Source organism: Tamandua tetradactyla, chromosome 7 (assembly GCF_023851605.1).
Source record: "Tamandua tetradactyla isolate mTamTet1 chromosome 7, mTamTet1.pri, whole genome shotgun sequence".
NCBI classification, from domain to species: Eukaryota; Metazoa; Chordata; class Mammalia; order Pilosa; family Myrmecophagidae; genus Tamandua; species Tamandua tetradactyla.
Window position 1 is genome coordinate 68,574,518 of NC_135333.1, and position 51,895 is coordinate 68,626,412.

Genomic DNA, 51,895 nt, shown 5'->3' on the forward strand with positions numbered 1-51,895 from the left:
CACCACTTGAGCTGGGCCCTGCCCTCCCTTTGTTTGAGGAAGATACTCTATTTAGGGAATTATCTCCTTCATTTGCCTTGCTACTTTGTCTCTCAGACCTATTTTAACTCCACCCTTGCCTGTCAGTACTGACAACTGAAAGTACCTGAGGCTTTCTCTAATTAGTTACTTAGAACACATTTTTTTTTAAAGGGGGAAAAAAAGAAAATGACAGAAAAACTATAGAGAAAATAAAGTCCCTTCTCTGAGCCAGTCGCTAGCCCCCAAGGTTTGCCAATAAAGAGCCAGAGTTGGCACCTGGCTCTATGTGCTTCTTTGCTTTGGGCATGGCCCTTTTCCAATATTCCAGTAATCTGAGCCTGGCTAACTCCAAAGCCTCTGGTTTTGTTTTTGGTTTTTTGTTTGTTTCTGTCAGCCCTGTGTCCTCTGTGCCAAGGGAGACCTCAGGGTTACTTTATTGCTTTCTCTGGGTTTATCTGTACTCAGAGTTTGTATCCAGCAACCCAAATTTGTTAATTAAAATCACAATTGGAGCTTGGTTGAGCTACCTTCCTTTGCTCCTAGCAGAGAAGGCTTCTTTTTTCCCACAGAGAACTATCTCCAAGAGTCTTCTGTGATAGTAGGGGAGAGGCACCAGCCTCTGAAATTTGTGGGCTTTGCTTAAAATTCTGTGTTATGACCTTGGCCCTTCGTTCCTTCTAGACTGATGTACAATGTGTGTCTAGTCACAGATGTCCCCCAGTAAGTTGTTCCAGATACTTCCTGGCTATTTACCAGCTGCTCTAGAGGGCTAACTGAATTCCACACCTCTCTACACTGCCATCTTGCCCTGCCTTCTCCACGTGACTTTTTTTTTCAAACAGCAGTGGTCATTTTATTACCTCATATTTTTTGTGGCTCAGGAATTTAGGATAGGTTTTGGGTGTTTTATGTTGTTGGACTTAGACCATGGTTGGAGCATAAATTGAGAGGAACTGGAGCACCTGCAGGCAGGTGGGCAGCTTGCTCTCTTCATACAGTCTCGGGTTTTTCTATGTGGTCTGCCCACTTAGGCAGGTTTGGGCTTCCTCACACATGGCTGTCTTAAGTTAATTCCACATGAGTTCTTGAAATGCAAAGTGGTACATCATGGTCTTGATAATATTAATAAAGAGCATATCTCTGAATTTAAGTTACCTGTGAAACATCTTGAGGGAGAGATCTAGTGGCTATTTGGGATGTACAGCTCTAGAGCACAGAAGATTTAAGAAGTAGAAAACACAGCTGTTATTTGTGTGCATACAGGTATTACCTGAAGCTATAATTGCATAGACAGGATTACTCAGGGGAATGGGAGAGGGGGAGCAAATTCCTGGGAAAGCCTAAGATAAGGCAGAAGAAGAGCCTCTGTTCTTTAAAGTGGAGGTCAGCATGGAGAATAATCAAAATATGATACTAGGAAAGAAAGCAAGTGGTGGGCGAGCTTCATAAAAATATTTTCTAATGCTAAACACAAGTCCTATATGATGAGGATTAGAAAACTACTGGGATCAAACTTTCTTGTGGGTCCTAGATTTCTTTGGTAGTCCCAGTCCCCAAATTTGATAGAATTAGATTCTCAGTGAATTACTGGAAAATAAAATGCTTACTTAAAAGTGATGTTAATCCTATACCTAAAATTCACAAAATTATATATCCAACAGATTTAGCTCTGCTATAATCATTTTGACTATTGATTTTTTTTGTATGTTTATATGCTACATAGCCCATATTTATTTGTTTTTGAATGTATACAAAAATTTAACCTTTTTACTAGGATTCATCCTTGGTCCTCTACAGTACCCAGTAAAATACTTTGTCTATTTTGGGGGAAAAAAAAAAGAAACACTTTAAAATTCTACATCAGATCACAAAGAAGTACTTTCCAAAACTAAATAAAGCTACGGCTTGGATGAGGAATCTAATTGCCATCACCTTCTGGGTTAAAGCAGTTACTCTTCCACCTTAGGGCATAATGTGTTTGCAGATTTAGGTCCTAGTGGTTCACTGAAAATGCCCTCCACAGTTCTGAGTTCAAGTTTCGTCTGCTTATCTAGGACTGTCTGGCCGAGCCACCAAGCACTGCATGTCACTGCCAAAGTCTTGGAACTGTGAGTTAAGTTTTCCTCATCCAATAGAAATGGGGAGGGGGAGGGGCAGAGATGGGCTCTGGGACCTGAGTTCTGGCTCAAATGATCCGATATCAAGCTGAATACAAATGCCTAAGTGAAGATTACAAATAATACCCTTCTTACTGTTTTTTTTTAAAGCTATTACTTTTTTTTTAACACATATGTTTTATTTATTTTATTTTATTTTATTTTTTAATTTTTTACATAAGCAGGCACTGAGAATCGAACCCGGGTCCTCCGGCATGGCAGGCAAGCATTCTTGCCTGCTGAGCCACCCTGGCCCGCCCTAAAGCTATTACTTTTTAAGTGTTTTATTACATTACTTTTAGATTTATGGCGTTTATTTATTTATTTATATTATATATATATATATATATATATATATATATATATATTTTTTTTTTTTTTTTTTTTTTTTTTTTTTCCGCATGGGCAGGCACCGGGAATCAAACCTGGGTCTCTGGCATAGCAGGCAAGAACTCTGGCTGCTGAGCCACTGTGGTTCACCAGTGGCATTTTTTTAATTTACCAAAATTTTTGTGCTTTCTGTGCATACTAGGCACCCATTAAATTGATGCATAGTTGCCAAGTTGGAGAAACACTCATTTAGGAAGAAGAGCACTGGACTATGAGCTAGTTTCTAGGTCTTGTTGTTTTTTCCCCTTGGTTTTGTGACTCAACTTCTATAAACCCAAATTTCCCCATTTTAGAAAGGAAAAGGTAGTTCCTACCCTGTGTCCTTCATGGGGCTTCTGGGGAAAGTAAGGAGAAAATGGATGTCCAAGAGCTTCGCAACACATAAGACTACAAATGTGCAAGATGATATTTTACTTCTATCTATCCCTTTGTAGGGGACCCCACCAGGTGCCGAACAACCTGCTCCCCCATAGCTTTGATTTATAAATCTGGCCCGTGCGCCCCCACCACCGCCTGGGGGAACAAACCCTGCTTGTCCCTGGTGGAGAGAGTGAGCAGGTCCCTCAGACTTGCCTTAACCCCTTTGTTGCCCAAATTTCTTTCTCTCTTGTCTCTCCTCCGACTCCTCCTCTTCTTCTCTCTCCTTCTCTCTTCTCTCCCCCACCCTCTTCCCCCTCCCCCACCACTCCGCCCCACTCCTCCCCCTTCCTTTCTCCTGGGGCTCCTCCCATAATTATCGGGAGGGAACAGAGCTCCTTCTCAGCCTGGAACTGCATGGCTCTCTCACCCCTGCACACACACACCCCAGCCTGCCTGCTAACCCCACCCATCTCCTGTCCACAGCCCAGCTCCTATCACGAGCTGAAGAAATCCAGGCCTGAGATTCCCATAGACAAACGCGCTTTCTCTCTCCACTTGTCCCTGCTCTAGGTTGGGGAGCTCTACTGCAATCTGAGCCAGAAAAGGGAGAGGACAGCCCCACCCCATAGGCCCCACCCTCCAAGGATGGGTTTATGCTTTGTTGGTGGTGGGAACCATGGAAACCTAGGTGACTGTGAGTCAGATGGTGGTAAACAGTATTCTTTACTAATTGAAGTTGCCCGGGACAATCCCTGGAGGGCAGGACCCAGGACAGCTTGGTCTGGCCTCAGGCAACCTCCTAGATTCCAGAGCGTCCAGTGAGCCATTTTTCTGTGGTTCTTTCTTCAGACTCCCCACTGAACTCTGTGCCCTCCCATGCTGAGCTCTTTTCCATCCTTCACACTTACCTCACAATCTCTTGCCTACTGACCTTCCCACCTACACACTGAGATTCTCTTCCCTCTTCTTTTGATTCAGAAAACGTCTCCTTATACTTTAGATCTCGACTTAAATATGTAGGCCTTCCCTGACCCCTGGAAGTGTCAGAAACCTCACACAGGATGGAATCTTATTTCTTCTCCCAGTAAAGTCTGAATAAGGGAAGCTGTCCACAGGGTCCCAGGCTCCTCCCTCTCTGCCATCCCCACAATGAGGACAACGGCATCTGCATTCCCAGGGGCAGGTAGAAGAAAGGAAGGGACAAGAGGGGCCAAGGGCTGAGCCGGCTGCCAGGGGAAACAGTGGGCTTTAGGTGTGCCCAGGGGCACTCAGCACCGAGTTTTAAGGTAATTATCTCACCAACTCAAATTCCTTTATCATCACCTTGTTCCTAAAATATGCCTGCCTGAGACAACACCTGCGGTCAGGCATCTCTCTGCCCCACCTGACTTTTGACCTGAGTCACTCTTCTGCCATTTTATGAAACGAAAGACCTCAAACCAGAGGGGCCTGAGTGTCAGGAGGGGGGAACCACCCCCTCCCCACCGGGGCAGGCAATAAGGGGGGCTTTAAGCATTGTCCATAGAGATTTTTTTTATTGTAGTAAAATATATATACCATAAAAAAATTGCCATTTTATCCATTTTAAGCATACAATTCAGGGTCATTAAGTACATTCACAATATTGTGCTACCCTCACCATTACCTAATCCTAAAATGTTTCACCTTCCCTGCAAACTGAGTCTATAGAGAATTTTGAAACAGTAGTAAACCACAATTCTAAGCAAGGTCAGTGATAAAATGTTCCTCCCTGAAAAAAAAAATCTTTTCTTGGTCTAAGTTCTAAATGGAAATAACTGCTGTAGTGACTATAGAGTGTTTACAATATGTATGTAAGCTTCAACATGTTCTTTAATAAATTATATTATACATAGAAATTAACTTGGAGAACTCCAGTTATAAGGCGGTTCCATGACACCCACGGTCTCAGCTAACACATTTCTTTCCAGGAGTATATAATGTTTGTAATGTTTGTGATGGTTCCAAGTCATCCGAGCTCCCTTTGGATTCAGTCACCTCTTCCATCCCTGTGGAACTACAGATCCCTGCACGCCTGCATTTAAACAGTGGATTCAAAGGAAATGACACAAACACGGTGACTGTTACAATGAAGGAATAATGAATTCCTCTACTTCCGACTGCTTGGGCTTTTTTTCTCATACAAACCACAGAATATATTTAATTCAAATTGAACATGAAACCAGAATAATATTTGGTCCTTATCAAGTGGCAATTACATTGTCTTAAAAAAAAAAACAGAACAGTACATTTCTTTCTAAATTCTGGCAATCCAACAAGGCTCGAGTCACATCCAGTCTGATGAGGCCGCAGATCCAGCGGTCACCAGCACTACCCATGGGAATCAGGACAGATGCAGACCACACTGAATACAAATGATTCATTCTCCAGCCCGTCTGAAGGAGGGGAAGCTCCCCTCTAGTATACAAGAACAAAAGTCCAAGGAGCAGGAGGTAGGCACCTTGCATAATGAATGTATTTTATTAAATAGATAGCGCATTGTGTTTCTTATTCATTCAAATCACTGCTGGTGCTGCCTGCATTAACAGCGGTGACAAAAGCTTCCTATACACATCTTGACGGTAGTACTTTTTCGTCTCTAGGTATCTTTTAGGGGGGAGGGGGTTGGGGAGCATGATTTCTTTCCTATCTAAAGAAAGCCAACTTCTTTAAGACTCAGGTCATTCAGCTTTAAAAGTTCAGCCTTCACCTCCTCGGGCTGGGCAGAGGGCAAAGTCTTCCATTCATGGTAAGGTCTTCTTTTTCCCTCCACTGAAAGTTTTTCACTGTTTTGTCTGCAAAGATAAACGTTTGTCTGCCCCATTCCAGTCACCAGGGTGGAAGGGGTCAAGGGCCAGGAGACGGCCTTCTTCACAGGGCAGTACTTTCTGTATTGGTGTCTAGAACCAGCAGAATGTGGCCGGGCAGGGCTTGGCTTGCTGAGTCTGATTGCGAAGCGGTTCTGAAGCCTTAGAATTGGCGTCATTAAATATTCCAATCTCAGTCCTTACTGACCATGGCAGGTCAGACATCCGTTACTATTTTGGAAGCTGTTGGTGCTGGGTTGGGGGGAGGATGAGGAGAGGCAGGCATGCTGGGGCAGTTCCTCAGCTTTGATGCCGGTCTCGGTCTTGGTAAGGTTCCAGCCGGTGGCTGCATGGTCTCAGGGTTACTCACCTCCTGGGTCTGAGAAGCTGGCCGAGATTTTGTTTTCCTAGGGGTGGAGTGCGGGGATGAGGGTGGGGGGTTGGAGTCTGGGAAAGGGTGTGAGTTGGCTGCTCATGTCCATGCTCACTGGGCAATGCCATGGCGCGGGGAGGCCCCAAGATCCCTAGTTTGGTGTGCATCAGAGCGTGGCCCGGGCCAGGGGCTGCGGTAGTGGATGATTGGGGGCTTGTATTGGAGACAGGCTGCGGGAGTCCCTCCAGGGTGCAGAGAGCTGGGAGGTGGTGAAGGGGTGGCTGGGAGCCTGGCCTGTGTGCTGAGTGGGAGGATAAGGACTTCTGGTGGATGGCTTTGGTGACAGAGTGGGTGGATGCTGAGATGTTCCTCGAGAGCTCCGGCCCCCGGGATGACCAGGAGCTGTGTTTCCTGGTTTGGGGGGATGCTGGTGCAGCTTTTTTAACAGCTCGCCACAAAGTGTGGGGTCTGGGACCAGCAGTGATGTGAGTTGGGCCCACGGAAAGGAGCTGGGAGTTGCCTCGGCCTGGTTTTGGCCAGTTAGTTATCTGACTTCTCGCTGGTGCAGGCACAGCTGCAGACAAAGAATCCTTGGGTTTTGGAGGACTGGTGTCGCCTGGACTCAACCCCTGCTCCAGCGTGCCAGCAGAGGAAGGGACAGCCCCACCCCCTGTGCTGGGGAGGGGTCTCTAGGCCCACCGCAGCCATGCTGCTGCTGGCTGTGGGAGCGAGTGGTGGCTGGGAAGCAGGGAGTATGTGCTTTCTATTTAGAGTGCCACCTGCCAGTGGGCCTGGAAGCCCGTAAGCTTCACACAGAAGCTCTCCTTCTTATTCAAGCCCCCTTCTATCACTGCCATGCTGGCAGGCCATTTCATCCCCAGGGACCTGAGTCAGAGTCATTGCCAGCGTGAGATGAGTGATTGAAAATCAGAGTGGCAAAAGGTGCAAATGCTTCCTGTACGTTAAATTCCACCTCTTCAGGGAAGAACCAGTCAGCGCGCTGAATGCTCGATTCAATCACCGCCACCACCTGAACAGATTGCCATCTCAGCAAGCATTCTTTCATTTTTGGTCCACGACAAGTTAGGACCTAACATGATTGCAATGTTGCTGGGAATCATTTTATTAATGATAAGGTCAGAACAAGCTTTGCGAGGAACTTGATTAAATTTCTAAAGTTAACAAAATTTTGCCATGGTAATTTCTGTTCTGACATGTCCTCCATAAATCTTGAAATTTTTTCTCTTGATCCTGCACACGTGCAATTTGGGTCCAATTCTTCATACAGATTAAAACCCATCAAAGGTTCAAGCAATTCCTATAACCAGGACTTTAAAGCGCCTGCTACAGCTTGAGGGTCTGAATAGAATTCATCCAGGTGAGAAGTAGAACAGTCTAAAGCAGCTTTCAGTTTCTCTAACTTGGAGGCCCCAGGCCCAATTCTGAAAAGGTCCTCCTCCCTCCTGCCCATCTTCAGGAGCAGCGTGACCCAGGCTTGGATGGGAAGTGCAATTTCACACCCACTCCTCTTCAAGGGTTCTTCCAAAGAAGTCCCCAAAGCCAGCTTTTCTGCCCGTTTTTCTTGATGGGCTTGCTCTCAGGGAGAGCCTTCTCTAAGACTGCTAATGCTTTCCTATGGCAATCTGCTTGGGTTTCTAATAAACGTAACAAAGAATTTGCCCTACTCTTTCGGCCATGAAGTTGTACATATCTGCTGCAAGTTGGTCCTTGCATTGTTCTACTTTATTTCCAGCTTCATCCATCTCTTCCTTTAGGGTATCTATTTTTGATGGAAGACTCTGAAAGTTGGTTCCTGAAGATTTGTGAGCGTGGTTCCACCTGGCTGTGACCGAATCCCAGTCTAATACCAATTCAGTGAGCTGCTTTCTCTGTTTCTGAGTATTGGGAACTTCCATCTCACCTATGCCATACAGAGGGTCCACAGTCTGCTTCTCAACAAAAACCTTGTGCTGGAGAGTTCTAGAGCCAGCTGATTCTCAGCATCTCCACAGGACTCCAGCATCTTCTAGCTGAGTTGATGCTTCTCGCATATTCTGAGCAAGAGCTGTCAAAAGGAGTTTTCTGTCTCTCCTCTCAGCATCTGTGCCATGCCGGCCTGGAAGCACCCCATCCGTCGCTTGTGAGAGTGGTGACACACGGCCCACATCGTGTCCAGGCATCACTCGATCTGCCACAGATCTTCACTGGAGACTTCTGTTTTCTTGGCTCTGCCGCCGTCCGGCTGGCCAGCTGCTTCATGTGGTTGAGCTGCTTCTTCATGGCAGCGGCGGCAACAACCGCAATGGCCTGCAGGCTCAGACCTGGCAGAGCAGGGGACGGTCTGGAGGCTCCGACATTACTTTCTGACCCTTGGGCTTTTTTTTTAATATACTAATTTTTAGAGCAGTCGTAGGTTTGCAGAAAAAAATTTAGACAATGAAACAGTGCAAACTGCAAGTTATATTTCTGTTTGATAAAGGCAAATTTTACCTTGTGCATGAAATATAATCATTTCACTTCAATTATTGCTGAAAATGATTTTGTCTAATAAAAGAGGGAATGTTAAAAAGAATCATTCACACCAGGTGTCAAATGCTTTAGGTATGCCACAGCCTCCCACCCCTCCTGATGTTATTAAGATGTAGAGCTTAGAGCGTAAAAGCAATGTAGGACTTGACCCCAAACAAAAAGGCACCTCAGGGGTGCGAGGGTAGTTCCGTGGTAGAATTCTCGCCTGCCATGCGGGAGACCTGGGTTCAAGTGCCAGTCTGTGCGCTTCCCAAAAATCAAATCAGCAAGCGTACAAAAGAAAGAAAAGACAAACAAAAATTCAACAAGTGGTGCTGCAGCAACGGGATACTCACATGGATAAAGAATGGAATGTGACCCCCGCTATACAGCATACAAAACAAAAGGCACTTCAAAATATCAGTTTTAGGGATGCCTTTTTTTTTAATTGAGGTAAAATTCACTATTAAAGTAATCGTTTCAACTGTTTATTTATTTTAGAGTAGTTGAAGGTTCACAGAAAAATAATGCAGAAAGTACGGAGTTCCCATATTAGCACTCCCCCTCACACACACACATACATACACACAGTTTTCCCTATTACTAATGTTTTGTATTCAAATGCAAAAGCGTGGTGCAGCGCAACGTGATGGTGGCCCAGCAGATAGAATTCTCACCTGCCATGCCAGAGACTCGGGGCTCGGTTCCTGGTGCCTGCCCATGAAAAAAAAAAAAGTGTGGTTCATTTGTTACATAGATGAACCAATGTTATATTATTAACTGAAGTTCATAGTTCGTATTACAGATCACTCTAAACACTCTGCTGTACAATTCTATGGTCTTAGTTTTTATTTTTAATGTAGTAGCAAATATACAACATAAAATTTTCCATTTTACCCACTTTCAACTATTCATTTCAGCCGTCTTGTCACATTCCTAGTGCTGTGCTACCATCATCACCATCCACTCCCCAAATTTCTCTATCACCCCAAACAGCAACTCTGTATCAGCTGAGCATTAACCATTTTAAAGTGAACAATTTCAGTGGCATTTAGTACATTCACAGCGTTGTGCAGCCATTACCTCCATCTAGAATGAAAACAGTCTCCTCACTTCCAAAGGAAGGATCCCGTAAGCGGTCACCCCCCGCCCCCACCTCACCCTATCACCCACGGCTCTGGGGAAACACTAATCTGCTTTCTGTCCCTATAGAACTGCCTTTTCTAGCTGTTTTGAATCCATGGAAATATCCCATATGTAACCTTTTGTGTCTGATTTATTGCACTTGATGTTTTCAAGGTTCATCCTTATTGTTACACACATCAGACACTGTTGCACTGTTTTCTATAGCAGGGATACCATTTTTACATTCCCGCCAGCAATGGAGGAGAGTTCCAAATTCTCCACATTTTTGTCGACTCTTGTTATTGTATGTGTGTGTGTGTGTTTGCGTTCAATAGCCATCTAGCAAGGCCTCTTTTAATCAAACCACCACAAACCTGTGGTAGGCCTACATGTTTCTCTGTCATGTATCTATTTTTGTTAAGGGCAAAGACTGAAATTAAAAACAGGTATTTTGACCCATGTTGGAATGTCCCAGTTCAGATATATCGTAGAGTGGGACAGAAGGAATGATGACAATATTAATTTTCATACCCCCATAGCTGTCCAAGAAAGCCTAACTCCTAAAGGAGAGTCTCTTGGGCACAAAACAAAGAGGGTGATGGTAGGAGATCCTAAAGGCGACGGCGCTTGATATCATCCTGATGATAAACTCGTGACAGAGCTCCATGCCTTGTCTACCTAACTAAAAACTAAAATCTTGATTCTTCAAAAGCACCCGGGCAATGTGATGTGCTTTGAAGCCCACTCCCTGCCCTGGCAGAGTTCTCAGTAGTAACAAAGAGCTTGGTGTGGCCTCAACCATCCTCTCTGGGTCTGTTCTCCTTCGCATAGTTCGCATGATTTCAAAAAGGAGGAAGTGACAACTTTCACATTTACTTTCAACAGTAACGTGACATCTTCAAATAAAAGGAACATATATCAGAGGTGCTACAGCGTTTTAAATTTCCGTAAACTTTTATTCAGACTCGTGGAAGAAACATTTTCATTAACATTTTCTCTCAAATAATAGAAAGTCGCTTTCTAAAAAAAAGTGGGTGCCTGTCTCCTGTTTGCTGTTACTTAGCAATCACTTCTTTGCTTACTATTAATTGCTACCTTGTCCTTTTTAGATAACTTAATGGCTCTGTGATGTGCTTCTACTGTAAATAATGCATTTAACAATCATTCATACACATTTGGCAAACTTGCACTTGCTGGTAACACAATAGTGTTTCTTCTCGTCAATTTTCTCTGAACCCTAACCTTATTTCAGCCATAAATAATTTTCATTCACTGATGCATTTTATTTATATCATAAACACAGTGGTGCTTATAATATACCACTTATTAGCATTTTATGCATATTAATTCATTTGGTTCTCATCACCTATGAGGTAGATACTAGTATTATAAAGATTTTACAACACAGAGAGAGTGAATAATTTGCCTGAGATCACACAGCTAATAAATGGCAGATCCAGAATCCAAATCAAGCTTATCTAGCTCCATTCATGAGTTACATCACCACGGTATCCTGTGTGGTGAGCACAGGGGTATACCTCTGTGAGCATTTCTGGGAGAAGGGGTGGCAGAAGTTCTATACAGCTCATTGGGCAGTACAATTCCATTACAATTTTTCTTTTTAAGATTTAATAGGTATTTGAAATATATTTCTGTTGTTCTGAAATGTGTAGAGAGTGTGAGAGAACAAAAGAACATATGAGGCAAATTATTAACCTATGAATCTAGGTAAAGGGTATACAGAAAGTCATATTCTCGCAATATAAGTATAAATTTGAATCTTTAAATAAAAATTTAAAATCAAAGACAATAGTTTTATTTTTAGTGTTAAAAATATAAGATGGATAATATGCTAAAATTACATTTAAATCTATAAAGAAAAATTTTAGACCACAAAAACACTCAAAGATGCATTGAGTTCTCCAAAATTCTTTTTGGTAATGATAACTAGAACAAAGTCTGAAGAGGACCATCTTATAGAACATTCCAGGAAGCGGCCATGAGACACTTGCTTCCATTCCATTGGCCAGAACTTGTCCCAAGGTCATTTGTATCCCCTCTCATAGGTTAGTTCCAAGAAAGCAGATTCTAAGATGAAAATGTAAACATTTATTGGAAAGTGCCCTTTGTGAAGGAAAAAAGGAAGTAAAACTAGGCAGAGGGAGAAGTAAGGCTACGATGCAATCACAATGAAGGACTTAGCTGATCCACCAGTCAGCACTGGAGCTAGGACGGTTCTGCAAAATTGTCTCAAATTGGAACAAGGAGCCAGACTTTTCTATTTCCACATCAGCCAGCCATTAGATGCAGCTGCCCTGGGGAAGTGGGCAGAACCTTGGGGGAAACAGGTTTTCAGTTTAAGGCAATGGCTGAGAGAGAAAATTCAGCTGTGATTATTCAATTCATCCCCATTTACAGACCAGGAAGGTGAAGTACATCAAGATTAAATAACTAGCCCAAGATCACAGGGCTAATAAATGATTAAATCAGTTATTTATTGCCACACTAATGCCACATATTAGAAAGGAGGCAGAGGAACTAGAACTCTAGTGCACTGTTGGTAGAGATGTAAAATGGTGCAGCCACATGTGGAAAGCAAAACGGCAGCTCTTCAAAAAGTGAAATATAGAATTACTGTTCCACCTGGCAATCCCACTTCTAGGTATGTAGCCAAAGACAGTGAAGCAGGGCTGTACATAGACACCTGTACACCAGTGTTTGCAGCAGCATTGTTCATAATACCAAAAGCTGGAAATGATCCAAGTGTCCATCAACAGATGAATAGATAAACAAAATGTGGTACGCACATGCAGTAGAATCTTATTCAGCCGTAAGAAAAAAACAAAGTTATGAGGTAGGCTGCAAAATGGAAGAACCTTGAAAACATTATACTCATTGCAATAAGGAAGACACAAAAGGACAAAAATTATGTTCTCACTTTTGCGTTTCAGCTTAGAGGAAGTCAAGGTGCAGCTTTCTTTGCTCTCTCGACATATAGACTCACCCCACACCAGCAGCCTCCACCAAACAGCCCAAGGTCAACCCCAATGAGATCAAACTCATGGACCTGAGATGCACACATTTGCCCTGGCACCCAAGACCAGCCCCCTGGGTCTGTCTCCAAAAGAGGTTAGTGATGGCATCAACAAGACAACTGTTGACCAGAAGGGTCTAAGGATTATAGTGAAACTGACCATTCCTAACAGGCCCAGATTCTCTGCCCTGATCATCAAAGCCCTCAGGAGTCACCCAGAGACAGAAAGAAATAGGAAAACATTAAGCACAGTGCAAAGACTACTTCCGATGAGATTGTCAACATTGCTCAAGAAATATAGCACTGACCTTTAGTCAGAGAACTCTCTGGAACCCTTAAAGAAATCCTGGAGACTGCCCAGTCATGGGCTGCAGGGCTGGTGGGCACCAGCATAGGGCAAGGTCCAGCAAGTTAAGAACTACAAAGGAGAATGTTTCAATAAAGGAGCGTTTGATAAAAAAAAAAATGGTATGCTATCACTTATAAGAGATTACTAGAAATAGCAAATTCGCAGAATAAGAAAGCTGCTCCTACTGGGGCAGGTGGGAGGAGGAAGAGAGGAAGTGGAAGCATTTGTAAAAAAAAAATTTTTTAATAAAATTTTAAAAATAAGAACTCACAGTCAAAACTCCCAAACCCATGCACCAACAAGGCACCGGGATAGAGTCGGCAGAACTAATAAACAGCCAATCAGACCAGCCAAAGATTCAGATATCATAATATTAAGTGAATAACTTAAAAAATAATAATAATACCACAAAACAAGCATCCACAAAATCGCCATGGCTAATAATCAACGCTGTTGCTCCTGAGTCTCTGAGTTGGATGGGTCTGCTGATGGGGCCAGGTGGGGCTGATTTTAACTGGCTCACCTGTGCACCTGTGGCCGTGGGTCAGCTGTTCCCCCAGCTGGGTGAAGACAGCTGGGACAACGTGGCTGTGCTCCCCATGGTGTCCCACTCCAAAAGGATATGCTGGGCTCATTCTCATGGTGGTGGGAAGATTCCAGGTGAGAGAGGCCTAAGCTTGGAACTAGTGCACTGTCACTTCCACATCCTCTATCGGCCAAAGCCGATCATAGGGCCAAGTCCATCGTCAGTGTGGGAACATCCTTCCAAGTGGTATAGATACAACGAGGCATGAGAAAGTGGATGCAACCAATCTGCTTACCACAGTGAGGAAGACAGAATGCAAACTCCAGAAACCTCACTCTTAACCATTATTCCACCCGCATCGAGTCTTTTACTAGTATCTATTCCAAGTTCCATCAACTTATGTGTGCAGAACATCAGTGAGCACTACGGAGGGATGAGGTCCTATCTTTAAGGAGCCTGCAGTCTAGTCAAGGAAACCAGACACCCACCATGGAAGGTTTGGTAACAATAAAGGCAAGACAAGTGACCCAAGTGGCAAATGCAATAGGAATCAGAGGTAGGAGAGGGTACCGTGGTCCGAGAGGTGGGCTGGGGGGGTCTGGTGGGGACTAAATGACCATAACCGCAGGTAATTTAGGCAGACTGAAGGGATTAAGGCACAGTTAGGGGGCTTGAAGAATGTGCAGATGTTGAGTTAAGGGGGAACAGACAATTCCACTTCCTCTTCCCTCTCCTAGGTACTGCCAGAGGCAGGGAGGAAAAGAGAGGGGAGATGTGGGGCCCCTGAAGAGCCTATTTTCCTAAATACACCCTCTTAAGGTTTCCTTTTCTCTGTTCCTGGCATGCATAGAGTGACCAGCAAGCCAGGGACACTACATTTTCATTGGTATATGAGTTCATTATAACCCTTTTGAGGAAGGTGGACTTCCAGAAAACTCTCTTGTCTTTACTGAGTAGAAGGGTGGGCAAGGGTGGATGGTTGTGTAAAGGAAAGAGATGGAGCTATGGGAGGGGAAAGATCAGGAAGAGGGTTAAAAGGTGCAAGAGAAGAGAAATTGGGCAAGATTTGAACAGATGCTGTGAGAAGTGTCACATGGGGGAGAGGGAGAGAAGATACCTTCCAGGGAAAGCTGCTGTGCAGCCAGTGGCAGGAGAATCAAAAGGCGGTCAACAGCCTTTGACAAACAGCAAGATTACTTTTCAAGGCCTTGGGAGTTAGACTTCTGTTCTTTGAATGCTGAGATGACCTTTGGGGGCAGGAACAAAGCAGTAACTTGATTTGGTTTTCGGGCCCTACAGCAGACTTGCGCACAACAATCCATGTATCTCCCTATAAGGCAGCGGTTAAAAGTACAGGCTTTGGAGTCAGACAAATCTATGTTCACATACCAACTTTTCTTCTCACTGACTGTAATCTTGAACATGTTATGTAACTTCCCTGAGCCTGTTTCCTCAGCTACTGTAAGAAGATAATAATGTCTCCCTTATAGGGTTTAGATGAGGGTTAGATAAAGGCACATGATAAAACACATCAAGCCCTTAATTATGTCCTGCACATACTAATTGCTTTTTAGAAAGTTAGCTGTTATTATAACCATCCTAAAATTTTGTTATTATCTTCATTTCACATATGAGGAAATGGAGGCAGAAGTCAAGAAATTGCCTATGGCCCCACAGCTATAAACTGGAGGGGGTGGACTGAATCCCAAATCGGCCTGCCCCGAAGCCTGTGCGAAGTGCTTCCCTGTGTACAAAGACACTGACACAGAACAAAGAGATGATGCCGGCCCTCCACGGCTGTAGGCGTGGACCTTGCACAGCGCCTCTGTCTTTTAGAAACAACAATCCGAGGTACACGTGAGCAGATGACCATAACTGAAGGTAATTTAGGCAGACTGAAGGGATTAAGGCACAATTAGGGTGGAGACCAGGATAAAATGGGAGCAAGGTCACAGGAAGAGATGAGTCCTAAATACTTTCAGTGCTTTCCTGCTTGGGGGCTGGTACATGGACCAAATACCTGCTTTAAAGCCTTTTAGACATAGGGATTGAATCCCAGCTCTTCCACATCCTGGTTCAGTCAAGTTACTTTACCTCTGAGACTCAGTCTTGGCATCTCTCAAATGGGGATAATACCAGGAGTACCTGCTGTGTCAGACCATTGTAAGAGGAAAACCGAATGGTCTACACTGGACACTCAGCACAGTGCCTGGCCCATAAGAGGGTCCTTCAGACCCTAGTGGCCCACCCATAGGAACCCAGACCAAGAATGTGGGTCTCTGAAGGAAGGCAAAAGGAGCCGTATCTTCTGAATCTGCTAAAATAATCTGAATTGTGATTCGGTTATTCAAAGAGGGGTTCATGATACAGAGAAGGGTATTCCCCAGAGCATGAGGCAATTACTTAAGCTTGAGCTGGGGGTATACAGGTCAAAGATGGAAAGAACTTCCTGAAAGTCAAGATTGTCAAATCAAATTAGAAATAATGATTTAGAGCTGCTGTGCTGATGTCTACTCCAAGAGGAAAAGATCTGCCCATCTTCTGGGCTGGACAAGGTGTGTCATAATGAGATGGGCTGAAACAGTCAGCCAGCCTGCAAATGAACTTTGAAATACATGTACCACGAGCGAGGGCTGGCTGTGACCCTGGACTGATTGGCAAGGGCCACAGAACCAGTATAAGTTGACCATGCTGCAGGGAGGGAAGGAGGCTGTTCTAGCTTCGAAAACATTTGCAAAAACTGACCCAAGATGCTGAAAATAGATGGTAATTAATGTTTTAAAATTTCAACTTATGTGTGAGACTAAAGCAAAAAATGTTTGCTACAAAATTTATATTTTGACTAGTGCATTTCCTAATATAACTTATGTAGATAGCCTGGTTGAATACCATAAGTACATGGAACCTTGGGTAGGGCATGAGATTCTGTTGGTTTGTCCAAAGTGATGCCCTGATGAATCCCAGAGTGATTTGATCAGCGAGTAGAAAAGTATTTGCAAAGTCCCCTTCGGGGAATAGTGAGAATGGAGGAAAATTCAACCTCCCCAAGTTGAATTCTCAATATTCTCACAAGCAGTGTGGACAACCAAAGCTATAGGCTGAACCCCCAGTCTTGGGGGTTGTTCATATGAAACTTAACCCCATAAAGGATAGGTCAAGCCTACTTAAAATTAGGCCTAAGAGTCACCCCCAAGAGAGCCTCTTTTGTTGCTCAGATGTGGCCTCTCTCTCCAGCCAACACAACAAGCAAACTCACCACCCTCCCCCTGTCTATGTGAGAAATGATTCCCAGGGGTAGTGGACCTTCCTAGCAATGTGGGACAGAAATCCTAGAATGAGCGGAGACTCAGCATCAAGGGATTGAGAAAAACCCTAGAATGAGCTGAGATTCAGCATCGAGGGATTGAGAAAACCTTCTCGACCAAAAGGGGGAAGAGTGAAATGAGACAAAGTGTCAATGGCTGAGAGATTCCAAACAGAGTCGAGAGGTTATCCTGGAGGTTATTCTTACGCATTAAATAGATATCACCTTGTTGTTCAAGATGCAATGGAGAAGCTGGAAGGAAATGCCTGAAAATGTAGAGCTGTGTTCCAGTAGCCATGTTTCTTGATGATGATTGTATAATGATATAGCCTTCACAATGTGACTGTGTGATTATGAAAACCTTGTGTCTGATGCTCCTTTTATCTACCTTGTCAACAGATGAGTAGAACATATGGAATAAAAATAAATAATAGGGGCAACAAATGTTAAAATAAATTTAGTTTGAAATGCTAGTGATCAATGAAAGGGATGGGTAAGGGATATGGTATGTATAATTTTTTTTCTGTTTTCGTTTTATTTTTCTGTTGTCTTTTTATTTCTTTTTCTGAATTGATACAAATGTTCTAAGAAATGATCATGATGATGAATATGCAACTATGTGCTGATATTGTGAAAAAATAAAAAACTGACCCAAGAACCTTTAAAGCCTAATTAAGTTCATTACATGCTGGTAGCACCCAGGGTCCGTATAGACCTAAGGGAGGAAATCAAACAACTGCTTGGAGGAAGGGGGCTTGAAGGGAGTGAGCACATGTTTGCTGATCAGAGCCACTTGGATAAATGTGCAGGCTCTGGGAGAAGCGTTGCTGGAGGTTTGATGTAGAGGTGGGAGACTGTCTGCCAAGAACATTAGGCCAGTGTTCCTGCCTAGGGAAGAATGTCTGACCACAAGATCATGCGTGTTTCCTTCAATTTAGAAAGGCCAGACCCCAAAGACCAAGTCAAATTGAATTGAATTTCCAGGGGAGGCCACTAGGGGTAAACATAGTTTCCAGGTACGATGGGGCAAAGGGAGAAAAATATTAAATTAAAAGCCTCTAGAAATCACTCAGTTTTGATGTGTTCTTGTCATTCTTGAAGGCCTGATCTGCCTTAGAGGAGAGATGGGTAGAGAATATTCCAGCAGGTGGGGGCCAGGTATCACCACTGGGGCCTCCACCACCACCTGCTGGGGATCCTGAGCCAGGAAGGCCCTACTGATCTGGTTAAGATTCCACAACCCTACCCACACATCTATGGCCAATTGATTTTTTAAGAGGGTGCCAAGTCCATTCAATGGTGAAAGAACTGTCTGTTCAACAAATGGTGCTGGGACAACTGGATATGCACATGCAAAAGAATGAAAGGGGATCCCTACCTCACACCATATGCAAAAAAAACCTCAAAATGCATCAAAGACCTAAATAAAAGAAGCAAAACTACAAAACTCCGCTAGGGAAGCAGCTTCAGACCCTTGTGTCAGGCAGTGTCTTAGACTTTACACCAAAAGCACAAGAAACAAAATAAAAACAGATAAACAGGAATTCATCAAAATTAAAAACTTTTGTGCTTCAAAGGACATTATCATGAAAGCAAAAAGGCAAGTTACTTAGTGGGAAAAAATATTGGGAACCCACATATCTGTTAAGGTTTATTACCCAGAATATAAAAAGAACTCCTTAAACTCAACTACAAAAAGACAAACAACTCAATTTAAAAATGGACAAAGACTTGAATAGACATTTCTCCAAAGATATGCAACTGGCCAATAAGCACCAGAAAAGATGCTCAACGTCTTTAGGAAAATACAAATCAAAACCACAATGAGCTGCCACTTCATGTCTACTATGATGGCTGAAATAACAAAGCTATAATTTTTCCACATCATCACCAACACTTTTTAATTTTGATGAAGTCCCATTTATCTGTTTTTATTCTGTTGCTTGTGTGTTTCATATATGAATACCTCAGGTACATTCTCAGAGGTCTTTGGGAAAGCCTTCCTTTCCCCCTTTCTTGTTTAGCATGCTCTTCCACGATCTGTCTTTGCTCATGCTGTTCCCTCTTCCAGGAAAGTCCTTCCCCCTTCCCTGCCAAGCAAACTCCTACTCATCCTTAAAGCCCCAGCACAATGATCACTTCCTCTATGAAGCCATTCCTGGCTCCTCTGAGTAGGTACTAGTCCATCTAAAGTACACTCATGGCTCTCATTTCATTACTTTCTATAGTACTTATTTATCAATGTCCTGTTCATCAGTCTGTCTCCCCAGTAGCCTATAAGCTTCTTGAGAACAGGGAATTTCTCTGATACATCTCTGTATTCCTAGCACTTTGCACAGATGAACCCTGCCAGTCAGTGTGGAAGGAAGGAGGGAGAGAAGACTGAAGAAGGAAAAGGAGGACACACACCAGTCCTGGTCTCAGGAGTTGGCAACCACACCCAGCAGCCTGGCCTTGCATGTCCTGGCGCCTCCCAGCCTAATCCTTCAGTTTCTCTCCTTTCCCCCACCCCGAGGCAAGGAGGGCACAGGCTCCCATTTGCTGCCTTCCACTGCTGGTGCCTGCTCACGTCTCACTGACCCAGAAGGCCCCACCCTTGACCTGAGATCTCCAGGCTGGGCAGACTCAAGGCTTGGTGGTTGCCACCACTCAGGCGGGTCCTTCTGTCCTTCCTGCCCAGTGACAGTGGAGAGAAAGGACCTGGAGCCCCATATGATAGCCCCAGAAAGTTACCCCCTTGCTGCCACTGGACAGTCTTTTCATCCTCAGGCCTCAGATCCTGGACATGCAGATACCCTCTCATTAGTTGCAGGGTCGAGCTGATGAGGGGCACCTACACTAGGGATGAAAGTGGGGCACAGAGCAGTTGTAGGAATGAAACCAGGAATATGGGGAAAGTCTGGGGCACAACCAGCAACAGCACATCTATGTGCCCGTTTCCCATCCAGGGGCCGGGGGCCCCCATAGCCCTACTCTGTAGAGGGCAAGCCCTCCCACCCCACCCCCACCCCAGATCTTTAGCTCATTCTGTTCCCTGAGCTGTGTTCCCTTGTCGGCCCATCTGGGAGTCTTCTCCCCACAGTGCAGACGGGGGCAGGGAAAAACAGAAGCTGGAAGAGCAACAAGAGAGGGCAAGCCCAGAATAGAACGGGAGGACCTGGGTGCCGCCTCTCAGCCCACGCACCTGTGGCCAGCCACACCTCCTGCTTCTAGTCTCCAGCTTTCCCTGGGAAACTCTCCTCCCAGAGAGGCTGAAGCCAGGCCCTGGGGCAGTAGTAGGTGGAAATTGGACTCCAGCCCGGAGGGTAGTGAAAGGGTTAACTCTCCCCGGGTCCACTGGGCCCATCCAGCCAGCTCAGCCCAGAGCGCTTGTTAGGTCCAGGCTTGTCTCCAGCATGCTTTCAAATTCAACTTCCCTCTTAGTCCTCTGTCTCCTTCTGGGAGACACCGGGAGGGGTAGGGCCCTGGGCACGGGCTCTCTCTGGGGTGTCATTTAAGACTGCCAGTAATCACCACCTCCCGGCTTATTAGCTCTCTTTCCCTCACGGCTACTCTCATCATGTCCTAGATCATCATGTCTTCCGCCTGTCTCTCTCTCTCTCTCTCACACACACACACACACACACACATACACACAACACACACACATACACACATACACACGCATACACACAGGAAAGGACAGCAAACACAGGTTTCCCGCCCCTGTGGTTCCTGCCCCACCCCACTTCTCTCCTGACAGCTGATCCCAGGGATCATCCAGGAGTCAGAAAGCAGGGAGTCAGGGGCACCGAAAACTCTTCTGAACCACCAAAGCAACCATATAACAGTGAGGGCGGGAAAAGAAAACACTGTGGGGCAGATAGGAAGGTGGGGAAAGGGAGACAAATTAAGAACTGCAAAAAGTTCTCCCAAACAAGCCTCCACGTCCACAGTGAGGTCAAGAGCACCGGGACCCTTCTGTGCGGGCGTGCTAACCAGCGGGGGGTGGGGGGTGGAGACCCTCCACCCTAGTAATCAAAGGAGGTTACACCTGTGCACGTATTTCCTAAGCTTCCGAGCACTCTGCAAACGTAAGGCATGGTGTTGATCACTTCACAGCAGACATGCAGGAGGTCGACCACCAGATGGAAGGCCAGCCCCCTCCCCCATACAAGGTCTTGGCTTCGTGATTATAATGACCACACATCCATGGGACACTTCTGATTTCAACTATTCAGCACTTCTGTCAGGTGAGCGGCCTGATTTGGGGATGTGAAAGTATGGTGTATTTTAGCTGCCACTAGAGGAGCTGGGGGTGCTGGGGGGGGCGGGGCGAGCTGGCCTCTGGGAAGGCTGGAGCAAGCTCATTCCCCAGTGATGTCTGAGGGCCCCCATCTGGTGTCGCTCTCCTCTCCACCCGCAGGGTCCTAGAAAATGGAACTGTTCGGTCAGGCCGGGAGCAAAGACCAAGTCCAGAATAGCCTACCACCTGACTGAAAGGGCAAGCAAGCGGGAACACCTGAGAGATAAGGGTGACACTTTGGACTCCATGGCCGGAGAACAGCGAAGGCATAGCCGGGATCCCTGGGCCCCCATGGCCCTCCTGCTGGCGTCTCGTCCCTAACATGGTGAAGGGAGGGGGATGCGGCAGAAGAAGGAGGGGTCAGCCGGCCACTCACTGCTCTCGGAAAAGGGGGTGGGCATCTGCCCCAAATCACCAGGCCATGACAATGACGCCCTCCCCTCGCACGTAGCCCTCACGACTCGGGCGCCCCGCGGGGGTCTGGCGGGAGCTGGGGGCAGAAGGTAGCGCGGGGTTCCAGCCCTTCCGCTAGGGCCGGCGGGTGTTAGTTCAAGTGCAAAGGGCAAAGGGGAAGGGGGCGTTGCGAAGTGAGCGCCCCTGACGGGGAGGGAGGTGGCTGCGTCGGTGGTAAGGACTCCTTAGCACCCAGGGCCCCACCGGTCCCACGGCCCTGCGCGCCGGGGTCAGCGCCCGCGGTGAGGGGGCGGTGCCAACCCGCGCCCCGCCCCTCTCCCGCCACCTTCGCGGCCCGGCCCGGCCCTGCGCCGCCAGGGTCCCGCGGGCCGCTCGGTTCCTGTCCCAGGCCGTGCAGTGAGGTTGACATCGCTGGGGGAGCCATCGGCGACCCGGAGCGCCGCGGGCAGGGGCTGGCAGCGCGGGGCAGCGAACACCGGGACACCTGCGAGCGCAGGTGAGCGGCGGGGGGCGGGGCGGGCAGGGGGTCGAGGCGGGGCAGGGGCGGGGGGCGGGCCTGGGAACCCGAGGCGCGGGGCAAAGGCCTGGCCCCCTGAAAGAGGGAAGAAGAGAAGCGGGGTCAAAGCTGAAAAAGGGCCACGGGTAAGAAAACAGAGCTCTGTTAGGGAGGATTATTTTGGGCGGGGGGGGCGGGGGGGGGGGTGGGAATGGAGAGGGGAGAGACTATGCATGTATTTGTCCCCTACTCATAAATCAGAGAAAAAGTAAGGGCAAGGCTGAGGAGGGGGGTCTCAGGCCCACCTGGTGTGGGGACCAGCACCTGCACAGTCCCCTGAGCCCATCCCCCTTAGGAGGCCTCTCCCTCCAGGCCCTGCCCACTTAGAGGGTGGGTCCTGTTTCCAGGTTTAGGGGAAAGGGATGGAGCCCCACACCTGCTCCCAGCTCCACTGAGGTGTTTCTAGAGATTGGGGAAAACCAAATGTATTCCAAGACCAGAGACTTGACTGGTCTCTAAAGCCATGGGCCTGATGGCTGTCCCCACTTCACCTTCTTCTCTGTAGCCAGGGGGACTCCAGGCAAGGGGACAGAAACTTTTCTGCTAAGGGTTGGACAGTAAGATCAGGCTTTGAGGGTCTGATATGTGGTCTCTGTTGCAACTAGCAGAAAAGCAGCCACAGACAGCTTGTAAATGCATGTGTGGCTGTATTCCAATAAAATTTTATTTATGGACACTGAAATTTGTATTTCATATCATTTTTTACCTGTCACAAAATAGTATCCTCTTTTGATTCTTTTCAACCATTTAAAAATGTAAAAACCATTCTTAGCTTGAGGGCTGCATAAACAAAAGTGGAAGGCCAGACAGGACAGTCACTGGCCCTGCTATGGCCATGGCCTCCCTGCAGCGTTTCCCTGGGCTGCATGTGTATAGGAAGTGCGGAGGGGAGCTCTAGCTGCCAGGAGAATCCTTCCACCTGGAAGCATCCAGAAATCCAGGACTGTGTGTAACCCTTGCTGGCAGCTACTCAGGATTACAGCATCCTTTGAAGCCATTGTAGGAGCTGGTCCCCATGTGAGCACACATGAGGGAGAAGACACATCTTCAAGGGGCTTTCTTTCCGGCATCTACCTGGGCTTACCCACCCCACCAGTCATGGAGGAGACAGTAATGCTCCGTACACAGCCCTCCCTACTCCCAACTCGACCCCATCCCCATCCCCTGGTCTCCAGCCTGGTGCCACCCAGTGATCTGGGCTGACCCTTCCATTCCTTCCTTTTTTCTCTTACAGCCTCGGGGGACCCTCTTCTTCTGGAGCTATGACCCTTTGGAGGTGACCTAGGGGACAAGGGATGGAGGCCTTTGGTCCTTCAAATGAGGGCCGCCTCCAAGGACTTGTGGCGTCCCGCATTGAGACCTACGGGGGCCGGCACAGGGCCTCTGCCCAGAGTGCTGCCGGCAACTTCTATCCCCGGGGAGGCCCCGTGCTGGTGAGTCGTCTGCTCTCCAGGCTGTGCCCAGAAGATGGCCTGGGTGGGGCAGGAGGGCGCACTCCCAGGCTTTCTGGTCTCTGTGTCCTGACAGGTTCATGGGCTGCTCTATGCCTGCCCCTCCCTCACCCCCACTCTTCTTTCCCTGAGTTGAGGGGGAAACGGGAGCAGCGCATGGGCCTGCCTCCCCGGACTCGCCTCCCCAGTCCCAGCCAGTGGGCCAGGTGAGGCAGAGAGCCCGGGGAAGCAAGACCGCCAAGGGGGCCCTGTCAGGCAGGTCTGAGGCGCACAGCTGTGGCAGTAAGGTCGCCAAACCGCAGGGTGGTACCTCCCAGGCTCCCGGCCGCCTCTATTGGGGAGGAGCTTGTGGGTCCCAGAGACCTGCCTTCCTCTGAGTCAGGGCTGGAGGAAGAGCAAAGGTTCAGGGTGTCCCCGCTAAACAAATGGGGGGTGGGGGGACGTGAGGGGCCTGCCCTGACTCTATCCCACTCCACCCTCCTGGCCTATCTCCAACCCTGACCAAGGAAAGGGGTGTGGAAGCCCGAGCTCCGCCTTTCCCTCGGGCCCTCTCCACCTCCAGGTGGGTTCTACTTCCAGCCAGGGTATCCCCTGCCTCACTGGAGAAGCATTTGCCCCGGAGGATGGAAGGATGTTCAGGGAGAATCCCCCGGGCTGAGGGCAGGAAGGGACACTAGGAAATATGTGGGGTGATTCGGGCCACAGGCAAATGAAAGAATGTGACCAAGCCTGCTTGGGAGGGGACAGTGTCCCTGGCCCTGGCCACTCCCAGATGAGCAAGACACGGGCTGTGTGCTCCTGGGGAGGAGGCCGCACATGCATGTGTCCTCGTCCCCACGTGTGAGGGAGGTCAGCCACAGCCAAGGGAAGTAGCGAGGGACCCAGAGTGCTGTGGGCGCTGGGTGCTATAGTGCGAGCCCGGGGTGCAGACCCAGAGCCCTGGCGTGCGCCTGCGTGTGCGTGTGTGTGCATGCGTGTGCAGGCTCCGGCTGTGAGGAAGCCTCCACTTCTGCCTCGGGGTCCACTCGGGAGCCAGGTCGACGTGCCCCTGCCCAACTCAGCGTGGCTGCCCTGGCACAGCCGCTGTGACTCAGGGCAAGGGCGGCCCACGCCAAACAGGTCGGAGGGGAGAGGTGAGCCAGCCCAACCTGCGAGAGGGGCAATTCTGTAGCCAAGCCTGACCTCCCACTATCTCCCCCGGATCTCCGCCCCCCCAAGCTTCCCCTGCTTCTCCCCCAGGATCCCAGTCGCCGTCGCTTCCAGGACTATGTCCCCTTTACCAGGAGTTCTGGCCAGGCCCGAGGCCTGCCTCACTTGAGATTGAGAGAACCAGAGCCTGAGAAGAGGCCCGGGGGCCATTTTGGGGCTGGCCCACCCTACTCCCCCAAACTCAAGGTAAGGGTCCCTCTTCTCCCAACCCCATGCTCACAGCCAGAACTGCAACAGCCTCCACACATAGCCCCCGGGACCGAGAGCTTGGGGTGAGGAGCCCATCTCCCCGGCAGCCCCTCCAAGAAGTGCGACAAGGCTCTGTCTAGGGGCCCCTTAGGGATGTGTCTCCACATTCGACACCCAAGGACCCAGCAACTTAGACTCAGGACATTTTTTTTTTATTATTTTTTATTTTATTTTTTTAAATACCATAAAACACGTAACGAACACAAACATTCCTATTTTGATCATTCTGTTCTACATATGTCATCAGTAATTCACAATATCATCACATAGTTGCATATTCATCATCATGATCATTTCTTGGAACATTTGCATCTATTCAGAAAAAGAAATAAAATGAAAACAGGAAAAAAATTTATACGTACCATACCACTTACCCTTCCCTTTCATTGATCACTCGCATCTCAGTCTAAATTTATTTTAACATTTGTTCCTCCTATTATTTATTTTTATTCCGTATGTTCTACTCGTCTGTTGACAAGGTAGATAAAAGGAGCATCAGACACAAGGTTTTCACAATCACACATGGACTCAGGACATTTTGACATGATTTAAAGGATAAGCTTTTATATTAAACGTCAAGCATTTGAAAATTACCGAGAAATGTGAGAAGCAAATATTCCCCCTCCACCCCCTAGCCTTACTTCATCCGTCCCCAACTGTGGGCCCCGCCGCCTCCCCCCCTAGGACACTGGGGGTGGAGCGAAGGTCAGGAATACCTGTTGTCCATGGTACTTGGTACCAAAAAGAAAGTTATCTGTAAAATGTAAGCCGCACTGCCTCGTGAAAATGCCCATACCAAATGTTGCCTGAAGCTCCCATTGCAGGGTCTGATTCTCTCACTCCCCCTGCCCAGTGCTCTGTCCCAGGAGGCTGCTGGAAGGAATGTTTCTAACAACGCCCTTTCCCCTGCAGTCCCATGTGGGGTTCATCCCTGTCCCCCAGACCTCCCTTGGTCTGGGGTCTGCATTGGTGCTGCATGTCAACTCACACACACACACACAGACACACACATAGGGCCGTCCCAGGTGGGCCAGGGACTGAGGGTGTGGCCAGGACTGACCCCCGTCTCGGCTCCCCCAGGAAGTCACAAATGCGCACGCGCTGGAAGTGAGGCTGCACACATTCAGCATGTTTGGGATGCCCCGGCTACCCCCGGAGGATCGGCAGCACTGGGAGTTAGGGGAGGGCAGCGACAGCGGCCTGGCCATCGAGAAGTCCTGGAAGGACCTGGTGCCCACACACAAGGTGAGTCTGTCACACGGTGTCTGTCCCCATGGTGTCACAGAAACATGTGCATGCCCTGGTAGGAGGGAAAGGGAGAGAGAAATGGGGTCGTGTTAGAAAACATTTGGAGATCTAGGTTCAAATCCCAGCCCAGTGACTTACTAGTGAGACCTTGGCAGTGAATCTCCCTGGACCTCAGTTGCCCTGTCTGTAAAATGGAATAATCCTACTTCCACACTGGAGGGCTGGTTTGGGGATTAATAGAGCATGTTCCTCTAGCTGAGCACCCAACCCTATTAAATCGATCCACTAGCCCTTAGGAAATGGTGGTCATCATTTGTCATCATTGTTGTTGCTTTTGTCATCATTTCCCAACTGATCCACACTGTCCCCACCCCCAGGAGATGAGCCGGGAGTCTTGCCACCAGCAGGAAGCGCTGTGGGAGCTGCTGACCACTGAGCTGACCTACATACGGAAGCTTAAGATCATGACTGATGTGAGCCTCCCTGGAGCTCCCCAGCCCCCTGGCCGGCCATTCCCCCATCTTGCATTGTTCCCCTTTGCTCTGGACCAGGAGGTGCAGAGTTGGTGGGGGTGTGGCACAGGAGACCAAGAGAGCCCTCTGGTTTCATACCTGCTCAGGGCCTGGGGAGCAGTCCAGACAGGGACTGGGTGAAGGCTAGGGTGGGGCCGAGAGGAGGGAGGTCGGGCACTGAGACCCTCCCTCTCTCCCTACATCTAGCTCCTCGCCGCTGGTCTGCTGAACTTGCAGCGAGTAGGGCTGCTGACAGAAGTGAGTGGGTACTCGGGGGGAGTTAGGGAGCTTGGCAGGTCCCAATTGCTGAGCCCAAGGAGTGAGAGGTGGGATCACAGAAAGACCCCCGGGCTGCCCAGTCTGAATCCCCACCACCCCATGTTCTGTAACCCCCCAGCTTCCCTACCTAGCTTCTTGCTCAAGCCCCCAAGTCAAGTCCCAGGTCCCCCAGCCTCCAGCCTTTCCAGTACTCAGCCCAGTGAGGTCAAAGTGCCACAGAAGGAAAAACCAGAGCCCCTTTGATCCTTCGGGCCCACTGCCTTTTGCCCATGTTCTCCTCTCCCTCATCCTCCCTCTCTGTGATAGAAGCTTAGGGGACCATGCCTGAACCCAGCCAGAGCTGCCTGGTGCTGATCCTGCTGAAGGCATGCTGCTAAGTTTTACTCCCTCCTTCAGGTGTCAGCTGAGACCCTATTCGGTAATGTCCCCAGCCTGATTCGAGCCCACCGGAGCTTTTGGGAGGAGGTGCTGGGCCCCACCCTGGAGGAGGTTCGAGCCTCGGGCCAGCCTTTGGATCCCATCAAACTGCAAAATGGATTCCTGACGGTGAGGCATGGTGACGGCCACATGGGTGGGGCAAGACTGGGAGAGCCTGGAGGGTCCAGTCTGGAGGGACTGCCTGTGCAACCTGTCTCTCTCCACAGTGGAGAGGCCCATGGGGCACAGCCCTACCTCAATCTATCCACCAGTGCCCTTTTTTCCACCAGTGTGACCTCTGTCTCAAAGATTCTTTGACCTTCTGGAAACCCTTATGAAATGAAAATGCAGCAGTCTCAGGGAACAGTTATATCTAGCTCTTAGCCTCTCAACTCTTAATTCTCAGACAGGGATTCATTGACCAACAGCTGGGAGCAAGAGTGTGGCCTAAGTGAGGTGCCCCTTAGGATGACCAGGGGAGAAGAGGGCAGCAAAAGCTGCAGGGGGCACCCACAGCATGAAGAGTCAAAAGAGGACCTAAGCTCAAACTGTCCTCTATAATTTTACCGAGTGAGGAAAATGTGACCCTGCAGAGCTGGGATGGGGGGGAGAGATGAGTGGAGAGTCTCCTGGAAGCCTTAGGAAGCCTTAGGCTTCCCCTTCCACAGGACCAGGCCTTCTGGGCAGCCTATGTGTCATCACTCCTCCCCTGCATCCCCACCCGACCAGGGGGTGAAATGGGATCTGCAATGGCCCAAAAACATTCCAGATGAATTATTGATGTTAGGAGAGTGGGCAGTAAGTCCAGAGCCGCAGAGCACAGCAGGGGCCTGGAGGGAAGGAGTCAGACAGCAGTAACGGGTAGACCTCCCGGCACCTCAAGCTCCCTGGAATCTGGCAAGAGTGGCCTGGCCAGGAGAGCACCTGGGAGAGGTAGGCTGGGCAGGAGCTGGGCTAAGGGTTTGGTGAGGCTCTCTCCCTACCAGCTCTCCTGTCATTCTGCAGCTGGAGCCTGTGATTTTATAACCTTCTTTCCCCCTACCTCTTGCCCTCCCATATCTGTCCCTCCAGTTTGGCCAGCGGTTCCAACCCTATGTCCAGTACTGCCTGCGAGTGAAGCAGACCATGGCTTACGCCCGGGAGCAGCAAGAGAACAACCCTCTCTTCCAGGCTTTCGTGCAGGTGGGAGAGGGGGTACCTAGGGAAGGGGTTGGGAGGGTCACTCCTGTCTGCAGATGGGACCAAAGCTGAGTTGGTCACTAGGACAGGGCAGGAGGGAGGGAGCTGGCTCCTGACCCCTGCCCGCCTCCCTGGCAGTGGTGTGAGAGGCACAAGCGCGCTGGGAGGCAGATGCTGGGTGACTTGATCATCAAACCCCACCAGCGCATCACTAAGTACCCGCTGCTGCTCCAGGCCGTGCTCAAGAGGACCCCGGAAGCTCAAACCCGAGAGGCCCTGACCGCCATGGTAGGTACCTGCTAGGCCAGTGCCCTGAGAGCATGGGGGCCCATGGGTGGGGCTGAGCCCCAGGGGCTCACATTTATGTGAGCAATGAGGCACCTGCTACTTGGCCTACCTCAGCGGGCGATGGTGGTGGCTCCTTGGGCGGGATGTGCAGGGCGCAGAGCAGAACCGCACCTCCTTCTGCGCACCCCCCATCACCCCCAGATCGCAGCTGTGGAGTCGTTCCTGCGGCACATCAACGGGCAGGTGCGCCAGGGAGAAGAGCAGGAGAGCCTTGGGGCTGCAGCCCAACGCATTGGGCCCTATGAGGTGCTGGAACCACCCAGTGAGGAGGTGGAGAAGGTGAGAGAGGGCAGAAGCTGGATGGAGTGGAGGCTGGAGGGGAGGGGCGGAGGTCAGCACATCCCGGACTCGGCTGCCACTCAGGGAACCCCTGGTTCCCTCTTGATGGTGGGGGTCCAAGGGGCAGAGTTCAAAAGGATCAAAAGGAGGTGTTCAGGCACATCCTCTCCCTCCAAGAGGGGAAGAATGGAAAGAGAAGGTGCTGGTGGGAGAACAAGATCCCCTGACCTTTTTTCCCTATGTCCCTCAGAACCTGCGTCCCTTCTCCACTCTGGACCTGACATCACCCATGCTGGGGGTTGCTGCCACGCACATTAGGCAGCTGCTGCTGGAGGGGCCTGTACGAGTGAAGGAGGGGCGAGAAGGGAAGGTGAGGGGGTGCAAGGAGGAGCGGAGGAGATGAGAGGTGAAATGAAAATGAAGAAGGGAGGGGTGGTGGGATGCAGGATAAGAAGAGGCCAGAGAGCTGGAAACAAAAGGGTGCTGTGTGTTTGTGTGTGTGTAAAAGGACGTGGGTTCTAGCTGGTGACCCGTAACACCCTGAGCCAGCCACTTCTGCCTATGAGGTGAAAGGTCAGGCCAAGCTAGCACCCCTTCCAGCTCTAGCATTCCATGGTTCTGTACTCGTCCCTGTGCATGCAGGGACACATGCATCACATGCAGATCCACACATGAGCCCCCCTCCCCTGCTCCAGCTGACCCCTCTCACCATCCCCTGCCCCTCCCTCCAGCTGGACGTGTACCTGTTCCTCTTCTCCGACGTGCTCCTGGTGACCAAGCCACAACGCAAGGCGGACAAAGCCAAGGTCATTCGACCACCCCTGATGCTGGAGAAGCTTGTGTGCCAACCGCTCCGAGACCCTAGTACGTTTCTCTGGCTGTGAGCCTGACCTGGGGGCCTTGTCCTTCAGCCTTTCTCTCAGCAAGGGGGAAGGAGGGTCAGGGTGGGCTCACATAAGGCTTGGCCTCGAAGCAGACCTTCTCTTCCACCCAGACAGCTTCCTGCTGATCCACCTCACGGAATTCCAGTGTGTCTCTAGTGCCTTTATTGTGCACTGCCCCACTTCTACTGACTGTGCCCGGTGGCTCGAGAAGACCCAGCAGGCCCAGGTAGGAGAAAGTGGGGCATGGGGAGGGATGAGCAGATCCAGGGGCTCAAAAATGGAACACAAGTGGGGAGGAGAAGGAAAAAAAAGACAGATAGGGGGATGCAGGTTCAAACTGGACCTTAGGTGGTACCTCAAGAGGGAGGCAGCCTTGGCCATCCTCAAAAGTATGGAAGAAAGCCTTTGGCCAGCTCCTGTGCTGTCCCTGGGAGAACCCAGGAAGGATCAGGCAGTCCCTAGGAGTTTCCATTCCTTGAAACAACTAACTTCTTAACTTTACCTTCCATTCTACAGACAAGGGTGCTTGCTGGGGGTCGGGGGGGGGGGAGGGGGCGCGGCAGTAATTGGTCTAGGTGCTTGGGAATCAGAAAAGAATGAGCACCATTCCTGCCCATGAGGGATATAAACCGCAGTCTAGCAGAACAAATTAGTACACAATAATGGGAAAGTACACAGACTGAACTGGCATAGAGAAGGGAGGAATTCACTCTGTCTGCACACAGTGCTGGGGGAGAATAAGTTGAGAAGTCTTTGCAGAGGAGCTGATATTGTAGCACCATTTTGGGGGGTGAATAGGAAAAGTCAAGAGGACAGGAGTAGCAAGAACGGGTATACCGAATGGAGAAGCAGAATATGCAACAGCCAAAAATATGAAACAGGGATGCGTTTTGAAAGAACCACTGACACTGTAGTTTGGTATTTCAAGGCATAAAGTACAAAGGTATACACAGCAGGAGGGAGGCTGGGGAGGACAGTAAAATCAGGTCAAGCCCATCTCTGGGTGCCATGCTAGGGAATTTGAACTTTGTCCTATAGATGACATGGAACCCACACAGATATTAAAGCAGGGGAGTGGCTTGTATTATGTGGTAAAAGCTGGAGGAGTACAGAAGAAGAGATCCAATAGAATTGTCATAATTTTGGTGGCCAGATGTCTGAAATCAAGTTGTCATCAGCGCACAACATGATTTACCCCTGCTCCTTCCAAAGGCTCTTAGGAGAGAATCCTTCCTTCTTGTGCTCCTTGGCTTGTGGCTGCATCACCCCAATCCTTGCCTCTGTCTTCATGGCCTTCTTCTCTCTGCGTCACTCTCAACTCTCCCCCTGTCTTTCTCTTGTAAGGGGATTTAACGCCCACCCTAAATCAGGATGATCTCATCTGGGTTCCTTAACTTAATCGCATCTGCAAAGGCAAATTTTCCAACTTCCATGTTCACAGGTTCCAGGGGTTTTATCTCAGACCTGTCTTTTGGGGTGCCACCACTCAACCTACAGCAAGAGCAGAGTGACCAGAGAAAGAAGATTAGAGTTGGGCTTTGAAGGAAAGACCATGAGGAGAAAAATCAGGGACATAACAGGACAGTTCTGTCTGTCTGTCTGGAGTCTGAAGCAAAGGGTTTGTTTGAATGAGCAATGAGAGGCCAGGTTCTATGGGTTCTATAGAAGAGCCTGGACTGGACAAGATTGATGGAATTAGACTCACAAGAGAGACTCACATAAACTCTTGAGCAAGAGAAAAGACATAGTGAAATCAGTGTATTTTGTTTTGAATTTTGTTTTTCTTATAAAATCAGGTAACCATTTGGTAGATGGACTATAGGAGAGACTGGTGGCAGGAGATTGATTGTACTTGTCTGGGTTGAAGCATGGAAGATTTAGTGCCATGACCTTAGGGAGACGTGATGAAAAAAATCAGAAAAGAACTAAGGAAGAAGGAAGAGACAGGTGAGACTTGGACTATGGTTAAAAGTCTGGCCTGAACTCAGAAAAATCAAGGTTCAGATACCACCTCTCTAGCTATGTGACCTTGAGCAAGTCAGGTGGCCTCTCTGAGCAGCAATTTTTTCAGCTGCAAAAATGGGTATAATTAGTAACAGTACCTGCCCCATACAGAAGATTCAAAAAAGTCATTCCAGTTAAGCATGCAGCTCAGCCAGCTTTCGGTGAGTAACTTGAAGTACAAACAAGAACTCAAGGACACAGGGTGACTCGCCTCCTGAGGTTTCTGTCTGAAAGGCTGGATTGACAGTGGTACACCTGACAAAAATGAAATAACTAGAAAGGGAAACCTGTTGGTTTAGTTGTTGCTTCCTGGACAGGGTGAGGCTATGGTAGTAGTATTTCATTTTGAACGGAAGTACTTGAAAATTGAGGTGGTGGGGGGGAAGGAGTCAGCCAAGTGGAGATATCTTAGGAGCTTTGGGAAATGAGGGTCTGGCATTCAGATGGTAAATAAGGAGGAAAAATGGAGCCTCAAGCTCTTGTGTCCACTGGCCCTGTGGGGTTACCACTTCCTCGAGCACCTAAACAAAATGGCAGCCACCCCCAGGAAACCAGAGGTGGGGGGCCAGAGTGAGGCGTTTGTGGAGAGGGTTGTCTCCCATCTACCCTTACCCCTGTTCCAGGTTCAGCTGTCATCTCTTCTACTTGGCAGAGCCTTCTCTCCACACCATTTAACCCCCCAAGCCTAAACACAGCTCTCCCTTCATCCCAGATGGCTGGACTGACACCATTCTAGTTGCTAATCAAGTTTTACTGATGGCTGGGGGTAAGAGAGGCGCTAAAGGCCAAAACCAGAAGCCACCATCAGTGTTCCTAGAGCCCAGTCTCCCCAGGACAGCAGGTAGGGATGGCCATTACTGGCAGGCAGCCTCTTTTCTCTACCACCAAGAGTCTTTTCTCACCCCCATCCTTCAGAACTTCCACCTCTTCCACTTATGTCCATGATACTCTGCTCCCCCCTTCTCCCGTTAGAACCCCCAGGGTCCTCTAAAAATTCCAGAAATTTTATTATGCAAAATAATATAGCCCCTGGTAGTCCTGCCTCTCCATTCTAGAGGGAAGGAGGTCACTTCTGAAGCATAAACAAGCATCCAGGGTCCCCACCCTTAGCCATGTGAAGAACCTTGAAGCTTTGAAATGAGTTTTGCTTAAATGACTACACTACTTGTCTCCCTCCAAATTCTTAGGTAATCCTTCCCTTTAGCATCATCAGGTCTTTGTAAACCAAAGAGGGCAGTTGGATATCTATTATCTCTCTTTCTAGAGCAATCCTATTATCTCTCTTTCTAGAGCAATCCTATTATCTCTCTTTCTGGAGCAATCCTAAGGGATCAGACCATTGTCCCTCCCCCCACTGAGCTGGAGGAGTAGATTTATTCCTAGTGGGTCCAGCAGTGGTGGCATAAATCTTTAAAGAAAATAAGCCATGGTGAGAGGGAGTGATGAGTCTTGGGGTATGCCCCACATTTAGGGTCTGGGAGGAGGAAATCAGGAACCAGTGAAAGGTCTGGGAGGAGGAAATCAGGAACCAGTGAAAGGAACAGAGAAAGAGCTGTCAGAGATGGAGGTCAAGAAATTAAAGGAGAGACAATGGAGGGTCACAGCAGGGGGCTGACGGAGAGTCCAGGGTCCAAGCTCTTGCCTGTTATCTGTGTTTTTCTGATAAGTTACTTCCCTCTGCAAAGGCTGGGGCCCTGCCAGGGAAATGCAAGGCAGAGGAAAGAATTATGTTTGTAAAATGCTTGGCCAAGTTCCAACACTTAATGGGCACTTGATAAATGTTAGTTATTGCCACCATTAGAAGAAAGGGGCAGTAAATGGTGGCTGGGCTGGGCGGGTGCTGGGGAAATGCCCTGGCTTCAGTCACTCAGGAAGTCAAAAAAGCAGCCTTAGTCCAGGATTGGAGAACTTTGGGCGGGGGATAGGTAAATCTAGGAGTCTTTCCAGAGGCAGAGGGAGAGGAGGTGTTTCCTCTCACGACTTCAGTTCCCCACTAGGACAAAGGAAAGAAGGGTCCTGTCCGGAGAGCCCTCCCTTCCTTTTCCCGGCTTTGTGGGGGTGTCACATCCTTGCTTGGACACCAATTTCTTCTTCTTTCTCAGCACTGTCCCCACCAGATCTCCTCTTACTCAAGCTGCAAGAATAGCAGAGAAAATCCTCCCGGGGTTGTTGTGGAAGCTTTGGGGGTAGCTGAGGGGCATTTGGAACAGACCCAAGCCCCGCTGTTGGAATGTCCCCACCTGCCCCACTGCCTCTCAGGGTAGGGCAAGGGGCAAGTTTAGGGAAGCAGGGAACTGTGTAGATGCTGGCATCGAATGTACCTTACAGAACACTGCCTCCTGCCCCCAGACCTTCCAGTTCTTGCACACACCATCCCTACCCTCAACTTCCCAGATACAAAATTGAACTTGGATCATTTGGACTAAAGGGCATGGCTTCTCAGCAGGACAAGCAGGCTGCCCCAGCCCTGGCCCCTTCCACCTGCCCAGGTGGACCTTTCCAGCACTTCACACTGTGGTGGGAGATGAGTCTGGGGTGAGGGAGTAGGTCACAGGCTCTGGCCCAACAGTACTAGTTTCCTGCCCCCAAGCACCACCCCCAACTCTGGCCATTAAACCAAGCCTTATTAGGGGCTGCAAAGGATCCTTGCACTGCTTTGTCACTTATGGAACCAAGTGACTGGAGAGCAGGGAAAAAAAGAATTAGGATGTTGTCATTTTCTTATTTCTGTTCACCTGTTTCCCTAGTCAAAACACATTTATTTCCCTGACTCAGTTGCCCCACCCCCACCCAGTGTTTTGGGGATACGGAGGGAGCCTGGGAAAGTCCAGGGAGCCTGAGCGTTTGTGGCTCATTTACTTCCAGCCTGGAGATACTCAAAATATTCAACCAGTATGTATTGCATGGGTACAGACTAGCACAGTGGAACTGTGGAGCAGCGTCCTGGAGGCTCTGGATGCCAGCCCATGGAGGGGAGTTGTCCTCGGGAAGGGAAGTGGGAGGTTCAAGTCAGTCGGCAACCGCTGGCTTACCTGTATAGAAGTGTTTCAATATTTTAACAATGATACGGCCTTATCAGCGAGGATTGATATCAGCACAGCCCACAAACAGGCAACATATTTCCCCCTTCAAGCCTCTGCCTTCAACCTCTGCTCCAGCTCTGTGGCCTTCCTTTCCCTCCCCAAGCTGCCCTTTAGGGACTCTTTGTCCTACAAGGCTGCCCTTGAGAAGCGGTGCAATTACTCAGCTAGGACTCCAAGAGCAAGGTCCAGCCTCAGCTCTGCCTCTCCCCAGCTCTGTGACATTGAATTAGTCACTTCATCTAAGTATGGTTTTCTCATCAGAAAATGGGCTAATATCCATGCTTTCTGCCCTGTAGAGTGATGGTGTGTATCCAACGCCATGTGCACAGGAAGATCTTTATAAATTGCTTATTATGTGTGACTATTTTATTCTGATGGCAGAGGAGGGCAGAGAAGATGTTATGTGATGTGCCCTCTCCTCAATGTCCCCTCTAGGGACTCTCATACTTCCATCCGTCTGAAGGACAGCAGTGTCCTCAACCCAGGCCAAAGCCTGCCCCTGCCCCCTCTGCCCTCCTACTCCTCCCAGCTCAGGGTGGTGGGTGAGAAATGGTCTGAGAGGAGTCACCTGAGAGCCCGGCCCTACTCATCATCGAGGGACCACAAAGGAGGGCACAGACCTGGTAGAGGGCTTGCCTTGAGGGCAAGAGAAGCAGGAAGAACTGTGTCGGTGGAAAGGGGGGCATTTTGTTCCCCCACCCCCAGTACCAGCTCTAGAGTTGGATGGCAGTAGCTCAGATCCTGGCTCCACCCCAGTTTCTGTGTGGCCTCTGAGTCTGTTTCTCAGTAGTAAAGTAGGGGTGAAAAATAAAGCCTGCCTCATAGGATCATTGTGAAAAGTCAACAGGATGATGACTGCCAAGCCCTTAGCAGTGTGCTGGTGCACTCAGCTAGCAGGCAATCAATGGGAGCTTTTAATAATGAAAGTGCCTCCCCTCCCCAGGCCACCCTGCAAAAGCTGAAGGCAGAGGAGTATGTCCAACAGAAGAGGGAGCTGCTGGCCCTCTACCGGGACCGGGACCTGGAGTCCCAGAGCACCAGAACCTCCACGCCTTCCCTGGAGGGCCCTCAGAACAACCCAGAGGAGAGGTAAGTCCCTCACGGACCACAGGCTCTCTCAAAGCAGGGGTCTGCAGGCAGGGACGGGGAGAAGAGAGACTCACAAGGCCAAAGAATGGTGTTATGGCTTTTGGGGAGATTGGGAATAGATGGAGTAACCCTGACTGCAAGTTGGTGTAGAGCAGGTTGGCACCGATCCCATGAAGGACCGAATGGGGTAGGCCCTGGGATCTGGCATGGGGTGAATGAAACAGAAACAAGAGCCAAGAGAAAGGGCTGTTTGAGAGAACTGGGCTTCCCCAGGCCAGGGCTGGAGAGAGACACGGTATGGACTGGCAGGTGTCAGAAGTGCGGGGGTCCTGGCCAGTCCAAATCCCCAGGCTCAGAGAGGGTGAGAGGGCCATCTGGGATTACACAGCTGCTCAGCAGCATCGGCGATAAAGAGAAAATTAAAATCCAGCCCTGGGATAACCTCAGGTGAGCTGAGTAATCAGTCAGAGGAAACAACCTGAGTACCCACTTGATACAAGGTTTCAAGCCAATGCTGTGGATAAAGTGGCTCGGAGCTTACAGTCAAGCCAGTGAGGTGAGAGAAATAATGACACGTATAGTGTAAAGGTGATACTGAAATAAGTAAAGAGGGGCGATTGGGGATAGAGTAATCCAGGGACACTTCCTAGACTTGAACTTGACCCCTAACTTCCCTGCCTCTGACCACTGCCTATGAACTGTAGGATTCCCGAGCTCTCAACCATCATCCCCCACCTGGTGGTGACTGAAGACACAGATGAAGACACCCCCTCAGTACCAGACGATACTTCAGACTCGGGCTATGGCACTTTGGTCCCAGACTCCCCCAAAGAGTCCCACTCTCCACTGAGCCGTCTCCACCAGCGGGCACTTCGGCGGGACCCCCGTCTCACCTTCTCCACCCTGGACCTCCGAGAAGTTCCTTTGCGCCCCCAGCCTCCAGACCCACAAGCTCCCCAACGCCGCAGTGCCCCCGAACTGCCAGGGGGAGATATCCGAAGCGGAGGCAGTCTGCCCAGGGTGGACCCACCTACCTGGTCTGAGGAGGAAGAAGACGGGACCTCAGGAGGAGGGAACGTGGTGGTGGAGACCTTGCACAGGGCCCAGCTTCGGGGACAAGCCTCCCCCTCCCCAACGAATGTGGACTCTGCTGGGGAAAGTCCCTGGGACTCCTCGGGGGATGAGGAAGAAGAGGGGTCCGTCTTCCTGAGACCTGGATATGGCCCCTCCTCACACCCCCTCCGGGCTGAGGACATGCTTAGAGAGATCCGGGAGGAACTGGCCACCCAGAGGATCGAGGGCGCTCCAGAGTCTCCGGGCAGCAGGCCTCGGAAGCTGACCCAGGCCCAACTGCAGAGGATGCGCAGATCCCACATCATCCAGCTGGACACCCCGGTGTCCACCTCGTAAGTGCTGAAGGGAAGCTGGCATTAGAGGGGGCCCAGGAGAGGACAGGGTGGAGAGGGGGTGGGGCCAGAGTAGGGGGTGGTGTCATATGGAAGTTGGGCGGTGCCAGAGTGGAAGGCAGGGCCCTTAACCCCACGCTGTCACCCAGGTATCACCCTTGTGCTCATTACTCAGCACCTACCTCCTTCCTTTTCAGAGAGGCGTGAGGAGACTTGAGGACCTTTGGCATTTCTCCCAGAGGAAATTTCATCCCAAGAGTGCTGGTCACCACCCCAACCCTGGACTCTACCTCAAAGGACCACACCTCCCTCCAAGAAGCCTTGCCCTCTTGCATCCTGCCCTCCCCAGCTCTGTGGGCCTGGGGAACAAAAATTGCAAACTCGTGTATCATAGATAGACCTGGGCCCTGCATAAAGTTGTATGTAAAAACGACTGGCCAATGCTTCATGAAGGTGGGAAGGAGAACCTGAGCACATGGGGATGAGAAGCACCCCTGGGGTCCCAGAGTGGGCACCATCTACCCTTCTGTCAGTTGGCTTAAGAAATCATGGGGATCTGGCCCTGGCTCAGTGCTTTTCCCAGCTCATCCATCAGGAAAGGGTCCCTGCCCCAGCCTCCCATACCAACTCCCTCCAAGATGAGACCACTCCCTCCAAGACGAGAACTATAATTTCCGAGTTTTAGTGTATTTACAGTAGTCCGTAGCTCCAGCTGGAGGCCCCGTTGTTCTGGCCTTGTCCTGCCTTGGGACAGTTCAGATTACTCTGTGTTTGTCCAGGCAGGGGCAAAGGAGTGCCAAGTTTCTATTAGTGTGACATAATTGATACAAAGATTGCTTACCTACTGTGAAAAGGACTCAGGGACCAGCCAGAATCCCAAAATGGCCTGAGAGCTGGCACCCCTTATCCTTGCCACCACCCACATGGACTCCTGGCACATGTTCTCTCAGGAGCTCTCAGTACTGCACCTCCCACAACTGATTAGCGCCCCAGGCGCGGATTCTCGGTGGTGCTCAGACAGCTGAGAAAATCTATGTACACCGAGGGGATAGCACCAATAAGCGTCTGCCAGCTCAGGCCTGCCCCTTCAAGACCCTTCCTCTGCAGGAAAAATAAAAGAGGATCCACAGAGCATCTCGCAGGACGGTGCTTTCAGGTTGCGCGCTGAGGCAGGAAGCAGCATCTTCAGGGCAGGTCCCTCTCCGGGATGGTGGAGGGCGTGGCCTCACCGGGGGAGGCGGGGCGCGAGTGATAGGGGGGCGGAGCCCCCCAGCACCTCCTCGATGTTCTCCAGACAGCCACGCAAGTCCATGTCACAGAGCACGCGTCCCAGCAGCTCCAGCGTGGCCTCGCGCCGGGGTGTGCGCTGTCGCCAGGCCGCCAGCATGCTATAGTGGGCTTCGCGCAGACAGCGCCCGTTCTGCAGCTCCAGCAGCTCGATCTCGTGCTCGCTCAGCCCCAGCCGCCGCACGAACTCCTTCCAGCGTGACGGTGGCACGCCGTCCACCACCGCGTACAGCGTGGCCGGGTTGGCTGCGGGGAATCGAGCAGGTGAGGCTTGGGGGGCGGCCGACCCGGCCCGGCTCCGAGAGCAGCCGCGTGCGCCCTCTGGGAGCCCACTGGTAACCCCGCCGGGATTCCCGCCAGGAACTCACCGTCTGGGTGCAGCATGTGGCCGCTGTCCTCCCACTTCTGAGGAGGGGCAAGGTTACAGGTGGAGGAAGGTGGGACTGCGGTGAGATAGGATGAGGCCACCTCTCTAGGCGGTGGCATATCCCTGAAGTTGGACCAGTAATTGAGGAAGGTGGGGTTGGGGGAAAAGGTGGAGTTGGGGCTGGAAGGGAAGGCCCGGCTGAAGTTGGGGTTGGAACTGAGGCCAGGGCTGAAGTCAGAGGTGGGGTTTGAGGTCTGGACTGAGGCCAAGGGCTTAACGCCTTCATTCTCCCCCTGAAAGAGAGAAGGCATATTGTTAGTGGAGAGGTAAAACAGCACAGCTCTCTATATTCTGTATGGAGGTTGGAAGCTAGAGGGAATTAGGAGAGCCTGGGGTGAGGTAGGGCAGGGTGAAGGATGATTCCAGGTATTTTGGATATTGCAAAATTATAACAGTCAGTCAGGGAAGTTTGCAGATAGTTTCCTGAGTTCATCTCACCTCTTTCTCTGGTGTCGATTTCCCACAAACTAAAAAAAAAAAAAAGAAACAGTGTCACAAATTTCACTTCCCCCTCTCAGCCCTGACACCTTGCCTGGGCCTGGCCAGGGAGTTGTGGTGACATGCTTCAGGGCCTGAGTGGCCCCAGGGAGCATCAGACTACTAATGTAGCATGACCGCTTTCCAGCCATCCAGTGTCAACTTCTGCGGCCGGGCTACTCAGCAGCAAATTAAGGCAACACTCCTCATTTTGCCTCCATGTGCGTCCATCTTACCTCCTCCCATACGCACCAGCACCCCCTCCCCTCACAAAGGCCCAGCTCACCAATGGAGTAGAGCTTGGGCTTCCACCGTCGGTAGCGGCACAGCAGAAGGATGAAGAAGAAGGATAAGAGGCAAAGACCAAAGACAATCACCAGCGGCAGTAACACTGTGGTGCCTGGAGGCAAAGTAGATGTGGTCAGAGGGGCCAAAGGAGATGGATGGGTGGGTGGAGGGGCAAAGAATGGGGGAAGAGCAGGAGAGCCTGGGCACCCGCTTATTTCTGCTCACCTGGGTCCTGAGAGCCCATAAGATTTCCGGTTGGGATTTGGCACAACTTCATGCACTCCGGGTTATTTTTACAGCTAGGAGAGATGACACTGGTGAACGGGGGCCCCACCACACGAGGAAAACAGGGGACAAAAATAGATTATAGGAAACTCTTTGATTCATGGATAATATCATGATCTCTTGATGGAATGGAATTTAACCTATATTGGGGATCGATGCAGAGGAATGAAACATAATCACAGAATCATTTCATTTTAAAACTGGAAGGGATCTTGAAGAGACTGCATAAAAAGGATTTGAAGCAGTTGGCTGAGGGTACACCTTCACTGACCGGCAGTGTGACCCTAAGCAAGTCAATTAACCTTGAGCCTCAGTCTCCCTCATCCATAAATAGGGAGTGTGCCCACCTCTCAGAACTGAGGAGTAAATGAGATGATTATGCATGACAGTGGGTGAGGGCTCCTTAAAGGATAGCCATTGTCATTTTGTTATTTTATCACTGTTTTACCAAGAAAGAATCCTGTGGCAGAGTTAGTAAAGGGCTTTTTTGCTCAAGATGACACGGCTAGTTGCAACAGCTGACTTTGGGGAAAAGAGTCAAATGTACATATGAAAAAATTAAAGTGGCATATCCTAGGGCCAGTAGGAGCCCAAGCACCCTGGGGTGTCTCCCCTGCCCTGCTAGTGGCTCTCACCCACAGCCACCACAGCCCCAGTGCCCAGCAGCTGGCAGGGATACTCACTCACTACAGGAGACACATTCGTTTCCCCTTAGAAAGAAACCTGCGTGGCAGTTGCACACGGTGTTCTGTTTCTCCTGGCCTGTGGGGAAGAGGGCAGCCCAGCTAGATGATGCCCTGCCCCCTAGGGCAGGAGAGGGAGCAGGGGCAGGGTATGGAGGGCTAGAGTGGGGTAGTGGGTGTCCTCAGGCCCAGGGACTACAGGAGTGAGAGGGAAAGGCATTGCTTTCTCCCGAGAGACAGGGTCAACCCCCAGGATGGGGATCGGGCTGGGGAGGGGGGTGGGCGGGCCGTGCTCACAGGGGAGATGTACAGTGCCGTTGAGGCAGAGGCTGCAGTTCAAGCACTGGAAAAGAGTGTCACTCCAGTAATTCCGGTACTGGTTCTTCTTGCAGCCGCATACAGTGTCCCGGTCCACCGCACAAGGAGAAATCTCCACCTGGTCCATTTCTAAGGAGGGGAAGAGATGGGCGTGAGGGGTGTTTCCATATCAACACCACTTGGCCTTACCCTGTACCCCCTTCTCCACCCTGCTACAGAGTGTCTCTCCCTAGTGCACGCTCACACCCATGCACACCTGCTCACAAATGCACATGCACCCCCGCCCACACGTACCAGCCCAGCTTTGAATACCCACACACGGCAGGCGTGTACCCACACACCTGTTAATACCCACCTTCCTCTCCCAACTGAGCACACTTCTTTAGAACCTTGACCTGCTCCGCTGACTCACCTTTTCGGCATTTGGAGCAGCTGAGGCACTGTGTGACGTGGTTCTCCCAAGCAGTAAAGGTGCCGTTTTCGCACTCCCTGCAGTCCGTGTCCAGGCCTGGGCCTGGGCAGTCATTGTGCAGGTAGGTCCCTGTGATGGGGGGAGCGTCTCAGGATAAGGCTGCAGCTGAGCGTTCAAGGAAGGAGCCCCGTGCTAGGGAGACCAGAGTCTCTCTAGGAGAGAGAAAATCCAGCCCAAGGGAGGCAGCAAAGTTTGGGGACTTGGAAGAGAGACCCCAGGTTCTAGAACATCTAGTAAAACCCAAGAAAGAAGCAGAGCCCCATAACGGGGGGGAGTCACCATTACCACCTTACCTTTGTGGCACTTGGTACAGCAGATAGAACTATTTTGAGGGTGGCTGTATTTTCCCTGAGGACACGGGCTGTCTCTCTTCTCTCGGTCCCCAAGGTGAGGGACCAGTCCAATAACCCCGGAGGGGGCTACCCCCACCAGCAGAGCCAGGAGCACCTGGGGAAGAATCACCGGTCCATCAGGAAAAGTAGGGCTGGGGGGCTTAGAGAGAGCCCGTTGGAAACTTCCCCAGCTCAAGCCTTTCTCAGTAAGACAGTCTCCCCAGGGCGTCCACCTCCACCTCCCACTCATACTCGCTGTTCTTTCTCTGAACTTTGACATTGGCAATGTGCAATCTAGGGCCTAAGTTTTCCCTAATTATCCACGTGAGTGTTTTGTTCCTCCAACTTAAGGCTAGGGGGGCCACACCCAGACTGTATTTTGTCCTTATTCTGAATTCCCCATAGCAGCTGGCGGCGGTGGGCACAGGACAAGTGCTCAAGAAATGTTTTTTGTTGTTGTTGTTTGTCTTTTGTTGTGAAAAATGACATTTATACAAAAAAAAGCAAAGCATTTCAAAGCACACTGCAACTGTTTGTCTGGTTTTTGTTTTTTGATTGGGAACTGGCAGATTGCCTCAGTGATGGCTCTTCCTTCCGACAAGTGGCCCTAAAGATTGGGGCAGTGTTTCTCCATCTGAGTGCTGGGTTCATAGTATGTTTACTTTGCAAAGATTAGTCGAGGTGAACAGTTAGGATCTGTGTACTTTCCCACATTGCATTATGCCAGCAAAAAGTTCTTTAACATTGTGAACATAATTAACAGCACTGAAATATATATCTTAATGTGGTTAAAAGGGAAAAGGTTAGGTTGTATATATGTAACAGAATAAAAAATTTTTTTAAAAGTCCATAGAACTGCACTATACAGTGAACCTAAGTCACACAATGGGCTATAGTTGATAGTACAGTTATTAAAATGTGCTGTCATCAACTGTAACAAATGCTCCACACCAATGTAAACTGTTAATAATAGGGTGGTATAGGGGAGTCCTGGATTTTATGTATGATTGTCCTGTAAACCCACAACTTCTCTAATAAAGAAAAATAAAACTCAGATTTAGGTGAGGCAAGTGATGTTCCTTATAGACACCGTTTCGGGGAATGGGTAGAGGCAAAAGGAAGACTCTTAATTAATTTGTATCAAAACCTTTCTCAGGATCTCTCCATCCTCCATCCCCTTACACCACTAAATTTACACACACACACACACACACCCCAGGTTGGCAAGCATGCAGGGGCAGGGAGTAAAGGGAAAGTTCAGGGGTCAGGGATGGTGTCAATGGGACACAGTTTAGGTAGGGGTAGACGGCAAGTGGGGGCGGGGGGGGGGGGCACGCTGCCGATCTGGTCCAAATGTACATCAAGTCAGGAGCAGAGGGTATGCTGGGGGACTCGGAAGCCCTTTGAATGCGGAGACCTTCTAGAAGGCCTGGCTCACACCCTCAGGCCACAGCAGCGGAATCACTTGCCCTGTTCCAGGAAAACAGAGCCAGGGGCCGGGGTTGAGCTCCAGCTCAGACTTTGCTCTTTGATCTCCAACCAACTTCTATCTAGCTTTCTCTAGGCCTTGTTTGTTTGCTTTTTTCTGTCTGCTGTAAGAGCCACCTTATGTAAAGATAAGAGGATGACCTCAAAATATGTTCAATGTTGGAGAGCACCAGGCTAATCAATCAGATCACAGAAACTCCAGCCCGGGACAGGAGCCCTGCAGCCTGAACGGCCTCACTTAGGCGCGGGTTGCACCTGAGTCACCGGCCGCCGGGGACGCTGCGGTTGCGCACACCCGGAAACCCGTGCCTCTGCCCCACACAGGGGAAGCCACACTCAGAAACACAGCAGCAACCCGCGTGGGGCGTGCTCCACGGCTCAGAGGGCTGCAACCTTCCCTGGCTGGCTCCCCTGGCTGTGCCGGCAACCTGAGAGCAGGTCTGGGGCTTCCAGGGCGACAGGAAGTTTGGGGTGTTTCTGAGAAGAACTTCCCAATCCTGAAAGTCGTGGTGCCTTTCCCCGAAGAAGATGTCAGAGCACCTAAGGTCAGCGGTGCTCCGGGGGCTTGCAGCAAAGCTGAATGCAAAAGACAGAGTAGAGAGGAAGAACCAGGAAGCTCCAGTCCCGGGACACCTTGAATAGAATTTCAGGGGGCCTCTGGCTTCCAAGGAATGGGCCTCCCTGGAGGGAAGTGGAGTCTTTCTCGGCTCACCTGCTACTCTGCCTCTCCGGCACCTGGGGGGTTAAGTCAGATCCGGGAAAGGGAAATCTTTTCCCAGCAGCTCCACCCCCATGACTCAGGCCAGAGGGAGGGAGGGGATTGAGGGGAGAAGAGAGGGAACCAGCAGCTTCCCCAGCTCCTCAAGGGTCATGAGTCAGCAGAAAGAAAGAGAGATCAGCCAGCAATTGGGACCCCAGCTGATCCCCTACTCCTATGGGTCGTTCTCTGCCTCCCAATCCCATTCAGAGACCCCTCTCCCCACCCCACCCCACCCCCCAAAAGAGAGTCTGGCAGTGGACCGCTGTTGCACTTTGGCCCACTTATTTCAGGAAGTGGCTCCTCTCCCCCATTGCATCCCAAAGGGAAGTCTCCCTCGACCCCTGGCTTCCTCCCATCAGGTCATACCCACCCCTCCCTGAGGTCCCCTGGGCTCTCTCTCACCCTCAGCATCCTTCCTTTAGACTTGGCCCCGCCCCTGCTCCTCCTCCGGGTTCAACAAGCCTCCTTCAGATAAACCCGTTCCCTGGGCTCCAACAGGAGCCCCCTGACACTCCCCAGTTGGAGCAATAAGCAAAGCGAGGCTGCCCTCCCACCCCAAGTTCACTGCATTCCCACAGCCTGCCTGGTTCTGGCCAGTTGTGTGGAGTTGGGTCTCCCGGGGGTCCCCACACAATCCTTAGAAAATAAGGTCAGTTGTGAGTCTCCGCAGCCCCTCCCTCCAGCTCACTAGCAGCGCACCACACTAGCAATGAGGGAGCAGCAGAAACAGATACAGGGCAGAGCCACAATTATTTCCCAGGCCTCCCATGGCCCCCAACAATGCCCTCCCTGTCCAGCCCACTCCAAACCCCAAGAGCCAGGGCCCTGGGCTCCCCAGCAGCGGTATAATTTGTTGGCACCAGCTGACTTCAACAAGCCCAGCCCTTACAGTTACTGAGGGGGCAACATCTAGAAGCAAAACAGCAGAAACCGGAGGTGAGCTCTGAGCACCTAGGCCTGGCCAGGTGCCTGTTGCCTGGAGCTGAGAAAGGACAGGAAGCTGGGAGGTGCCTGTGGAGACAGCTGAGGGGGTGGCCCAGCACCCCTCTAACACCCCCACAACTTCCGCCTGGGGAGACTTTAAAAGAGTGACTTCCCGTGCTGCAGAGTGGGGCGGTGAAGCTAAGAGCGACCCTGTAGCCTAGCCCTGCGCCAGCCACCTGACTAGCCATGTCCCTCCCCCTATTATTTGTTCATTAAATTAAAATCCGTTTGTTCATTTAGTGTCAAAATCTTCGGGGAGCTCATGACACTCCACCCCCACGGGCTCCCTCCCACCAAGCCCTCATTACTGACACTTCTCCACCCAAGCTCACTCAGACGCTCAGCTCCTATGAACTTTCATAACATGAGTTTACTGTGCCTGCTTTTGGCTCTTATCATAACATGGTTATCTCGGGTGAGTAGATGTGATCTCCCCAAGTAGACCAAAAACCCTCTAAAATGAGAGATCAGAGAGGGACTTGGTCAGAGAGAGTGTCTTATCCTCCTTGGTATCTCTCTCGGTGTCCACAATCAGTCCTCCACAGAGAAACAAAATAAATACAAATCAGCTGATCTAAGGGTTGCTCTGTCCTCAACTCATTAGACAAAGACTCCCAAAAAGGAAGGTGAGGATACCGTGCCCCTCTGTAGGAATATATTTTTCTCCAGGGGGGAGTCTTTAAACTACCCTCCCAACACCCCTGTCTCCCGACTCCACGTGCATGTACCCTACTGGACCTTCTGATGCACAGTCCTCCCCTTTAGAGAATGACCCAGGATTGAAGGCAGCACAAATGAACAATAGAAAAGCAGAAGAAAGCTTGAGAAGCTCAGCTCTAGCTTGTTAGATTCACACTTCCACTTGGCTACTTTCCTGACCTTTAACGTGCCCTAAACTGAATTCATCAAAGACCAAATGTCACATCGCCAGGAGCCTTTTCACCCTTCTCTCCTGCTGGCCCCCAACCCCACCGCTGCCCATTCAGTCTGTCCAGTTCATCTTGCCTGTCCCTCCTTGTCCTCTCTCAGTCCTCTCCATGCCCATGAGTTGCCTCCCACCTGGATTGTTGCAACCGACTTCCAGCAAAGGCTCAGCTACCAGCGTCTTCCCTGCTCCATCCATCCCACACACTTTCTTATCTGCTTTCAGGCTTCAACTTGCACCCACATGTGTGTGAATCTTCCTCTCCAGACCAGACCTCAAACATGGTTTCCATTGGGTCACCCCTAGCCTGCTTGAGTACTTGCAGTGACGCCTTGCTTTTATTCTGAACACAGCCCCTGCTCAGAGAGAGCCCTCAAAGAATATTTTCTGAATGTATGGATGAATAAATTCCTCCACCTGGGAACATATTCAAGAGACTTTCTTCATCCCCTCCTCCACTCCCTCCAATTTTTCCATTCTCGTGTCTCACTGTTCCTCAAGGCGGTCCTTCCACTCCAGCCAGGGTGTTCGGCTTCCTGCCTCCACCTTCACCGTGCCCCCAAAACAAAATCCCACTTGCTTGTTCCTTCACCCTCCCTCAAACTAGTCTCCCTACTCTTCTGACTCCGTTCTTTCTAGCCACCCTGCCAATCAGACTTCAAATGTCAGCTCCCAATCCACTGTTTCTATGAGGCTTTCCTGTCCTCCTCCCATCTGACCAACTCCTTGTGTCTTAATGAATTCAACAAATATTCATTCAACCCTGCACTGGGTACCAGGGACACTGAGACAGATCATGCAGAGCCCATGTTCTTGAGAGCCCTTAGCTGGCTCAGAGACAAGAAGACTGTCAGCTTATGATCTAAGGGAGCACTGGGGGCCACAGCCAAGGCCACCCGAACCTGTCGGGGGGGCTCACAGATTTCACTGAGCTGAGCAGTGGGAGCCAAGATCTGAGGAAAAATAAGGGGCAGGGGTCAGAGGCTCACTCCCCTCCCTGGTTCTGCCTCCCTTCAATACCCCATCACAGTGCTTTTGTGGCTATTTTCCTCTAGTGGTTCTGAAATCTCTTTGGGGGGCTGTAAACTGTCTAGGCTGTCAGCTCTTTGAGAGCAGGGATCAGTCTCCCATTTGCTTTGTCCGACTCTTCCTAGCGTCCTTCCCTGTCCCCTACCCTCACTAGGTGCTCTGTTTCCAATGAATGGTGAGAAATCCAAAAGCTCCTGGACAGGCTAACCCAGGCCTTGCTTAGCCCCAGGCTCCTTTCTGCCACTGCCCACCCCCACCCAGGCGGGACCAGCCCCAGCCCCTGGGCACTTCCCTTTGTCAGTTCAGGATACTTTTACCCTCTGTTTTCTAAACACGGGTGGCCACTGAGTAATTACTACCAACACTCCTAATAATAACAATATAGAAGCGAACTTGTGTTAAATGCTTTCTATTGGCTATACCCTAGTTCTCTATTAGAATGTAAACATCAGGAAGGCATGGATTTTGTCGGTTCACTGCTGTAATCCAGTGCCTAGAACAGAGTATGCGCTTTATAAATTGAATAAGTACTTATGTATGGATCTATTTCATCTTCAAAACAGCACTATGATAGTGAAGGTAGCACAATATGCTAAATTTAATTAACACCACTGAATCATGCATTTAAAAACGGTTAAGAAGGAAAATTGTATGTTATAGCATTAAAATGTTCACATTTAAAATTTAAGTGAAAAAAGCACCATACAGTAATGACTATTATGTCCGTCTTACACATAAAGACACTAAGGAGAGGTTAAGGTACTCGCTCGAGCTCAAAGGCTGTCTGCGACTGTGACAGAGGGAGCTGCGATTGGAATCCGGGTGAGAGGACTGAAGAATCCCGGTGAGAACACCGACAGTGAGGGCAGGCAGCCGGGGGTGGGAAGAGCCTGGGTGAGGTCGGCGGAGAAGGGAAGAGAGGACAGGACAGGAGGTGGGAGACCACGAGGAAGGATCATGACTGAGAGAGGAGATTTGGGGGCGCTAGGGCTTAGAAAGGGGGGTCAGAGCTGGGCAGAAGGGCAGCAAGATGGAAGTTGAGACAAAAGGGTTTCCAAAAGAAGACTCTGAGAAGGGAGACCGGCAGAAAAGAAAAGAAAGATTGGGAGAGAAACTGAAGGGAGGTCAGACGGGGGAGCAAGCAGTGGGCCAGAGAAGAGCAGGGACCTAGGAGAAAGGTAAGCACTGGCCGACACAGGCAGGGAAAATCCATCTGCCGGGATGGGCAAGCCACAGACTCCGCGGAGAGACGGTCAAGGATACACTGAAACAAGGAGGAGGGAAGAGAAAGGGACATTTTCCAGTGACGAAAACAACTTTCTTCCAACTTCCCCAAACTGAGATGTAGAATAAGAAACCAAAGGAGTGCAGTTAAGTTCTGTAGGGAGGGGACTGGGATGGTGGGGACAGGGATACTGACCAGATGTGTGGAGGCCAGTCCAGAGAGGCCAGGTGGGGGGCCCTGGACCCGGGGCGGGCATGGGCCACGTCCCCTCTCCACTTGGCTGTCCTGCTCCCACCCGTTTCCCTAGCTCCACTCCACAAAAGCCACCCAAGAGGTGGCCCTGCCTCACTAGCCCATCCCCTCTCTTGGACTCGGTTTCCCCACTTCACTAGCCATCCAACTCCAGCCGTCTAACAGGGTTTGCTCAGGCAGGCTCCCCGGCAGCCTCACCTCTCTACGGCCCACCGCACTCCCGGGCCAGCCCGCTGACCAGAGAGACAGAATTCTGAATCATCCGGACTCTTGGAATGACTGACCTTCCTTCTCCCACTCTTTCCCTTTCCCCACCAAACCTGCCCGACCCTTGGCCTAGCACCTGCTCCACATTCCCAGATACCCACAGCCCTATCTGTGACTTCCTTGACTGTCAGGGACGAGGGCACCCTTTTATGCTCTCCCTTTCAAACTTCTCTTCCCATTCCCCTAAATCCTACTGCCTCTGGCCAGCCCCCTCCTCAAAGAAGTGGTTCAGTGGAGAAACCTGAACTTCTGACAGTATTTGGAGTTGGGACCAGGCTGGCCTGAGGCCACGGCCAGGCCAAAGCCCGAAAAATCTCAGTCCTCTACAGGGGAGGGTCCGCTTGTCCGGTGGCACCCCGGCCCCATATATCTCCCACCTACCTCCGTCCCACCCTCCACCTGAACCAGCCTGCTCCTCCCTCCACCCCTGAGCTCACCAGTGGCAGCAGCAGGCCAGGCACGGTGGGGAGGCCCATGTCCGGCCCGGCTGTGGCCTCTCACTCCCCCATCAGGGCTCAGGGCAGTGGCAGCAGCAGCGGCGGCCGCGGTGTCCCTGGGTCCTCGAGATCTGTGCTGCCTCCAGTGGAGCCAGGGCCTTGGGAGGATGTGGGGGTGAAGGTTGGAATTCCAAGGTGAAGATTATGACTGGTTCCAGGGACCTCAGACCACGAAGGCCAGAACTAGAGCCTGAGTCCAGAGAGCTCTGAAAAAGTTGAAGCCACGGGAGAGGAGAGGAGGTGGGAGGGGAAGGGAGGCAGTCGGAGGCGGTGTTGCAACAGGGACAGGAAGAGCCTGGGGAGCTGGCAGGAGGGGGTGGGTGAAGGTTCTTTAACCCTTTGTAGCCCAGCCAGGCACCCAGGAGTCCCAGATCCAGCTGCTTAAGGCCTCCAGCCCGCAAGTCTGACTACTCCCAGGGGACACCAAAGTACAGTAAGCTGCTCCTCCCCACCCCCACCGGGCCCTTTCCAAAAGGATCAGAAAGACCCGGGGCTTTGAAGTCAGAGTCACTGGCTTCCAATACAGAATTCTTCACTTTTTAGCTGGGTAGTCTTAGGTATGTAACCTAACCTCTCTGAGCCTGTTTCCCAGGTTGCAAAATGGAGAACATCTCATTGGATCGCTGTCAGGATTTATTGACACAGGAAAGAAAAAGTGTCTGACACGTGTGAAGTACTCAGTGTTCTTTAGGAACCCTCCCTTTTCACTTAGCATTCCCCATTGGCACCTAATCTTCCATTTTTCTGGGAAATTAACCCCTCCAACCCAAATCTCGGAGTAAATCCTAACCCAATTTTGTGTGCAACCTGGGGCCCTGAGACCTCCACTCTGACTGTCACACAGCTTCTGCCGGGTCAGGTCCTCTAGCTGCTGGTCCTGGCTCTGCAACTAACCCATTGTGCAACCTCAGGAAAGACCTCCACTGAGCCCCATTCCTCATCTCTTAATGGGGGTAGCAAAGTCTGGCCCACCTACCCAGGAAAAGGGATATTGCGAGGATTCATGAGACTATGTCCATGAAAATGCTTGGAAAGTATAGATATCACACATCAGGTATTATTAGTGCATTCCCAGTGCCATTTCCTGAACAGAGATAATCCACTGGAACCCCATTTTGGAGATGAGAAAACTGAGGCCCAGAGACACACAACATGTTCCCTAACCCTACACTCTCAACTTCCAGTCCCAGGGTTCCTTTGGCTGTGATAGACACACTGCCCCTTTTCTCTCTGTCCCTTTGAGTTAAACCCCACACCTGATTCTTTGGATATTTTATGCCCCCTCCCCATTTTTATGCGGGACATTTCCCAAGTGAATCCCACAACAGGAGTACCACATTCACCCAAATATCCTCAGGGCACAACAATGTTCCCTACACCCAGGGTGAGTCCTCCAGCTGCCCTGGCCACTAGACATGTCAGGAGAGCAGGGAAGACTGAGACCCTAGGACTCTGTGGCTTGAAACCACAGCTTGGCTCCTTCTCCCTTTGACCCACCAGCTGAGCCCCACCCAGAGTCCACCTTCCCTGACTCTTCTTGCCACCCCCTTGCAGAATCTCTGTAAATGAGAAGGTGGTTGTGGGTCTCCCCACCGCTCGCAGAGGGGGGTCTTCACTCCACGCCACCTTCCTGCTTTTGGAGACCTGGAGCATTGAAGTTGGACTCCCAGGGATGGGCACTCATCTCTACAACCCACAGTGTGGCCCCAAGTAAGGCAGGAGGGGCCCAGGGCAGGATCCTTGAAGATGTAGAGCTACCAGAATAAAGTGCTGGGGCCAGGTGCCCCGTTTCCAACGTGAGGAAGAGAGGATGGTCTCAGGCTCTTCATCTAAAGATCTAAGAAAACCAAGTCTGATAATGAAATCCAAGTAGAATGTTTAGTAAGTGTGTGATTATAAGTACTCAGTAAGTGATAGCAATATTCATGCTTTGTGATAAATAATTAATGACAACTTCATGTTGTTGCAAAGGATTTGTAATAGTCTGTGCCAACTACCAAAGCCTTTACACATAGCCTGGCACAAATGGGGCATTT

At 50.2% G+C, this 51,895-nt stretch overlaps 2 protein-coding genes, 1 long non-coding RNA gene and 1 pseudogene across 5 annotated transcripts; 2 read left to right on the plus strand and 2 right to left on the minus strand.

Moving 5' to 3' along the window:
• Positions 1 to 5,816: 5,816 nt before the first annotated feature.
• LOC143689745 (rho GTPase-activating protein 17-like) lies at positions 5,817 to 8,405 on the minus strand (annotated as a pseudogene).
• Positions 8,406 to 20,668: 12,263 nt separating this feature from the next.
• LOC143689747 (uncharacterized) lies at positions 20,669 to 21,917 on the plus strand. Its single transcript, XR_013178908.1, has 3 exons — positions 20,669 to 20,800; positions 21,073 to 21,203; positions 21,377 to 21,917. It is a non-coding gene; the product is annotated as an uncharacterized LOC143689747 (long non-coding RNA).
• A 96-nt stretch (positions 21,918 to 22,013) lies between these two features.
• On the plus strand, positions 22,014 to 38,982 carry PLEKHG6 (pleckstrin homology and RhoGEF domain containing G6). 3 transcript variants are annotated; one of them, XM_077169780.1, is made up of 16 exons: positions 22,014 to 22,166; positions 23,461 to 23,659; positions 24,917 to 25,072; positions 26,216 to 26,380; positions 26,761 to 26,856; positions 27,103 to 27,153; positions 27,571 to 27,720; positions 28,663 to 28,773; positions 28,909 to 29,058; positions 29,260 to 29,397; positions 29,648 to 29,767; positions 30,129 to 30,261; positions 30,392 to 30,507; positions 36,312 to 36,457; positions 37,162 to 37,863; positions 38,061 to 38,982. In XM_077169780.1, exons 2-16 carry the CDS (start codon positions 23,522 to 23,524, stop codon positions 38,068 to 38,070), a joined length of 2,382 nt encoding a protein of 793 aa, XP_077025895.1. In that variant the 5' UTR covers positions 22,014 to 22,166; positions 23,461 to 23,521; the 3' UTR covers positions 38,071 to 38,982. The 3 variants fall into 3 exon arrangements, with proteins under 3 accessions (XP_077025895.1, XP_077025896.1, XP_077025897.1); XM_077169781.1 differs by lacking the exon at positions 22,014 to 22,166 and adding an exon at positions 22,250 to 22,312; XM_077169782.1 differs by lacking the exons at positions 22,014 to 22,166; positions 23,461 to 23,659 and adding an exon at positions 24,685 to 24,810 and having other exon boundaries at positions 38,061 to 38,981.
• On the minus strand, positions 38,516 to 50,148 carry TNFRSF1A (TNF receptor superfamily member 1A). Its single transcript, XM_077169790.1, has 10 exons — positions 49,800 to 50,148; positions 42,394 to 42,547; positions 42,041 to 42,169; positions 41,608 to 41,757; positions 41,311 to 41,389; positions 40,568 to 40,641; positions 40,341 to 40,454; positions 40,016 to 40,044; positions 39,519 to 39,810; positions 38,516 to 39,396 (listed from the first exon to the last, which is right to left on the minus strand). The coding sequence occupies exons 1-10, from the start codon at positions 49,836 to 49,838 to the stop codon at positions 39,089 to 39,091; spliced, it is 1,368 nt and encodes a 455-aa protein (XP_077025905.1). The 5' UTR covers positions 49,839 to 50,148; the 3' UTR covers positions 38,516 to 39,088.
• Between the last annotated feature and the right edge of the window lie 1,747 nt (positions 50,149 to 51,895).

Excerpts from the sequence above, each read along its gene's own strand:
- PLEKHG6 (XM_077169780.1), top strand. The coding sequence starts at position 23,522 with ATGGAGGCCTTTGGTCCTTCAAATGAGGGCCGCCTCCAAGGACTTGTG. Across the intron at positions 23,660-24,916 it reads CCCGGGGAGGCCCCGTGCTG|GATCCCAGTCGCCGTCGCTT; the intron begins GTGAGTCGTCTG and ends CTTCTCCCCCAG. Across the intron at positions 30,508-36,311 it reads AGAAGACCCAGCAGGCCCAG|GCCACCCTGCAAAAGCTGAA; the intron begins GTAGGAGAAAGT and ends TCCCCTCCCCAG.
- TNFRSF1A (XM_077169790.1), bottom strand. The coding sequence starts at position 49,838 with ATGGGCCTCCCCACCGTGCCTGGCCTGCTGCTGCCACTG. Across the intron at positions 40,642-41,310 it reads GAATGTGTCTCCTGTAGTGA|CTGTAAAAATAACCCGGAGT; the intron begins GTGAGTATCCCT and ends CATCTCTCCTAG. Across the intron at positions 40,045-40,340 it reads GCCCAAGCTCTACTCCATTG|TTTGTGGGAAATCGACACCA; the intron begins GTGAGCTGGGCC and ends TTTTTTTTTTAG.